Source organism: Rhinoderma darwinii, chromosome 11 (assembly GCF_050947455.1).
Source record: "Rhinoderma darwinii isolate aRhiDar2 chromosome 11, aRhiDar2.hap1, whole genome shotgun sequence".
Lineage (NCBI taxonomy): Eukaryota > Metazoa > Chordata > Amphibia > Anura > Rhinodermatidae > Rhinoderma > Rhinoderma darwinii.
Window position 1 is genome coordinate 33,301,643 of NC_134697.1, and position 72,089 is coordinate 33,373,731.

Sequence of the window (72,089 nt, forward strand, 5' to 3'; positions counted from 1 at the left end):
CCCTGGGCGACCGCCCGAAACGCCCTAATGATAATCCGCCACTGTTTGGGCTATACATACCAGTCAGTATGTGCATGAACATAATGGATGTCCACGTTCACATGATCAATTATCAAATATGCTGCCCCATGGTGCTTATCTGGTCAAGTAAATTCGCAGAGAATGCCCGAATAGTGTAAAGAACGGGCATGAGGTGGTATAAGGCCAAGGTAGGGTAGTTGCGGAAAAGATGTAACGAAGCACCAGGAGTGATAGCAAAACAAATTATTTTCTTAGACCGGTCTTACGTCACACCCGGTCACTGCAAGGGAAATAAAACTTCTTAGCAGCAGGGCTGGCGTTAGGGGCTATTGCCCAGGGCCCCAATCCTTTTAGGGCCCCCTGCCCACGGCTGCTACGGGGCCCTGGCCGCCCGGCCCATAACAATTATGTGCAAGGTGGCACGGGCCGCCTCATGCCCGGTGGTGTTGCTAGCACCGGAGGGGGCCCCGATGCTAGCGACGGCCACATTCACTTGTATCTGCGTTCTTAGGACACAGATACAAAATAAAATGATAGGCTGCAGGCCACCTTAGGCCTGCAGGCTATAAGGCATTTGGAAAACTCCATGCGCAGGTCGACATGATGACGTAACTGCATCACGCTGGTCTGCAGATGCTTCCCACCCGGACGTAGTGCATCGCTCCGTTCATCGCGGTAAGTACATTTTTTTCATTTTTTTCGGTGACTGTTGGGCAACATACGGGTGTGGTTTATGCATAGCACTATATACAATGGGGGGACGGACGGCGCTGTGTAGCACTATATACAAGGGGGGCGCTGTGTAGCACTATACAAGAGGGGTGGTTTATGTGAGGCACTATATACAATGTGGGGCGGCACTGTTTCACTATATACAAGGGGAAGCGCTGTGTAGCACTATATATAAGGGGGGGGCACTGTGTAGCACTACATAAAAGGGGCGCTGTGTATCGCTATATACAAGGGGGGCGGTGTAGCTCTATATACAAGGGGTTGCACTGTGAGCACTATATACAAGGGGGAGTGCTGTGTAGCACTATATACAAGGGGGGCGCTGTGTAGCACTATACAAGAGGGGTGGTTTATGTGAGGCACTATATACAATGTGGGGCAGCACTGTTTCACTATATACAAGGGGAAGCGCTGTGTAGCACTATATATAAGGGGGGGGGCACTGTGTAGCACTACATAAAAGGGGCGCTGTGTATCGCTATATACAAGGGGGGCGGTGTAGCTCTATATACAAGGGGTTGCACTGTGAGCACTATATACAAGGGGGAGCGCTGTGTAGCACTATATACAAGGGGGCCGCTGTGTAGCACTATATACAAGGAGGAGCACTGTGTAGCATTACATACAAGAGGGAGTGCTGTGTAGTCTATTTACAAGGGGGGTGCGGTTTAGCACTATATACAAGGGGGGTGCTGTTTAGCACTATATGCAAGGTGGTGCTGTGTAGCACTATATACAAGGGGAGGGCGCTGTATAGCACTATACAGAAGGGGAGGGCACTGTGCAGCACTATATACAAGGGGGGCACTGTGCAGCACTATATTCAAGGGGGCACTGTGCAGCACTATATTCAAGGGGGCCACTGTGTAGCACTATACACAAGGGGGGCGCTGTGTAGCACTGTATACACGGTGAGCGCTGTGTAACACTATATACAAGGGGGGTGCTGTGTAGCACTATATACACAAGAGGGGAGCACTGTGTAGCACTATATACAAGGGGGAGCACTGTGTAGCACTATATACAAGGGGGGCTGTGTAGCACTATATACAAGGGGGGCTGTGTAGCACTATATACAAGGGGGGCTGTGTAGCACTATATACAAGGGGGGCTGTGTAGCACTATATACAAGGGGGGCTGTGTAGCACTATATACAAGAGGGGTATTGTGTGGCACTATCTACTAAGGGCGGATTGTGTGGCACTATTTACTAAGGGGGGGTTGTGTGGAACTATCAACTAAGGGGGGGGTTGTGTGGCACTATCAACTAAGGGGGGTTGTGTGGCACTATCAACTAAGGGGGGTTGTGTGGCACTAACTACTAAGTGGGGGTTGTGCGGCACTATCAACTAAGGGGATGAGGACTGTGGCGCTATCTACAGGGGGCTGTGTGTGGCGCTATCTACAGGGAGCTGTGTGTGGCGCTATCTACAGAGAGCTGTGTGTGGCGCTATCTACAGGGGGCTGTGTGTGGCGCTATCTACAGGGGGCTGTGTGTGGCGCTATCTACAGGGGCACAAAGGGGGCATTACTGCTGTGGGAGCACAAAGGGGGCACGGTTACTGATGGGGCACTTTTATTGTGCCGAGCACTGAGGGATCATTATGACCATCTGGGACACTAAACAAACTTGTAATCTACAGATGATGGGGTATAGGTGTGGAGGGTGCTTGAAAAGTGAGGAACCAACATGTCTGTGTGCCAAATTCTGCAGGGACGAGTTGTGGCTGGAATAAGTTGTCAGAGTGGACCGGATGGAGAAAAAGAGGGAAAGTGAATGACTCTAATCAGAGAAAGCATCACCTGGAAGTCACTAGATATAAATGTGCTGTAATCATTTATATGAGCTGCAGAGCCCCTGTGTATAACTGATATCTACCACTATAAGGTCACTACATGGTGGTAAAATTGGTCTTTGTATGGTGGTTTTTATTCAGTAACAGTTTGTGGTTATGGTGTGGAGGTATTAATCAGTCGACTGCGCTATTGTTTCCGCCAAAAAAACAGAAGCCTTATGGAATGGAGAAAAACGGAAACCTTTTGCAATGGAAACATTACCATTGAAATCAATGGTTATGCAAATGGAAGCTGTGGTTTCCGTTTGGTTTGCGTTCATGGGTTCCCCTGATGGAAAAGCTCTGACAAAAGCCATCAATGGAACCCCAACGCTGATGTGTACAGGCCCTAATGCAGCATTTGCGGCCCCACTCTTAACCTTGCCCAAGGCCACACTTTGTTTAAAACCGGCTCTGCTTAGCTGTAACACCTGAGGGGCACAGTCTCTTCTACATGTTCCAGTCAGTTCAGGCAGGCGATGATGGCTGACTGGCTCACCACTTCCAGAGGGCAGAGTCAAAGGCACTCCTCCCCGATTCAGAGGATGTCCTCACAGATTCCAGGCCCTGAAGTAGACCTTAACAGGCTGCTCTACTCTGCTCTGCAAGTAGGCTCCTCCCCGTCACCCACAACACACATCGGCAACACATGGGGAGGCTCCTGCCTGTCATTCGTAGCACACAGTGGTCAACTGGCAATACACGGGAAGGCACCTGCCCATCACCCGCAACACACAGTGGGCTACTGTAAACAAACGGGGCGGTCTGGCCCGTCACCCGCAACACACAGAGGTCCACTGGCAACACACGGCGGTCCACTGGCAACAAACGGGGAGGCTCTTGCCCATCACCTGCAACACACAGAGGTCCACTGGCAACACAAGGGAAGGCTCCCGTCCACCCATTAGGTTAGACTCCAAAAGAGGTCAGGCTCACACTAGCGTTGCCTCCCGTTTAGGTTTATTCCGTCAGAGGAAGAGATGACCAAAAATCCAAACGGAAAGCATTGCTTTCGTTTGAATTACCATGGATTTGAATGGTAATTCTTTTGTTTCAGATGCATTCCGTTTGCCTCCGTTCCGCTAGGTTTCTGTTTCTTTCACAGACTCAGAAGTGCTGCAGACTGCACTTTTGCTTCTGTGAAAAAAAACTGAAAACCTAGCAGAACGGAGACAAACTGAATCAAAGTGAAACAAAAGAATTACCATTGAAATCAATGGTAATTCAACTGGAAGCAATGCTTTCCATTTGGATTTTTGGTCATCTCTTCCTCTGACGGAATAGACCTAAACAGGAGACAACGCTAGTGTGAACTTAGCCGAAGTAATAATCTGCTGGGGGTAATGACTACTATGTGTACTGTAGGGCCTATAAATACTCTGGTAGCACTGTGACGGATACAGCATCAATTTTTGCGTGAATCATACTGAAGACATCAATGACTCTCAACATTGCCCTAGTACATGTAATGTCTATGGCCACGGCCCGTCGTTCTGACTTACCCCTCGACAGCCGTGGCCATGGAAATCTGAGTTCCTTGCAGCGTCATCCTCCTGTGAGGCGCCGGCACTCACTTCCGGGTATCAAGACTGTCTCCAGAGGGTGCGCACGCCCGCGCATGCACAGTCTTAAAGGGCCAGTGCGCGCATAATTTCAGGGAGTCTGCAATCTAGCCCAGAATGCTCTGGGCTATAAAAGGGTCTCTGCCCTCTTGTTCTTTGCCTGAGCGTTGTTCGTTACCCAAAGTTTGTCTTGCTAATGGTCCCCTAGTGTCTTCCAGTTTCCTAGTGTTCCCTGTTCCCGTGCTATCCTGATCTAATGCCGTGCTGAGCTGATACCGTGTTGTGCTGCATTCCACGCCTGTTGTGCTACGCCACGCCTGACTTCTACCTGCCGCCTGGTCCCAGCCGTGCCTTCCTTGCTACTGCCTCAGGTATCCCCTCTGGACTATAGACTCTGTACTTTACCTGTTTGGCCAGCTGCCATCCCGCAATGCAGTACGGCCCAGTGGGTCCACACCCCGCATCGTCACAGTACACCACCAGTCCAACAAGTCAGTTTGTCACATTCTTCCCTGCTAAACCGGAACTAGTTAAAAGCCATTATTGTGATTTGTCAATATCTAGCAGCATAAACAGCAATGGGTAATTTGTAAACATTTGGCCACTGAATTTCTGCTATGTAGCAGTGAAGTCAGATACTGCACTAGGGAGAATGGCTCCGACCCTTAGAAATATATAAGTAAAAGCTGCATATTTACCTCTTCTTCTACGTACTAAAACTTTTAAAATGTTGTAGGTGCTCTCAAAAACTTTTCAGACTCCCATGTCCAGGAAACGCTAGCGGAGCTGGGAGGTGGAGACTTTTAGGTGGTGGAGGCACCCTGTGCAATTGTCCTTTTTGTCCTCCCTGACATCTTTCCCTGATGAAAACCTTTTCATCTAGGTCACCAACTTGTTCAGACTTTGATCCTTGAGAAAAGATAAGTACAATTTACAAAATAATTTAAAATATGAATGCATTTTTTTCAGTCTGAAATTAAACTTTTATTTCCAAAAATGTATTAGGTAAATGTGTATGTTTGACAATGTCGCTGCACATACAGATGTAACACCGTTGTTAATGTCCACCCACAAATATATATTTTTTCATCTAAATAGCTTTAAAATTTTGCACTAATTATTTAATATATTTTATAAGGCGGGATTCACACGACAGGGTCGCGTCCGAGCCCGAGTGCCGGCCGGTAAAATCGGCCATTCTGCCCGGCCGGTTTGCATAAAGTTATGCATCCGTGCCGGGCCGGGCAGATCCGGACAGTGACATCAGCGGCAACTCCTGAAGGGGAATCCCCATGTGTTCGGGGATTCCGCTTCAGGAGTTTCCCCTGATGTCACTGCCCAGATATGGACAGAGACATCAAGCGCTCTGTCCAGGAGCGGAATCCCCGAACACACGGGGATTCCGCTCCTTCAAGGAGCTAAAGTGTGGCTAGCACATAGCAGAGCGGGAAGATAACTCCCCGCTCTGCTATAGTGGCGTCGCTACAGTAGTAGCAGCAGCAGCAGCTGCTGCACCTGCTAGCGGCGCCATCAAAGGTGTCGCCGGGCCAGGGTGCTTTTAAAACAAGCAGGAGAAGGGAGCCAGCGCAGCGCTCCCTTCCACCTGCTGTACACCCCGGCCCTGCCACACAGTGTACAGCGATGCCATTCGTCAGAATGGCATCAACTCCTCCTCCTCACATGCACTCTGCGCTGTGAGGAGGAGGAGATAGAGCGCAAGAGCCGGAAAACCCGGCCGTCACTCGGGACACATCCCGGTGATGGCCGGGTATTACCCGGCCCCATAGACTTCTATGGGAGCCGGGCGGCCGGGTACCCGGGCGAAAATAGAGCATGTCCTACTTTTTGACGGGCGGTTTTCCCGGCCGTCAAAAAATCGGTCGTGTGAATAGCCCCATTAGGGGTCTATTATTCCTAATGCAGCCGGGTGCCGGACGATTTATGAACGGCCGGCACCCGGCCGGGAAACCCTGCCGTGTGAATGAGGCCTAAAGCTTAATTTTCTGATACAGAGCTCCAAATATCCTGCATAGACGTAGATTTAAAAGGTTTCATACTGCCTGCCTGCAGCCACCAATAGAGGGAGCTAAGAAGCTTACTGCCTACAGTTATACATTGCACTTAATAACAATAGTATGCAGCAAGCTCCTGAGCTCCTTCTAGTGGCGGCTGCAGGAAGTAAAAAATGTTAGGGTCGAAATCTATGTTTATGCTTCGGATTTGGAGCTTCTGTATCACAAAAACAAAGCTCTGACGACTATAAAGATATAGTATTAGGTTAATAAGCACAGAATTTTGCACCTAAAATGGCATGATAAAAGAGATTCAGTTTATTTTCATTATAAGAGTATACTGTATGTCTGAGCTCACCTTTTACATGTAAAAGACATGTGGGTTGACATTTGGCAGTTATTTTGGCCATTGAAAATAAATTATATATATATATATATATATATATATATATATTGCCTTTGTTGCATTACCCCTACATAGCAAATCTCTGACCGTTCTATCATAGAAGTATAACAATCATTAGCCATAAAACATTTACAACAGATCTGTCAATTTTTAGACGACTGAAGCACATTTCACATCACCAGGAAAGAATTGCTCCTTTTGGCCAAACATATAAACAATTTAGACACACTGGGAATTCAGTTTATCCAACCAAAATCAATAATTTTGGTCTGCCTGTATAGCAAATCAATTGTTTGCTTACAATGAAACAGTTCTTTCAGAGGCTCATTTGTGTTTCATTAATATTTTTGTATAAACATTCAGAGAAAAAAAAACATTGCAGTGTGTCAAATGTTTATATTCCTATTTATTTTATTATTTACTCTTTACCAAGGTAAACCTTAGAATATGTTCACACGGCCTATTTTCAGCTGTTTTTTGGGCCGTAGATGCCCCAAAAATGGCTAAAAATACAGAGGCTGAATGCCTCCAAACATCTGTCCATTGATTTCAATGGGAAAAATGGCGTTTCGTTCCCACAGGGCATTTTTTTATGCGTCGTTTGGAAAAACGGCATGTGAAAAAAAGTGCATGTCACTTCTTGAGCCGTTTTTGGAGCCGTTTTTCATTGTCTCAATAGAAAAATGGATCCAAAAACAGCCGTAATAAACGCATCAAAAAACGCCTAATGCATAAAAAATGGCTGAAAATCAGACACGGGTTTTCAACTGAAACAGCTCCGTATTTTACAGCTGTTTTTTGTTTAGTGTGTGAACCCTGAGGCTCATGGCCTTTTTATGACAGTTTTGTATGGAGCCATTATTGGGCACCAATAGAGGTACATGCCTCTATTTAACCTCCTTATGCCTCTGATTGGAGGCATACAGAAGTTTTTTTCTGTTGGATTCCATCAGAATTTTTTTTTGTAAAAAGTTGTATTGCATTGCTTCTAGAGACCCAATGACATATGGCACCCAATGGATCATTATACGGCGGCACAACTAGTCAGAGTATGGCTGTAATGTCCGTGGCTGCAGGCCGTCAGCTCTAACCTCCCCGACAGCCGCAGCCACGAGTCGGCAAGCGCTGGGCCCAGCCTCCTCCTCAGGAGACGCCAGCGCTCACATCCACTCACATCAGCCGGATTCCGTAGGGTGCGCACGCACGCTCTTCCTGCTCTTGAAGGGGAAGCGCGCACCGGACATTCTGATGAACTTTGACGCATGAGTGCCCTGGACTATAAGAGGGGTCCAGCCCCCTGCTTCTATGCCTGAGCGTTGTTGTGTTCCCTATAGTTTGTCTATTTGATGGCCTCCTAGTGTGTTTCCCATTTCCTGTACCTGTCCCAGTTCCTGTACCAGTTCCTGTACCTGTTCTAGTTCCTGTTCCTAACATTCCATACCATCCTGGTCGAGCAGTGTGCTGTGCCAAAGTCGTGTCATGCTGTATCCACGTCTGACCTGCTTCCCCTCGCCTGACGTCTACCTGCTGCCTAGTCTTAGCCGAGCCTGCCCTGCTGCTGTCTGAGCTGCCACAGGTATCTATACGAACTATAGACATTCACCTGCATCCTGTTGGCCAGCTGCCTCACCGCCAAGACGGTACGGCCCAGTGGGTCCACAGTCCCTTCGTGACAATGGCTCTGTAGTACAGGTTCATACAAGATTATGTGAGCCGCTAATCAGGCATAAATTGACCAGAAATTTTGTTCGATACTTTCAATTTAAGGGCAATGTTCCCCACCTCAGGTCTTCTATCTGGGTTGATGTAAGAACACAATAATAATTAAAAAAAAAACAACAAACAAAAGTTTTACCCAAAATCTAAAGCAATGGGCAAATCATAAATCAGAACAACTGGTGGACCAAATATTTAATCGTGCAATTAGTAAGCCTTTGTGGGGGTGGGCAGACTTCCAAATTGTAATTATTGAAAACAATACAATACAATATAATACAATACCACTGCTGACTTGAAGTGTTGGTAGTAGTAAAAATTGACTATTATATGATCGAGCTAGTGATATGTCGTCCAATTTCCAATGACGTTCAACTTTGGTTGGTTGAACTATAACAACTTTGGTGTCCCTGGTGAACCATACTATCTGAAGCTACAACAGCTGGGGAGCCTGAAGCTCTGGTTGGGGATCACTGGTCTACATCATTGGTCTCCAACCTGTTGCTCTCCAGTTCTTACAGATAAATCAATCCCAACAAGTCCTGCCAGCCAAGATATGGTCAGGTTATGTTGGGGATAGTGACATAACTACCACTGTAGCAGCTGCTACGGGGCCCGCAGCATGAGGGGGCCCGTGCCGCCCGCCGACACGGGCCCCCCTCATGCCTGGTGGCACCGCTAGAAGCGGTTATGGCTGCTACAGAGGTAGCGATGTCACTACGGGGCCGCGCTGCCCCCGGCCTCTAACCTTTATGGGCCGGGCGGCAGGGGGTCCTCAAGTCCGGTGGCGTCGGTAGCATCGGAGGGGGCACGTGTGCTAGCAACAGCCACATTCACTTGTATCTGCATCCTCTGGATGTAGATACAAATTAATATTATAGGCTGCTGCTGCCTCTCTGAGGTGGCAGCGGCGCCACTGAAACCAGCCGCCGCCACCCCCTCTCGCACTAATTGTACCTGCGTCTATAGCACGCAGGTACAAATACATGCAATAGCTGTAATGTCGGGGTAGGGAGACAGACAGGTGAGCCCTAATCTACCCGCCACTCAGTCCCTGCCTACTTGCACGGCCCGTCCTAGGCGACGGCGTACAACTGGGCGACGGTCCCTACGCTCAATATGTGTACGACAGACAAACATACAAGGGTACACAGAAGCTAAGGGAAATGGGGCAGTTGCCCACGGCAACACCGTGAGCAACAGGAGTAGTGAACGAGCCAAGTCAAACCAGGAGTGTACGAGGTACCAAACGCAGAGCAGGAGCGTAGTCAGTAAAGCCAGGGTCAAAATGAAGCAAGGTCAATAATAATAGCAGGAGCAGCAGAGCCAGGAAACAGGAAAGAATCACAGGCAAAAGACAAGCAGGAAATGAAGGTATAAATAGACCGAGGGTGGGAGCTAGAACCGTCTGGCCAGGCTGTGACAGGTTCTCCCACTCCTGAGCCTACCAGCCTGAGTGGTAGCAGATTGAGTCACTCTATCAGACCTAGGAGCAGGTGCAGACTGATTAACTACGGGTGTCGACACAGAAGCGGTGTCTGGCAGATCCTTTATAGTACCCCCCCCTTTTATGAGGGGCTACTGGACCCTTTCTAGGTGGACCTGGCTTATTGGGGAACCGAAGATGGAACCTTCTGAGCAATACCCCAGCGTGAACATGCCGGGCGGGTACCCAAGTCCTCTCCTCAGGCCCGTATCCTCTCCAATGGACCAGGTACTGGAGGGAGCCTTGGACCATCCTGCTGTCCACAATCTTGGCCGCCTCGAATTCTACCCCTTCAGGGGTGAGAACAGGGACCGGAGGTTTCCTCGAGGTAGCCAAGGACGGGGAGCAGCGTTTCAGGAGGGAGGCATGAAACACGTCGTGTATTCGAAAAGACGGGGGTAACTAAAGTCGGAAGGAAACAGGGTTAAGGACCTCAATGACCTTGTACGGCCCTATATACCGGGGAGCTAATTTTTTGGACGGGACTTTAAGGCGCAAATTTTTTTGAAGACAGCCACACCAGATCCCCGACCACAAACAAGGGGTTAGCAGAATGTCTTCTATCTGCCCGAGTCTTTTGTATGCTCTGGGACGCCTCTAGGTTCTTCTGAACCTGGGCCCAGACTGTGCACAGTTCCCGATGAACGACATCTACCTCGGGATTGTTGGAACCACCAGGTGAAACGGAAGAGAACTGTGGATTAAACCCAAAATTACAGAAAAAGGGGGAGACCCCTGACTAGTTACTGACCCGGTTATTAAGGGAAAATTCGGCGAGGGAAATAAAGGAGACCCAATCATATTGACAGTCAGAGATAAAACACCTTAAATATTGTTCTAGAGACTGATTAGTCCTCTCAGTTTGGCCATTAGTTTCAGGATGGAAGGCCGAGGAGAAGGACAGATCAATCTCCAATCTTTTACAGAAAGCTCTCCAAAACAATGAAACAAATTGTACCCCTCTGTCAGAAACCATATTGACAGGAACCCCATGGAGATGCAGGATGTGTTTGACAAACAAGGTAGCTAACGTCTTAGCATTGGGTAGTTTCTTGACTGGTACAATGTGGCACATCTTACTGAAGCGGTCTACTACAACCCACACCACCGACTTGCCTTGAGATGGAGGCAGATCGGTGATAAAATACATGGAGATATGGGTCCAAGGTCTCTGGGGAATGGGCAAAGAACATAGTAAGCCCGCTGGTCGGGACCTGGGAGTCTTGGACCTAGCACAAATTTCACAAGCGGCGATGTAGGCCTTAACGTCTTTAGGCAACCCAGGCCACCAATAGTTTCTGGCAATGAGGTGATTGGTACCCAGGATGCCTGGATGGCCAGAAAGTGCGTAGTCATGATTTTCCCTGAGTACCCTTAGCCGGAATTGCAGGGGAACAAACAGCTTGTTCTCAGGAAGGTTCCCGGGAGCTGAACCTTGATCAGCCGCAATTTCAGAGACTAAGTCAGAATCAACAGAGGAAATGATTATACCTGGGGGCAAAACACAAGCAGGATCTTCCTCTGAAGCAGGGCTGGCCATGAAGCTACGCGACAATGCATCAGCTTTAATATTTTTAGACCCAGCCCTATAGGTGACCAAAAAGTTTAATCTAGTAAAAAACAATGCCCATCGAGCTTGTCTCAGGTTTAGCCTCCGGGCATATTCTAGGAAAACCAGATTCTTGTGGTCGGTTAGGACCGTTATCTGGTGCCTAGCCCCCTCCAGGAAGTGGCGCCACTCTTCAAATGCCCATTTAATGGCTAAGAGTTTGCGGTTGCCAATGTCATAGTTACTCTCAGTGGGCGAAAACTTCCTGGAGAAGTAGGCACAGGGACGGAGAGGGGTGAGGGACCTGGTACCCTAGGACAAGAAAGCACCCACTCCCACCTCGGAGGCGTGAACCTCCACGATGAATGGCTCCAATTGGTTAGGCTGAATCAGCACTGGGGCCGAGATAAAGCACTTCTTAAGGACCTCAAAAGCCTGGACCGCCTCCGGAGGCCAGTGGAGGAGATCAGCACCTTTGCGAGTAAGATCCGTAAGAGGCTTAGCGATGACCGAGAAGTTAGCAATAAATCTCCTGTAATAATTAGCAAACCCCAGGAAGCACTGTAACGCCTTCAGGGAGGCAGGTTGGACCCATTTAGCCACAGCCTGAACCTTGGCAGGGTCCATGTGGAATTCATTAGGAGTGAGGATTTGACCCAAAAATTGTATCTCCTGCACCCCAAACACACATTTTTCAGTTTTAGCAAAGAGTTTGTTTTCCCGAAGGGCCTGGAGCACCTTCGTGACATGCTCAATGTGGGAGGACCAGTCCTTGGAAAACACAAGTATGTCATCAAGGTACACTACAAGAAATACCCCCAGGTAGTCTCTTAAAATCTCATTTATGAAATTCTGGAAGACCGCGGGAGCATTACACAACCCAAAGGGCATGACGAGCTATTCTAAATGACCTTCGGCCGTGTTAAACGCAGTATTCCACTCATCCCCCTCTCTGATGCGGATAAGGTTATAAGCCCCCCGAAGATCAAACGTAGAGAACCATTGGGCCCCCTGAACCTGATTGAAGAGATCAGGAATCAAAGGAAGGGGATACTGGTTCCTTACAGTGACCTTATTCAAGTTTCGGTAATCGATGCATGGCCTAAGACCACCATCCTTCTTCCCTACGAAGAAGAAGCCAGCACCTACCGGAGAAGTAGAGAGGCGAATGTAACCCTAGGCCATGCATTCCTGGATATACTCTCTCATGGCTTCACATTCGGTACAAGAGAGATTAAATATCCTACCCTTAGGGAGCTTAGCTCCTGGTACCAAATCGATAGCGCAATCGTATTCTCTATGAGGAGGTAACACTTCGGAGGCCTTTTTAGAAAAAACATCAGCGAAGTCCTGAATAAACTCAGGTAGAGTGTTCACCTCCTCAGGGAGAGAAATAAAATGAACAGAAAAACATGTCGTCATGCATTCATTACCCCATTTGGTAAGATCCCCAGTATTCCAGTTAAACGTGGGATTATGCATCTGCAACCAGGGAAGGCCTAAAACCAAATCGGACGATAATCCCTGCATCACCAGTACAGAGCACTTCTCCAAATGCATGGAGCCAACAAAGAGTTCAAAAACAGGGGTATGCTGCGTAAAATAACCATTAGCAAGTGGAGTGGAGTCGATACCCACTACCGGGACAGGTTTAGGCAAATCAATCAATGGCATAGCTAGAGACATAGCAAATTCCACAGACATAATATTAGCAGAAGACCCTGAATCCACGAAGGCACTGCCGGTAGCAGACCTACCCTCAAAAAAGACCTAAAAGGGAAGCAAGATCTTATTAGGTTTCATATTTACGGGAAATATCTGTGCGCCCAAGTGACCTCCCCGATGGTCTCTTAGGCGCGGAAGTTCTTCCGGCTGCTTATTCTTACGCCTAGGACAGTTGTTCACTTGATGCTGGTCATCCCCACAGTAGAAGCAGAGACCATTCTTCCTGCGGAGCTCTCTACGTTGTTGGGGAGACATGGAGGCCCTGAGTTGCATTGGTTCATCCGAGTTTTCCGTGGAAGAACGAAGCAACGAAACCTCGGGAGCCATCATGGGGGAGCCAGAGGAGAAAGCACAAAAATGTTCAAGTCGTCGTTCCCTGAGACGTCGGTCAAGACGTACCGCTAAAGCCATAACCTGATCTAGAGAGTCTGAAGAGGGATGGCTAACTAACAGGTCTTTCAGGACGTTCGACAGACCCAATCTAAACTGGCACCTCAAGGCAGGGTCATTCCACCAAGAAGCTACACACCACTTCCTAAAGTCAGAACAGTACTCCTCAACGGGTCTCTTACCCTGACGTAAGGTCACCAGCTGACTCTCGGGAAAGGCAGTCTTGTCAGTCTCGTCATATATGAGCCCGAGAGCAGAAAAAAAAAACATCAACAGAGGAAAGTTCAGGGGCGTCAGGAGCCAAGGAGAAGGCCCATTCTTGGGGCCCGTCCTGGAGCCGGGACATAATTATACCCACTCGCTGGCTCTCATAACCTGAGGAGTGGGGCCTTAGACGGAAATAGAGCCTACAACTCTCCCGAAAGGAGAAAAAAGTCTTCCGGTCCCCTGAGAACCGGTCAGGCAACTTGAGGTGGGGTTCAATAGGTGAGGTGGGGGGCACTACCAGGGTAGCATCAAACTGGTTGCCCCTCTGAGCCAGGACCTGTAGGGAGAGGCCCTGCATTTGCTGAGCCAGGGTCCCAAGGGGGTCCATATTTGTGTCAGGGACCAGGGTAGAAAAGGTATATGGGCCTGTGATTATGTAATGTCGGGGTAGGGAGACAGACAAGTGAGCCCTAATCTACCCGCCACTCATTCCCTGCCGACTTGCACGGCCTGTCCTAGGCGACGGCGTACAACTGGACGAAGGTCCCTACGCTCAATATGTGTACGACAGACAAACAGACAAGGGTACACAGAAGCTAAGGGAAATGGGGCAGTTGCCCAAGGCAACACCGTGAGCAACAGGAGTAGTGAACGAGCCAAGTCAAACCAGGAGTGTACGAGGTACCAAATGCAGAGCAGGAGCGTAGTCAGTGAAGCCAGGGTCAAAATTAAGCAAGGTCAATAATAATAGCAGGAGCAGCAGAGCCAGGAAAAAGGAAAGAATCACAGGCAAAGACAAGCAGGAAGTGAAGGTATAAATAGACCAACGGCAGGAGCTAGAACCGTCTGGCCAGGCTGTGATAGGTTCTTCCACTCCTGAGCCTACTAGCCTGAGTGGTAGCAGATCGACTCACTCTATCAGACCTAGGAGCAGGTGCAGACTGATTAACCACGGGCGTCAACAAAGAAGCTGCGTCTGGCAGATCCTTTACAATAGCGCTGAATGGCCGGGCATGTTCCGTGCCTGACCATTCAGCGCCTTACAATGACGCAGATTGTCAGGGCAAAATCACTTGCCACGCCAATCAGTGCCTTTCAATGACGCTAGCGGCCCAGTAACGTCATTGCGCCACTTCCGTTGTTGAAAGACGCTGATTGACAGGGCATGTCATTCTGTCCTGCCAATCAGCGCCTTTCAACGACGCTAGCGGCGCGATGATGTCATCACGCCACTTGCGTCGTTCAGCCCCAGCAGACCTGCTCAGAAGAGAGCAGGTCTGCATTGCCACCGGACAGCGTGGGAACGGGATCATGTGAGTATGTAAAGTTTTTAGTTTTTTTCGAATAAAACTGAGTGTCATTATCTACAGGGGGAGCTCTATCTACAGGGTGGGTTTATATGTGTGGATGTGCAGCACTATATACAGGGTGGCTACATGTAGGGCACTATCTACAGGGGTGGGCTATATGTGGGATGCTATATACAGGGGTGAGCTATATGTGGAGCACTATTTATAGGGGGAGCTATTTGTAGGTCACTATCTACAGGGGTGGGCTATATGTGGGACACTATATACAGGGGTGGGTTACATGTGGGGCACTATCTACAGGGTGACTATATGTAGGGCACTGTCTACACAGTCTACCGCACATGCACATTCCTGGCTATGTAACAGAACAGCCAATACAAGGCACGTCACTAGTGACGTGTCGTATACCAGGCAGATCCTTTTAACAGTTTGACCACGTAATAGGTATATGGCTAGTAAACACAGCCGGCAAAGAGATTGACATCACCAGTCAGGTGCCCCATGGCAGCATCGGCAAACGGGGCCAATTTTGATACAGTAAGTGCATTAAAAATGTAAAAACATTCCGAGGTTAAAAGCAATGATACAAAAGTTTTATCTTGGAAAACCCATTTAATTGTACATTGGTCAAGCCCTGTCTCTTTCTGTACTTTGAAAATATAGTAGATGTGTACAGTTCCTGTGTTAGCGTACGTATATGTACTATTTTCTGCTTTGAGTACTGTATTAATTCACAGCAGCCACATTGTAGTGAAATACAGCTCACACAATGTGGCAGAATATTGTGGGGTTTTCAGGGCATGCTGCAGTTTTTATAAATGTCAGCATGCCCTATCTGTTGCTGTTTTGTGATGGATTTATCATTTTTTCTCCTCTATTGAGTTCAATAGTGAAAACCATGGTATTAAAGAACCGCATGTAAAAATCACCATAGCGGTTGAACAATGCTGTATGTCAGGAAGGGTTCTCAGAATATTTGCTTAAAATTTAATGTGTTCTAAAATGGTCCAAGCATTCATGGAAAAAATGAGGTTAAAAACACAATTATTTAAATGCTTTGATTACCAGTTTTATTACAACTTTGTGCTCCTTTCTGTGTGTATAAAGTTTTTCTCAAGATGACCACATGCTCATATCCCATGCAACATCCAACACTTACTAGGACTGTAATAGCTCACTTGAGGCAAGCAGGAACTCTGTAAAAGATTAAACAAGAAAAATAATTCTGTATACTGGTTAACAGTGTGCCAAGTACCACTCAATGCCATGGAGCAATAGCAAAAGCAAATAAAATTTTAGGGTGAAAAATATAAATTACTGATAAAGCCAAATCTTAAACATGAGATACAGAATTGGTCAAAAAAATATAGGAGAGCTGAAGAGGGTTCAAAGGTCAGAAACTAGATTAACAGAAGGGATGGAGGTGTTTTGTTTTTTTTACTTATAGACGTGTCCTTCCTTACCTTTTCACTTTTCTCAACATATCCTGAAATGTGTGGCGTGAGCTCATCTTTGAAAAAGAAAAATCATGATTTCATGATACTCTGTCACGAGATGTCTATGGAATACAGTATGTGCCTGTGTGTGGCCATTCAGTGGTTGTGACGTGTTGCGGCCTGTCAAGAGTTTTGCTAGCATGTCGCGATATTGTATTGAAATGGTTTCATGAGAAATTGGAGCCCTTAACGAAATTTAATCAAAGGTAAGGGTGGACACATCTGTATCAGGATGTACAAGTTGGAGGTTGTTTTTTCATACAGTGTAATTATTCATCTATTATTTTTTTCTTTAGATAAAACTGGGGTTGGATTTTTTTCATATATATTTATCCTCCCTTTTATATCCGCACTGGATTGGGGTAAAAAGAAGCAAAAAAAAACAATAAAAACAACATGTAAAATACACAGAAACGGGCCACCAGTATCTATGCATATAAAGATTTGCACATGAAATATTCCTTTCAAGAACTGCAATAGTAAATCCTTATTTTTTTTTTCTTTCGAAGTATAGCTTTAAAGCAGTATTTTTTACACTGGGATCCAGGGAATCGCAGGATTCCTCAAAGGGGTCTCAGGTGTTCTCCATGATGAAAATGGGTAATGACGGACAAAGGTTAGAGTAGTGCCGGCACCATTTTGACACTAATGACTCACAGGAAGATCCATTGCAACAGGCAGATAATTTGTGTGCAGTAGCCACATGAGATTGTGCGTCCAGTGATATTTGTGTGTGTTAGAATATAGGATGGCCCCTCCACTTCATAGAAAATGACCCAAACCACAGAAAACATTTTCCATTTGGGGGGGGGGGGGGGTTTAATTGTCACATCTTTATCAAATTCACATAAATAGAACAATCACACCCTAACTATCTGACAAACCGGGACTGGCCAGACAGCTACCTCGGCCATTAAAGACCAGAAGCAGAGTGCACTTTGGTTTACCATGTAGCATAGCTAGCAAACTAAGCAGTGCTCACAGGACTTGGCTTCTAGTTTAACTCCTAGCTGAGCCAATCCACACTTATCTAAACCTGGACGACGTTTCCATTACCTAGAACACTGCCAATCAGTCCAATGAACATGCTGCGGTGCAAGTCAATGGGATGGGCTGCAGTACCAGGTACAGTTGCTTGTATGGATGAGCTGCTGTCCTATGTAAATATTGATGGGGAGCCCCTTCATTGTGCTGATCAGTGGGGGGTACAGAGGTCGAAGCCTCACTGACATTGACTGACTATCCTACATCAATGTTAAGGTCTCGGAGAAACGTTAGTCATTGTATGTTTTATTACATATACGGTATATTCACATATTCATTACTAAACCTATGACTCTAAATCAGAACTGCATATAAGTATAGTAAAAAAAGGAAATAAAAATGACAGATCCTCAACTCACAGAGAAGGAAAAAGCACCTGTGGAGGAGAACTGTAGGGAACCGTGGGTAACGAAATGCCCGGTAAAAGTCTAATGGCATCATTTGTTACGTATGTGTTTTATACAACAATAAAATAAAAAATTAAAAAAAAAGTGTAGATAAAATATATAGTTATACAGATGTCAGAATTTCCAAAGAATACGCAATCTGGCCCAAAAAAATCTTCATATGCCTTTCTTTGAAGTCGAAGTCATACGGAGGTATAGTAAAGTTTAATACACCTCTATGGGTGGCCAATTACTCTGTACAACACAGAGCTGTAATACGGCCGTGTGCGTGAGGCTTTACATGTATAATAACCTTCCCAAAGTCATTTATTATTTTATGTACAATTTTCCTTAAAAATCCCTTCATGTGTGCAGCCACTTAGAGAATGTCCTTCCTGTCTCATACTTCCAGAAGGCAATTCTTAGTTCTATTAGTCAGAGTTTACCTCGGCTGTAATTTGCATGTCGTGTGCTTCTCACTTGCTGTCTCTGACTAATCTTCTTGAAACAAAGGCTTGCAAAAACTGCAGAAGCTGTCACCCACTTGAGATGTGTCAGCCTGGCAGCGCTATTTCACATTCTGATCAGTACAAATGGAAATTTTTATGTCCGGAAATAACCTGCCAGTATATGTCAAACTCAATCTCCGATCCTTTGAAGGGATTATCAGTGGTGAACTGTTTGTCTTTTGTTTAAAAGAATATAAATGCACCAGCCGCTAACATCTTAACAATGCTAGTTTGGCCTTGTCTTTGTCACCTTTGCTACCTCTCCCCCTCCCTATAGTGCTCCAGTATTACTTGATTTATAGCCGGGCCAACTGACTCTGACCTTGCACTCCAGCTCAGGCATTATAACTAATGGCAGGTCAATAAAGCTACTGCTAAAGTGAACTGGGTACATGTGCTGCATGTGGAGGATTAAGGGCATAAAGGAGGGGTGAATTCTACAAAATTAAAACGGTCTTTATTGCTACTGTTTGCATTGTAGCACTACGGTCATTTAGCGCAGTAAAAGAGATGTGATAAAAAACAAAAAGAGAGAACCACTATTGCGGCACATCAATACTGCGAGTTCATTCCATGTTTAGAGTAACATGAACCTCTTCCATGGGTTTAGTATTAAAGAGGGAATCACATAGAGATAGTTTTGTGGATTGCTCTTGTGTAGGACATGGGTAAGGTGGACCTTGGGATGGTGTATGGCCCGATGCAGGTGTGTCACGGCAAAGATGGTACAAAGACAAGAGAAGACTTGCAGCTCAACTGTACTAGGCCGATGTTCACGGCACACCCAGCCACAGTAGGAAAACAAAGACCACTCCTCAATATGAGAGGCACAATTCTTAGACATGACTCAGGCAGGCGGACGGTGGCAGGCTGGCTCACATTTTGTCGCAGACAGAGCATGTACAAGGGTTGGTCTTGCAATTTTAGGCCTGCTAGGCCACAACTGACTGCACTGTACTTTCTGCTCTTACTTCCACTCACCTCTGCTGATACACGTGGTGAGGCTCCTGCCTACAACCCACCACTGTTCACACGACTCTACACACACGGGAGGGCTCCTGACCATTTCCGCAACAGGCTCAAGGACCCACAGACTCAGGACCAACGTAAGTGTCATAGCTTTCACAACTTTCTCTCAGCAGCTCGACACCGCTTCCGCTCAGCAGCTCGACACCGCTTCCGCTCAGCAGCTCGACACCGCTTCCCGTCAGCAGCTCCACACAGCTTCCCGTCAGCAGCTCCACACAGCTTCCCGTCAGCAGCTCAACACAGCTTCCTCTCAGCAGATCGACACCGCTTCCTCTCAGCAGCTCTACACAACTTCCTTTCAGCAGCTCCACAGTCAGGTTCCTCTTCTTCCTTCTGAACAAGGAATGCAGCTTGGTGGGAACATCGCCGTTTCATAGAATTGGCGACGCCCCCACGTCAGGACGCGGGTCAGCCACTTCGCGCTGTCCTGGCATGGTTACGGCACAGCGAAGATGCCATCTGGGCCATACATCCTGGCGTCAAGAAATTTAGGGTATGTTAGTGAGCCAGCTAACAGTCATAACATTAGTGTAATAAACATAAGCAGCACAACATAGGTACACAGGCTTAACTGGCCACTCCTCCTCTGGAATGCCACCTAGAGGTGAAAACAGCAGAAAACAGCCTGCACAACATGGCCATAAAAAGCCTGTTTGTTGTCCCTGAGCGGTGTCTGGTATTGTATCTCAATCTCAAACAAAGGCCATGGACATCAGTGGTGCGGTTTATGGAAGACATCAGCCATGTTTTTCTCAGACAACCTATTTAACGTCATACTCCAGTAACTCATCTATTGGTCACAACCAAACCTCCATGTGACAACCTGAAATCTGTCACTCATAGGCTACTATGGAATCCGTTTAATATATACTGTACGTCATGAAAAGTTAATGACGAATATGTTAAACGGATGCCATTATAGCCTATGGGTGACGGATACAACTGTTAGGCATCTTTCACAGCCTCTGTTTAACGTATAGGTCGGCAATAATGTGATGTGAATGGGGCATCATACTAAAGTCTACATATGTGGCAGAAAGGCCTATAGGCCCCCTCATTCAGCCGGGCCCGGGTGCAATTGCTTCCTCTCCACCCCACATAGGTAAGCGCCTGCATGGGGTAATATCTATGAGTTACTATTATTATTAATTTTAAAGTGTCAAAACTCCCCCCACCCTGTGTAAACATTGATTTTACCTATGCCCGTAACTGCAGAGCAGTAGAAAATCCCTGAAAATGACAAGAGGTAAGGCACTTATAGCACCCTACTAAACGGTTCTCATTTTCACCCTTTGCCATCTAGGCACTCATAGGGTTTCTATTTTACAGCCTTCATATGATGATATTATCAGGGTTTCCTCAGTGACGTCAAAAGGTGGAACCCCTTTACATAATCACCACAGTCAACACCGACCACTGAGATTATTTAAGTGCTGGTCATCAGATGTTTCTCTGCTTTTCACCATTAGAGAAGTTTGGTTTTGGAGGACATGACAGCTGAACGTTCTATTCTTTTACGAACATTGCCATTACATACATTTATGTCCCAATTGAGTAACAGGTTAAGGTACATTTCTCTTAAGGTACATCCATATACACAAGTACAGCCATGGGCGTACACAGAAATCCTAGGCCCCCATAGAAAACTTAGTATGTGCCCCACCCTTCACTAATAGCTCCAACAAATTTGCTAATTGTTTTTTTAAGTTGTTTGCAATAATTCTAGTATGTTCTCTGTTCAAACTCATAGTTTGAGCACTGAGAAGTTAATTTATTTTGATTGTGGTGGTGTGATTTTTTGTTGTTTTTTTTTTAAGCTAAGTCGGTCCAAACTTCTGTGCAGATTAATTTCTTTATAAATATTTATAGCAGTCAGACCTATTTTATTCTGTTACAGAGTTAAATGTTAATAATTCTGACTGCCTGCAGTAACCACTAGGGGGAGCTTAGCAACGCACTGCATACTATTCATACATTGAACTCAATAACAACACAGTATGCAGTAAGCTCTTTTGCTCTTTCTAGTGGTGTTTGCAGGGGGCTAAAATTTGACTTTTAACCCCTTAATGACCTGCCTATTTTAGACCTTAATGACCAAGCCATTTTTTACGTTTTTCCATCGTCTCATTCAAAGAGCTATAACCTTTTCATTTTTGCGTCGACATAGCTGTATAAGGTCTTGTTTTTTTGCGGGACAAGTTGTAATTTTTAATAGCACCATTTTGGGGTACATAGAATTTATTGATTAATTTTAATAAAACATTTTTTTTTGGGGGGGGGATAGAAAAAATAACAGCAATTTTGCCACACTTTTCTGCTTCCTAAATTTACGCCGTTTACCATGTGGTATAAATAACACGATAACTTTATTCAGCGGGTTGAAGCGATTGTAACGATACCAAATTTGTATAGTTTTTGTATCTTTTACTACTTACACAGTGAAAACACTTTTTTTTTCAAAATTACTTGTTTTTTTGTCTCCTTATTTGAAGAGCCGTAACTGTTTTATTTTTTCGCCGATGCAATTGTAGGAGGGCTTTTTTTTTGCGGGACGACTTGTAGTTTTTATCGGTACCATTTTGGAGTAGATGCGACTTTTTGATCACTTTTTTTTAAAGGCTGGATTCAAAGAAAACAGCAATTTTTGCATGGTTTTCAATTTTATTTTTTAAGACGTTCACCGTGCGGGTTAAATGATGTAATAAGTTTATAGTTGCGGTCGTTACGGACGCGGTGATACCACATATGTGTAACTTTTTTTACTTTATTTTGTTTGTTAATTATAAAGCAGTTTGTAAGGGGGAAAAGTGGGTTTTTCATTTTTTTTTTTCACTTTTTATTAAACTTTTTTTTAAAACTTTTTTACTAGTCCCACTAGGGGACTTCACTATGCTATTATCCGATCGCATTTATAATACACTGCAATACGTCTTGATTGCAGTGTATTATGCCTGTCCATGTAAACCGGACAGGAATCTGCTAGGTCATGCCAGAGGCATGTTTTTAGGCTTTTTTCTAAGCCTAATAGTACCAGATTTCTGCCGCGCCAGTGCCAGACCATTACTTCAGATGGTCAGGTACTGGATTATACCCGACTCTCCTGGTGGCGGTGGGTACCGGGGTAATAATGAGGGGGTTCGTGTTCGCCTCTGCACTAGCTAACACTAAGCCCCATCTTATTAACGGACGCTGTCTATCAGACAGCAACCATTACTAAGGCAGTAGTAATATAGTTAATAAAAAATATTTTATTGAAATAAAACCCCCTTCACAACCCTCGTCAAACCAATTTATTAAAAATAAAAACGCCGTTATCGAAGTAGTCCTCGAATCCGACGTAGTCCAACGACCGAACCTGTAAAAAAAACAAAAAAAAAAACACAAGAAACCATTAACATTAATAAGTGAAAAAGCAAAACCATTATCATACGTGCCTTTAACAACAGGAGTGTCAGGAGCGGGGCAATGACTGTGTTACACAGCCGCATCCCCACCCACTACATTCATCTATTACAGTAATAAGCTGTGCGCCCGCACAGCTTAGTATCACAATACATTAATGGTATTGAACCGTTAGAGGGTGAACGGCATCAACATAGTATCGATGCAGCCTGCAACCCAACCCAACATTACATTACATTAAACATGCAGCAATACTTTCCTGACCTGCTGCGATGCCGCCCGCTCCCCCTACATTGCTTACGGAGTCTAAGACACGCCCACTGTTCTCGGATTGGCCATAGATGCTCTGGCCAATCCGTTAACAGTGGGCATGTCTTACATACTAAGGAGCGCTGGTGAAGCGCACACACCCCCTGCCCTGTGAATGACCTTACCACTGGCCAATCAGGTCACGAGTTAAGTTTTTAATAAAAAAAAAAATATGATCATCCAGTCGCCTCCCCCTGCTGGATGCCCTAGGCACTGCATCCCAGTGCCTAGTGGTAAATATGGCCCTGACTAAACATAATGATCCCAGTACCTGTACATCCATCACATGAGCATGGACAGAACGTTATCCACTGGAAAAAAGGGAGGAATTAATACAGAAAGTATATTAGAAAGTTGCATAACTTTTAATTATACTAAAAATAACATTACTTTGCTGAACCTGGACAACCCCTTCAAAGGGGTTGTCCACCTTCTGAGAAGTGATGACCTATCCACAAGATAGGTCATCAGTATGTCATCGGTGCGGGTCTGACACCCGGACCCCGCACCGATAAGCCGCTACAGTGGCTTGCGGGCACCGGATGTTGTGGCTCATAATGCTATGTACGGAGCCCGTAAGCATTTGGCTCCGTACATAGCATAGCGGCCATGCTACAGAACTGCAGGTCTGCTCCTATTCACTTGAATAGGAGCAGAGTTGCAGTACTGCAGCTCGGCCGTTATTCCATGGCCGGAGCCAAATGCTTCCAGAATGTACGTCCGGTGCACGGAGTCACCGGACCAGCTGATCTGTGCAGGGCCCAGGTGTCGGACCCCCACAGAACACGTACTGATGAACTATCCGGGGGATAGGTCATCAGAAGCTGGAAAACCCCTTTTAGCTTTACATTTAACATTAAATCTCGTTGACAGAAAAATGGAGCCATAATCACTATAAAGATATATTAAGAAATTAGTCAGCACAACATTTTGAATCTAAAAATGACATGATCCTAAAATTTTTGTTGCAGTTTTATTTTTCTGTTTCATGTGACAAAACAACATGTGTGAGTCAGAGCACTTTTGGGAAAACTTTCTTGTGTGACTTTTTTATTTACCACCTTTGCACATCTGGCAAAATGCCACCACTGGAAAACTGGCATGATTCCCAGCCTGCCAGGTCACATGGAACCTCCTTAAAATATAAAAGAATAAGTATGTATGTGGAAGAAAGTATAAGAGAAATGTGCGGGTGCCAGTCTTGAAATGTCTATTATTGTTACACATTATATGCGTCCATTACGATGCCGAAACCGTTACATATCCCATGGTAACAAAAACACCTGGACTTGTTAAATGATTTCAGATACAGGAATCTACATTAATAATTTCCCGTGGAGAAACGGTTGAGTTTTCTCCTCCGATTTGAACAATTCTCATCTTAAATTAAAGTGCTTCATCTACAATGTAATAGCTATAGATCGCCTCCCCTGTGTGTCAGCGTTTCATATTGACCTGCGGAGAAAGCCGAGCTACAATATTTCTTCCTAACACAACAGATGCCATTGTCAATTCACAGCGCACTGCAATTTTCATGACATCATTATTTCTGGGGGGAAATCAAAGAATTTCAGTGCTGGAAAATATGAACCCCCCTCCTTTACAGTAGTAGAGGCTCTGTACAAATATGTTGTAGGATTGTCTCTCTGCATGTAACTATCTGTATTCATAAACAGCCGGCTAACAACCAAGTACATTTTAGGCAGAAATTAGCTCAATCATAAATAGTAAAATTTATAGGGGACGGCCAGGGAGGGGAGCTGTACAAGATAGGATATAATTCTAGCGAAATCTACCTGTAGATTATAACGTGCAGCCCTTGAACACAATTTGTTGCTCATTTAAACCTTGTTGGTTAACTCTGCAGTCAAGGAAAATCAATTGCAAAGCATTATACTAAGTGCAACACGTAGTTCGATGCATTATACATTTCCTGCGTATAGCTACTATTAAAAAGGGATTGTACACTTTGAAAAAGCCATATACATTTAAAAGGTCATCTAATGATAAGCGGACTACCTAGCTTGGTGGGCCCTAGAATATGCCCTGGTTTGCCTGGTGCTGATGGCAGCCGTGCTATGCTGCATAACACATCATTACACAGTCCTCCAAAGGGAGAGTCCTCCTGCTGCATGTTCTGCATTTGTAGTAGACAGCCACATGGCCTTCTGCAGGACGTATTAGTTTGCCATGCGCCATTTTCGATTGTAGGATTTGCACATGATATAAAGTCATGTATGACGGCACACAGAGTTTCTGGGCACTACATGAGCAGCCGCATTGTGCCTCGTCGGGGCACCATATTCTCATGCCACTATTGTTTTTTTTTTCCGTTTATTCTTATTGGTAGGTACAAGATGGGCCCATAGAATTCTTATGGTGCCATATTATGGGTCTGGTCTACATGGATTCATAATACTGTACATGAGGTTGAACATCAGTCTGACCAGTCGAATACATTCTCTCTTCAAGTGTGGTTGTTTCTTTGGTTCACTAAAATCAAAATTGATCCTCTAATTTTAACTTTTCAAACTAAAAGGAGATTCCAATAATAGAAGTGTGAATATAAGAGGGGCTCAATATTGAAGGGATAAATAGGATTTTAAAAAGTTCACTCAGTGCAGGTGATGGGGATATTGGAACAACAGTTTTGTTGAAGATTTTCCCCTTTGATTCCTCAAGAATGTGGTTTTTATGTGTGGTACCACAATGCATTTTTCCATAGAAGCAATACAAGGTACATTTTCGGTGTATACGACATGTACTTATATCCGCTTCTTGTCGCAGTTCCTTCAATGTAATAGTGTTGCGACTTTTGTCTGCATCGCTATCAGTTTGTACGACCATACCCTAACATAGATATCTTCTCTTATATCCATTGCTTCTCCACACAACCCCTCGAGATTGATTCTTGGAGTACATATACACTGCTCAGCTCCTGCTATTACTTGTGGAGGGGAGGTGGCTGTATTATACAGAGATATACTGAGAAAACTATAATCCCAGGCCATTTAGCCCCGTAGATGCCACATTCAATGCTGACCAATGCATCTAAGGGTATGTTCACACGCAGTGACCAAAAACGTCTGAAAATACAGAGCTGCTTTCAGGCGAAAACAGCTCCTGATTTTCAGACGTTTTTGTAGCAACTCGCGTTTTTCGCAGCGTATTTTACGGACGTTATTGGAGCGGTTTTACAATGGAGTCAATGAAAAACGGCTCCAAAAACGTCCCAAGAAGTCACATGCACTTCTTTTTTTCGCTGGCGTCTTTTTACGCGCCATATTTTGACAGCGACGTGTAAAATAACACCTCATGGGAACAGAACACCGTAAAACCCATTGCAATCAATGGGCAGATGTTTGTAGGCGTAATGGAGCAGTTTTTTCAGGTGTAATTCGAGGAGTAAAACGCCCGAATTACATCTGAAAGCACTGCGTGTGAACATGCCCTAAGTGGTTAGAAAGAGGAAGGGTGCTCCCTCTGCCACTCCATCACCCACCCCCCACCCACGATGTGACCGTTTGCTTCTATTGGTTTGCTATGGTAGCCAGGGGCCTATCAATGGTAGCTAGGTATGCCCTCTTACTATACCTATTAGGATGCATGTCAGCATTAAGCGGACAGGCATAATATACTGCAATACATACGTTTTGCCGATTATTATATTAGCGATCACATAGGCTAGTCTCCTAGTGGGATTAGAAAAAAAAAAAGTTCAATAAAATGTTAAAATATATTAAAAAGTAAATAAACATTAAAAACTCCCTCTCCCCATTAAAAAGCTTTATTATGTCAAAAAGTATAAAGAAAAAATTACATAATTGGTATTGTCGTATCGGTAACAACCCAAACTGTAAAATGAACACGTTATTTAACCCGCACACGAAACACCATAAAAAAACCAGTGCTAGAATTGCTGTTTTTGGTTTCTCCCTCTTTCCAAAAAACTAGTGAAAATATCAACTCGCCCCAACAACAAAAAAAAGTGTTGTTAAACATTAACCCCTTAAGGACACAGCCTGTTTTGGCCTTAAGGATACAGCCAATTTATTTAAATCTGACGTGTTAATTTATGCGGTAATAACTTTTGAATGCTTTTATGTATCCAAGCAATTCTGAGATTGTTTTCTCATGACACATTGTAGTTTATGTTAGTGGTAAAATTTTGTCCATATATTCAGTGTTTATTTGTGAAAAACACCAAAATTCTGAGACAATTTGCAAAAATTAGCTTTTTACTAAATGTAAACGTATTTGCTTGTAAGACAGATAGTAATACCACACAAAATAGTAACTAGTATACATTTACCATAATGTCTACTTTATGTTTGCATCATTTTTTAAAAGTCCTTTTATTTTTATAGGATGTTACAAGGCTTATAACTTTAGCAGCAATTTCTCACATTTTCAAGAAAATTTCAAAAGGCTATTTTTTCAGAGACCAGTTCAGTTCTGAAATGGCTTTTAGAGCCTTATATATGAGAAGGTCCCCATAAATCACCCCATTTTAAAAACTGCACCCCTCAAAGTATTCAAAACAGCATTCATAAAGTTTACTAACTCCTTAAGCGATTTACAGGAATTAAAGCAAAGTAGAGGTGAAATGTAAAATTTTTTTTTCAAAATTCATTAGTAATACATGTTTTTCTGTAATACAGAAGGTTTTACCTGAGAAACGCAACTCAATATTTATTGCCCAGATCCTGCAGTTTTTAGAAATATGTGGCCCTAGTGACTCCATTTTGGGAAATATACCCCTTAGGACATTCATCTAGGGGTGTAGTGAGCATTTTGATCCCACAGATGTTTCATAGATTTTATTAGAATTAGGCTATGAAAATTAAAAATGTTAAAAAATATGTAGATTTTGCTCCCAATTTTTTGTTCACAAGGGGTAATGGGAGAAAATAACACCACAGAATGTTACCAAAATTTCTCCCGAGTACGGCAATACCCTATGTATGGCCCTAAACCGCTGTTGTGGCAGAACTCAAAATGGAAGGAGCGCCATTTGGCTTTTAGAGCGTGGATTTTGCTGGACTGGTGTACAGGCGCCATGTCGTATTTGCAGAGCTCCCTTAGGTACCAGTGTAGAGTGGAAAACCCTAAGTGACCCCATTTTGTAAACTACACCCTTCAAGGCAATTATCATTTGCCTGGACATATGACAGAGTTTAGGACTGAAACAGCAAATGCGCATTTGAGGCATATTTTGGTGGTTTTCGCAGCATTGGCTCACAATATCAGGGCTCTGGAGTCAAATAGTAAAACAAACTCCCAAGTAGTGACCCCCATTTTGGAAACAGCAACCCCTCAAGGCATTTTTTAAGGGGTGTAGTGAGCATTTTGACCCCACAGGTTTGTTGTTTTTTTTTATTAGAATTGAACGCTAAGTGGATGGTGCAAAGTGAAAATTGACATTTTTCACAGTTATGCCATTTTAGTGCACAATACATTGTGCCCAGTTCGTGCCACTGAAGCCGGTTCTCCCGGGTATGGCGATGCCATATATGTGGACTTAAACTGTTGTTTGGGTACGCTGTAGGGCTCAGAAGGGAGGGAGCGCCATTTGGCTTTTGGAGCGCAGATTTTGCTTGGTAGTTGGTCTTTGGGGTTTTGCTGCTATTTCAGTTTTTAATGTGGGGGCATATGTAAGCTGTGCAGAGTACATCAGGGCATAATAACAGGGTATAATAATGGGGTAAAGGAATAATAATCCACAGTTGTGTGGCCAGTGTCACACTGATAAATGGTGCCCAATCTTATCCGCCTTTGGAACAGTGCACATTTTGCATCGCCATATTCTGAGAGACAGGACTTTTTAATTTTTTTCTCCACCGGAGCCGTGTGAGGGCTTATTTGTAGCGAGACAATCTGTAGTTTTCATTGATACCGTTTTGGGGTACATGCGATTTTTTTATCACTTTTTATTTAATTTTTTGGGCAAGCAAGGTGACCAAAAAACAGCAATTCTGATGTTTTTTATTCAGTTTTTTTTTTTTTTTTTACAGCGTTCACCCTGGGCTATAAATAAAAATTTAACTTTATTCTGCGGGTCGGTATGCTTACGACGATACCATATGTATATAGGTTTTTTTTATGTTTTGCAGCTGTCTGCACAATAAAATCACTTTTGTTTCAAATAATTGATTTTTTGTGTCGCCATATTCTGAGAGCTATAACTTTTTTATTTTTCCATTAAAAAAGTGGGAGGGCTTTTTTTTGCGGGATGGGCTGTAGTTTTTAATGGTATAATTTTGGGCTACATGCAACTTTTATATCACTTTTTTTATTCTGTTTTCTGTGGGGTAGTGACCAAAAAACTGCGATTCTGGAATTGTTTTTTTTTTTTTACGGTGTTCACCGTGCAGGTAAAATAGCATGATATTTTTATAGTTCGGGTCATTACGGACGCGGTGATACCACATATGTTTATTTTTTTATGTTTTACAATTTGCCTATAGTAAAAGACTTATTATGGGACGAAAGGCGGTTATTGTTTTTTTAACTTGAAACTTTTATTTTTTCACTTTTTGACAAAATTTTTATTAGCTTTTTTTTTGTCACACTAGGGGACTTGAAGGCATGAAGCCCTGATCGCTATTCTAATACACCACACTACCTACATAGTGCAGTGTATTAGAGCTGTCAGCTATTCACTGACAGCAAGCCTATTAGGCTTTGCCTCCCGGCGGGGCCTAATGGGCTTCTGTACTAGGAGGCCATTGTTAGGCCTCTGGTTGCCATAGCAACCATCGGCACCCCCACGGGTGCCGATCGTTTCCATTAGCAACCATTGGGTGCGATCTAACCACCTAGATACAGTGATCGCTTTTGATCACTGCATCTAAGGGGTTAATCGGTCGGAGGCTAGCTCCGGTCCTGGCCGTTACAGCGGGATGTCGGCTGAAATATACAGCCGACACACTGCGGTGATGGCGCTAGCTCAGCTTAAGCCAGCTCCACCACATACAGTTACGTTCTCAAGGAGCTGTGATTGGTCAGCCTGCTGTGACTGACCAATCACAGCAACCGCCGGCAGGGGACTGATGTAATTGGTCCCCTGCTGTCTTACTATGCCGATCAACTGTAATAAACAGTTGATGGCACAGTTCTGTCACATTGTTCTTTGACAGGGTGACAGTTGTTAGCCAGGACGCACCGGTACATCTCAGTGACTTAAAGCACTGCAATACAGGATGTATTGGTGTGCGTCGTGGTGCGTTAAGGGGTTAAAGTAGTTAAACATTAAATATATAATATAAATTTGGTATTGCCATAGTCATACTGACCCGTAGAATAAAGTTAACATGTAATTTATACCGCATGGTGAACGCCGTAAAAAACAAAAAACTGTGGCTGAATTGCTTTATTTCTCTACACCCTTCAAAAATTACATTAAATATACCCAAAAAAGGGACCATTAAAAAATAAAACTTTTCCCACAAAAAATACATACGGCTGTGTCGACGTAAAAATTTAAAGTTATAGCCCTGGGAACACGGTAAGGAAAAAACAAAAAAAAATTTACGCGGATAATAATAATAATAATAATAATAATAATAAGAAGAATAATTTTGTGTTAACACGCAGTCTGCAGAAACCAAATGTCAGAATTATTATTATTATTATTATTATTATTAAGGCATTGGGCATATTAGGGTCTTCATATAAGGTTCCCATTGTCTTCTAGACCACAAAAATGTTGTTTTTATAAAAGCAGAGCAGTTACTCTGACATTTAGCCATTTTCTATATGAGCATAACCTGTGGAGATTGATAGAGCGGCTCGCTTGTTATACTTATGTAAAATCAATACTAAATTAGTTAATCACAATCTTTAATGCTTGTACTGAAGGCATGATTCTTAGTCCAATAAACTATAGAAATGTCATATATAAAGTATAATGTTGTTTCCTCACTACACTAGCCATGATATCTGGATATTTAACAACGATGCCGGGAGAGGTTATTGCAGAACTATCAACATCTGGAAGGAAGGTGGTAAGACCTCCAGCTATGCTTGTATTATATGATGCATCCTGCACTGCCACATTTTTACTTTGAGACTATATATGTAACTAGCAATTGTTAATCTTCTTTGGGAATCCCTACACTGGTACCTATTCATTATATAGTGGGTTATGTTCTGGGACATAGTTAAAGGCTAATGGGCACCGGGTGCAGAAGTCCTCCCCCCCCCCTTCTTCTCATGACTTTTAGCTGCATTGCTGGGTCTCATAAGTATATCTATAGCACTACGACCCTATAGCTATGGATAGATACAGTGGCTCAGCAGATTATAACATATGGTATGATTAGATATAGGGCCCAACTTGCTAACATTGCGACTCCAGCACTGGACCCAGGAAAACCGAGTATATTAATTGCTTTGTTTTTTATGTGTTACTAATTTTCTTTGTGTTTTTTAGTGTTTTTTACAGGTTCGGTTGTTGGACTACGTGGGATTCAAGGACTACTTCGAAAATGGCAGGGATTTTTTATTTCAATAATAATTTTTCTATGTCCTTGTATTTTTTTAAACTTTATTATTACCGCCTTAGTAATGGCTGCTGGCTGATTGACAGCTTTCATTACTAAGGTGGAGCTTATTGTTAGCTGGTGAAAATTGTTCTAATTATTGTTTTTTAAATGATGGGGGGTCCCCCCATTTTTTTTTATTATAACCAGCCGGATACAACATAGCAGCAGCAGCCCAGCATTTCCTGGGTGGGAAAGGCCAAGGTTTCTGGCCTTTCCCAGCAATATAACACCATCCTGCAGCCAACCAAGTGTCCGACCAGCACTACAGATGGCCGGGTACTGGTTTGCACCTGGCTCCTCTCTGAAATCCCTGGTTTTATTAGAATGAAAAAAAAACACACAAATCTTGATAACTATTTTATTAAAAATAAAAAAATCATCGAAGTAGTCCTCGAGTGTGACATAGTCGAACAACCGAACAAAACCCATTAGTAACATAAATAGTAACATAACATAACATAAATAGCAAAACAATTATTATACTTACCTTTCCTGGGTCCGTTACAGTTAACAAAGCTGTGACAACTCTAAGCTGCCATTGGTTAGTTTACATCAAGTGGCCCTAGGTTATCCCCGGGTCATTGACCTACTTTTAAAAGTAGAACAATGAACTGAGGGGTACCACGTGACGTAAACTAACTAATGAAATCTTAGAGCTGTCAATTAGTTTTCTGATGCTTGTAAGGGGCGGGGGATCAACCCAAGATGTGGCAGAATTGTGGCACATCTTGGGCACACGCGCCACTAAAAAAAACCGAGTGCGGGGACACCTTCAGATACAAAGGAGTCCTTACTCTAGGAGTTATTAGCGTTAATTCACCTACTTTTAAAAGTAGGTGAATAATCGCTAGTAACCAGGTAAGGCCCTGTTCACCTCTGCATTCCGCAATCCGTTGTTCTGCTGCATCAGAGGAGCAGAACAATTAAAATGCCAAAAGTGCATGAGACAACCGGCGCCTGACGGAACCCATTGACTTTAATAAGTTCCATTAGGGCCGGCCTTAGGATAAATCATGCCCTGTGCGAAATTTAATTTCGGCGCCCCGCCAAGTAATAAAAAAATGCCCCATAAAAAAGTATAAGGCCCCCCTACAGTATAATTTCCTTTATAGCGCCCCCACACCGTATAATGCCCCCTTTAGTGTCCTCCACACAGTATAATGCCCCCATAGCTGCCACATACAGTATTATAATAATAATATTGAATAACATAATATATTACAACCCCTTTAAGGACACAGTATTTTGTCTTCTAAGTGTACCCACATAGTATAATGCCCTCTTAGTGGCCCCTCACAGTATAATGTCCCCCTCCCGTGTGCCACACACAGACCCCCTTGTAGATAGTGTGCCCCTGTAGATTGTGTTCCACCTCCCACTTGTAGACAGTGCCCCCCCACCTCCCGCTTGTAGACAGTGCCCAACTCATGCCCCTTGCAGACAGCGCCCCCCACCTCCCCCTTGTAGGTAGTGCCATACATGTCGCCCCTCACCTCCCCTTGTAGATAGAGCAATACAGTCCCCCACCTCCCCTTGCAGACAGTGACATACAGCCCCCCTCCCCCTTGTAGACAGTGCCATACAGCCCCCCTCCTCCCCCATATAGACAGTGCCATACAGCCCCACCTCCCTTTGTAGATGGGTGGCTGGATGACCCTCCCACCTCCCTTTGTAGATAGTGCCATACAGCCCCCCATCACCCCCTTGTAGGCAGTGCCATACAGCCTCCACTTCCCACTTGTAGACAATGCCATACAGTCCCCCCCACCACCTTGTAGACAGTGCCCCCTTAACAAATAAAACAAAAACAGTTTTCTCACCCGGGCCCCGTTCCTGCGATGAACGGAGCTGCCTTACAACGCTGACGGGATCCTTGCGTAGGACAACAGGATCCAGTGATGTCATCACGTTGGCATGCTCAGGGATCCTGTCTCTGCACCTGATAGGCTGCGGGCCGAGCGTCCTGTAACCTAGTAAATGGCAGAGCAGGGAGATACCCTGAACCTGCAACAGAGGCCCCTAACGGAACCCTGTAGCGAAGTCTACCACATGGTGTTCTTATATACATGGCCCACGTGTAATCCTGTCTGCTGGGCCCTATATCTAAGCCTACTACATGGTAGCTTAGATGCAGGGCCCCAGCAGACAGTAATCTTATACTTACCCTCCTTTTCGGGTCCGGGCACAGCAGAGGTCCTGATGCCATTCAGCGGCACACATAGCGTTGTGACATCATGACGCAGTAAAACGTCAGGACCACCGCTGCACTTCGAAACAAGGAGGGCAAGTATACTGTTACTATAGTAACAGGAGCCCGTGTAGTTTATTAAATAGGCCCCAGTTACTATAATAACTTTTACTAGATGTGGTGCGGGGGGGGGGGGGGCACTGCAACTCCTTTAGCTACGCCACTGGATATGTTTCATATGTTCTCAATGCTTTTGATGCATTTTTTGGTATCCATTTTACACTGTATGGAATAAAAGTTATGTTTTACAGGTAGCAGGGTAGACCCCAGACCAGTGCCCAAAATTAACTTAGACCCCAGAACAGACACCTAAATACATTCAGATGAATGCATTCCCAGAAAAGACCAAAGTTAATTCAGACCCCTGACCACACCTCTAAAATTAGTTCATACTCCTAAATAAATTCAGACCCAAGACAAGACCCCAAAGCTAATTTTTACAGACCCAAGTCAATTCAGAAACCAGATGAGACCCCAATATTAATTTAGACCCCAGACCTCCAAATAATTTCGGGCCCCAGAGAAGACCCCAAAACAAATTCATACTTTAGAACAGGGGCCAAAATTAATCCAGACCTACCTCAGCCCCTCAAGTTAATTCAGACCCCAAAATACTGTACATTGAAACCAAACCAAATCCCCGAATAAATTCAGTCCCCAGAATAGACCCCTACAATTACTTACCTCTCCTCACTCCTGGGTTCTGGGTTGGCCAGCATCAGGACGTTCTGTGTCGCCAGCATTAGGATCTGGAGTTAAAGAAGACCCAAAAGCAGGGAGCGGTAAAGGATCAAATCCAATACATAACAGCCCCATGAGTCCATGGGCCCCAAAGAAGCTGCTATATTTTCTATAGCGGTAGTTACGCCTCTGATTGCAGCACTTTAAATTTAGTAAAAAAGTAAATATCTATATATTGCCATGGACTTGATAAATGTCATATTTTGCCAATATATGATCTGAGAGAGAGGGAGCAGTATTGTTTATGTGTACAGAATTTATGTGTATGACACATTATGCACATATTACACGCATATATACCGGCAGTAAAACGGCAGTTTGTGCCCCCATATAGAAGTTAGACCCCCAGTTTGTGCCTCCATATAGAAGTTAGGACCCAGTTTGTGCCCATATATTATATATATATAGTGCCCTCTGCAGATCGTTCCCCAGTGCCCTCTGCAGATCGTTCCCCAGTGCCCTCTGCAGATCGTGCCCCAGTGCCCTCTGCAGATCGTGCCCCAGTGCCCTCTGCAGATCGTGCCCCAGTGACCTCTGCAGATCGTGCCCCAGTGCCCTCTGCAGATCGTGCCCCAGTGCCCTCTGCAGATCGTGCCCTCTCTAGATAGTGCCCTCTCTAGATAGTGCCCTCTCTAGATAGTGCCCTCTCTAGATAGTGCCCTCTCTAGATAGTGCCCTCTCTAGATAGTGCCCTCTCTAGATAGTGCCACAGTGCCTTATGTAGACAGTGCCACACGCACCCCATGCGGGTAGTGTCACACACACCCCATGTAGAAAGCGCCACACACACCCACCTTGTAGCTAGTGCTACATCCCCCCTCCCTGTAGATAGAGCCATTGGGGCTCCCTCTAGGAGTGGAATCCCCAGCCAGAGCATTGCTGACGCTCTGGTCAGGAGCTCCTGACGTCACTGTCCATACATGGATAATGACGTCAGGGACTTATCCAGGTGCGAAATCACTGTCCAGAGCATCGGCAACGCTCTGACCGGCGAGTCCGGTCCAGGAGGAGCCCCTGACTACTGACGTCAAGGGCTCCCTCTAGGAGCAGAATCTCTGGCCAGAGCGTCGGTAGCGCTCTGGCCGGGGATTCCGCACCTGGAGGAGACATGATGGTGTTAAGCACCCAGGGCAGAGTGGGCCCCCCCGGCACTTGCCTGGGTTCGCCGGGTGCGGACGCCGGCCCGGACTGTGACATATGTACAATGCCATGACAGGCCTAAAATACAATTTGCATAGAGATACAAACATTTCCTTTTTAGCTTGGGAATTTACTCTCTAAATTTTACAGATCAACGACCCCTGGACCTCATTGATGTGATTGTCTGACATGTCAATGACAGGATTTTCCCCCTAGCCAGTAGCCAAGGATGTAGCTATAGTGTTTGAAGAGCTAGCAGTTGCACCTGGCTCCTGGTGCACGTGCCACTTTGCCACGTAATATTATAAATGCATTGCAGGTGGGGAACTGGTTACAGATTTTTCATTGGGGCCAAGAGCTTTAATTTATGCCTGGGCAGTAGCCAAAATAATAAATGTAACTTTAGTCTCTAAAATTACTCACTGAACTCTGCAATTAAATGCACAATAAAAATATGGACACAATATGAAATCTGACTATCCAAATTAATATGTGACACAATAGTTACCCAAGTCACAAGGAGAAAACTACTTAATTTAATGATCACATTTTTAGGCGTCACTAAAAAGCATTGCTGACTTTTTATTTTACCAGTTCTCTTCCCAGTTGGTTTCACACATGTAGTCCGTGTTATGCGGCTGTAAAATGGACCATAAAACGTGGCCAAATAATGCACTTGTGAAACTGGAATTACCAGTAGTGTACATAGAAGAACGGGTGTCCTATAGCAGATATAAATCTGGGCCCCCCATTATGGTGCCAGTTTTGCCACCAAGGACAGAATGGTTTCCCCCATTCATGTCCTTTCCATGACCCATGGGCCAATTTGTACCTGTGCAGAGAGGAGACTAACAAAGGGAATTGGACCAACCAGGTTTGGGCCTCCTTTCACTAAGGGCCCCATAGCAGCCATGTGGTCTGTTTCTATGGGATGTACACCCTTGGGCCATATTCATATAACAGCTAAAATGTACTGCAAACAAAAGCGATTTCTAAAAAGGCAATCCTATTGTCATTTAGAAAAACACCATATGCTAAAACCTGTAATCAATAAAAACATGTTTCTTTGACATCCCAAAAGCTTGTTCCCATAGCAGATGTAGCCAAAGGGGGCATCTAAGCATCACGAGTAATAATATTACAAGGGGCACGCTATAAAAGACCGTTCATGAATTTCACTAGACAACAATGTCACTTTGGGGCTAGTAATTCCCTGAGCAATTTATTCTTCACAATATCTGATCGCATACACATTCTGTGACATCCTTCTCGCAGATCTAGAAAAATACTTGTCCACAAAATGGTTAATACTTGGTCACATGTATATTATTAACGTTATATATTCTGACAGATAGCTCCCAATCTTTAAAGGTGACCCTGCTTCCCAGTACACATGATAAATTAGGTACCTATCTTCACCTGCTTCAAACTTACAAATCATCCTTCTTACCCGGATAGCGCCCATTAGACACAAAGCCACGTTTCTTCTCCCTTGAATGCATCTGTCCGTAGAAAGTCACAAGATGTTGCGACATCTTTTAGTGATAGGTATGAATTATAAAATGTAATACAATATTGTTAGACATGAAATATGCATATAATAGTTGTGTTGTATAGTGATAAAATGATAACTGTAATTTAAATTAATTAACAGGAAACAAGCTGCAGTGACGTGCGACAATTTTGTTAAGAGGAGCACTTCTCTTAAAAAAATTGGTCTCATCTTTGGATTTCCGTGCACCACAGAGTAAACTCTAAACTAGGAGCTGGCGTCGATTTATACCATGTTCTGGCTTAAATTATAGTAAATGCGTCGGGCCATGGATGGCCATAACATCTTCTGCTAAGCCCAGTCAACTTTTTATAAAAGTGACGAGAGGTGGAAACAGCCAAAAAGTCCAAAAATTTTCAACTTTAGAGCGGTTTGCAACTTTTCTACACCAGAAAACTGCCATAGAAAAGTTGCGAAATTCTCCTACAGAATCCATTTGAAAATCCTCACTCTAAGGCCTTATTCAGACAAACGTATAAATAGTCCGTGTGATGGCTGCATGTATTTCTATGGGGCTGTTCACATGGCTGTTGTTTTAACAGACCACGGGTGCAAATCAGACATGAAAAACTGCAGTTTTTCACAGCCGATTTCGCACATGTTCGTCCGAATATAGCCTTACCTACAAAGCTCCATCCAATTCTGCTCCATCCTATATTTTTCTCTCATTTTCCGATTACACCCCACATGCAACTTCCACTTTGCCAATGACAAGCTCCTCTCTACCGCTATAATCACCTCCTCACACTATATGTTACAAAAGACTTCTCTCAAACCTCCCCCCTATCCTGGAACTCCCTTTCTTATTTCATCCAATATTCTCCAACTCTACAGTCAGTCACTGGAAATTGACCTCTTCCGACAAGCATATAACCTGGCCGAAAGAGTCCCCCAACCAGTATTTCAATACTGCATCCACCTGACGTGTCTAGAGCTGCTCACTCCATTCCCTGACCCTTTGTGTCTATTCTCTATTCCTTATTGATTGTACATTCATGTGGGCAGGGACCATGTATCTTTTAACTGTTTAATTACTCTGTTCCACAATGACTTTTGTATTTTTACCCCAAAATTATGCTATGTGAAGTGCTACGGAAGTTGATGGCGCGATGTAAATAATAATAATGTAACATCTGCACAGAGAAACGGCAACAAAAAGTTTTAACGTGAGCTTAGAGGTGAAAAATGGGACAGCAATTCAGCAAATGAAAAAAAACAGCATGAAAAAAGCTTATATGTATCCTATTATGTTTCTATCTATATGATATAGAACAGCATGCAGACACATGACTGTCGGGTGCAGTGGGACTTGGGAACGTGGTGGCTAGCGGTATGACTTGACTACTTGACTGCGGCTTATAGGTGAGGGATTGCCTTTGGCTGTTCAGACTCAATTAGTGCAGCTTGCGTGGCCGGATTTTTCCCCCCTTTTTAAGACTCCTGTTCTCTCTCTGTTTTCTTCCTTAATTGGAACCCAGAGAGACCAGCCAAAATCGCATTAACGCAGGGCCCCGCCAGAGAGAGCCATCCATCTTTTTTTATTACAGCGTAATGGGGCTGCTCGGGAGCCTCCATTCGATTTGTCACCGGCCTCGTTCGCTGATAACGGGCATTTGTCATCACTTTCTCTCCGTGTTAATGTCATCATCTCGAGCTGACAGCTGGCCCCGTCGAGGGAACACTGGCGACAGAGCACATCCGTCAACATAATATTTCCGTGACTGTGGGGACTGCTGCTGCAATGAACACACATTAAAGCACTTATGAAAAAAAAAGAATGTCTTGTCATTAATTAAAATGTTAGTGTGTGCCATACCAGTACTTGTATATGTTCGTGAAGGCTTGTGTGGCACATGCATAGATTCTGCTCAGTTAACAGGGAGCAGGAGTGATATGGTGTTAACCACGGCACGCTGATCTGCATATTCCTCTTCTAAATCCTCTGAGAACATAAACATATCAGGAATATAAAAATCTAAGAGGACATCAAAATGTAAAAATAATATTTACATCTACTATGCACATCTGGGAAGTTTAATAGGATGCTAGATTTCTAATAAATATGTTTTCACGTACCCAGTGTGCCGGAGCTGTATGCCAACTTTCCAAGCAGAATTAATTTACCTTTAGAATGAAGTATGGCAGAATAAATTAACATGGATTAATAGTCAAAATGACATGACATCCAATCAGGGCCCATGTTATAGAAAACGGGGCCCTGAGCAATTCACGTTCGGCTTCCTCCACTGCGATCTCTATTGTTGGGCAGGGCGTGGACAGGGCAGCGGAAGGTTTTTATGCCAAAATTCTGCCATTAGTCATAGTTGTGTTGTCATATTTATTTATCAACGTCTAGCAAGCGAAGCCTGTGTCTGCCCTCTAATGACCATTTGCAAGGCCAAATTCAATAGTATCCGAAGTGGAATTGGCTATTTCAAGGAATATCCCAACTGTTAATTGATAAATATGGAGCTCAAAAGACGCAAACGTTTTCAGGATACTCTTGTGCCAGTATTTCAATTATTACACGTTGATGTTTGGTTGGAGGAAAGAGGGGCATACTAGAATAGGGAGTTTTACTTTGGCAAATGAACCAAAATGCAAAAATTGTTCTCCAGAAATACATGGGGTGCTCCAAATAATTATGTGTTCTTTACATTTTTCACGCCTACCTCAAGAGTTGATGTATTTGTACATCAGCCATGGCATGCGGAAGAGAAATGTGTTGTTTTTTTTAAGATGTCTAGCGAGTTGCACCAGTTATACCATTCAGCCATAACATTAACCCCTTCCCGTGGTAAACGACTTTCAGATTTACATTTTTTTAATTTTAATTTTTTTCCTTCCCACCTTTCAAAAGCCATAACAGCAATTCTTCCATTGTTTTTTTGCGCTTCGATTTTACGTAATTCAGTGTGCAATTAAAACAACATGTTAACTTTATTCTGCGGGTCAATACGATTACGGGGATACCAAATATATATAGTTTTTTCTATATTTTACAAGTAAAAAATGAAGTTTAAAATTTTTTATTTATTTTGTGTCGCCAAATTCCGAGAGCCATAATTGGTTTTTTTTTCTGTCGATTAAGTGGTATGAGGGTTTATTTTTTGCGGGATAAGCTGTAGTTTTTAATGATACCATTTTGGGGTTCATGCGACATTTTGATTAGTTTTTATTCTATTTTTTGTGGAAGATGAGGTGACCAAAAAAATAGCAATTCTGGCGTTTACATTTTTTTTTTACGGCGTTCACCGTGAAGTAATGATATATTGTAATAGTTCAGACTTTTACGGACGTGGCGATACCAATTATGTTTATTTATTTATATTTATTTATTTTTTACTATGCTCTAGGGGGAAAATGGGAAAAGGTTTTTTTTTTTTACTTTTCATTTTCAAATTTTTTTTTTTACATAAAATGTTTTTTTTATTTTACAAATGTTTACTTTTTTATTAGTCCCCCAAGGGGACTTCAACCAGCGACCAGTGAGCACGTTCCATACTTCGCCTACTCGGCTATGACGTATGGATATGTCAAATATCGGGAAGGGGTTAAAACTGCCCACCTAATTTTGTGTAGGTCCACTCGTGCCACCAAAACAACACTAAACCTGTCAAGGCATGGACATCACAAGACCTATGAAGATGTCCTGTGGTATCTGGCACCAAGACGTTAGCAGCAGATCCTTGGAGTCCTGTAAGTCGTGAGGTGAAGCCTCCATGTAACGGACTTGTTTTTCCAGCACATTCTACAGGTGTTTGACCGGATTGAGAGCTGGTAAAAATAGAAACCAAGCCAACACCTTGAACAATGTCTGCAGTGTGTCAGGACACATAATCCTGCTGAAACAGGCTTCATCCATTAGGAAATACCATTGCCAAGAAGGGGAGTACTTGGTCTGCAACAATGTTTTAGGTAGGTGGTAGGTGTCAAAGAAACATTTACATGAATGCCAGACCTTCAGGTTTCCTAGCAGTACAATGCCCAGAGCATCAAACTCCATCAGCTTTCTTTTCGTATGGTGCATCCTGGTGCCATCTTGTCCCTAGTTAAGCAACGCCCACATACCAGACCGTCCACATGATGCAAAAGAAAGTGTAATTCATCAAGCCAGGCCACCTTCTTTCATTGCTCCATGGTCCAGCTCCGATGCTCACGTGCTCATTGCAGGTGCTTTCGGCAGTGGACTGGGGTCAGCATGGAGCCCCACCAGTCAGCAGCTGGAGTCAAAATTTCCATTGGTCTCTGGAAGTAACATCGACACAAGTACTGTGTGTCGGGAGCTTCATGAAATTGGTTCCCATGGTCGAGCAGCTGCACAAAAGCCTAAGTTCACCATGTGCAATGCCAAGCTTTAATAGGAGTTGTGCAAAGAACACCGCTACTCGACTGTGGAGCAGTGGAAACGTTTATTCCTGGACTAATAAATCACATTTGGCTATATGGCAGTCTATTAAACAAATTTGGGTATGGTTGTTGCCTGGAGAACACTACTATCTATTTTGTGTCGGAGGGATAATGGTCTGTGGATGTTCTTCAGGGTTTGAGCTAGGCCCTTTATTTCCAGTGGAGGGTAATGTTAATGCTACAACATACAAAGATAGGAAAGAGACTTCCCCCAAACTGTTTCAGCATGACTCTGTCCACAAATCAAGGTCCATAAAGACATGGTGTGACGAGTTTGGTGTGGAAGGACATGAGTGTCTGCGAATTGGACCACCAATTGTGAACCAGACCTTCTCATTGGAACTTTAGTTTTCATCCCAGGTCTTTCTTTTTTGACATTCTTTTGCACAGCAGTACCAAAAAAGTTGCATGAACATGCATCTGTCGCATTGCTCAATGTGTTCCTATGGATTGTAGCTGTTACAAGACCAACTTTCTATGTGTAACCACTGCCGTAACATAATATTCCTCTACCTTGAGTCTGTCATTTCAATCAATCATAAGGGGGAGAAGAAAAACAAAAGGTTGTGGAATACCTTCAGGGAATTACTCTATATAATTTTTTCTGCTCAGACGCGTAGCTTCAAGCTCTGAAGCCCTTGTGCAAAGGCTAAACATGGGCCCTCCACTAAACCATAGATATCACATTTCTTTGTATATAATTACATGTTTTATATATATATATATATATATATATATATATATATATATACATACATACATACATACACTACCGTTCAAAAGTTTAGGGTCACTTAGAAATTTCCTTATTTTTGCAAGAAAAGCACAGTTTTTTTTAAATGAAGATAACATTAAATTAATCAGAAATACACTCTATACATTGTTAATGTGCTAAATGACTATTCTAGCTGCAAACGTCTGGTTTTTAATGCAATATCTACATAGGTGTATAGATGCCCATTTCCAGCAACCATCACTCCAGTGTTCTAATGGTACATTGTGTTTGCTAACTGTGTTAGAAAGCTAATGATTAGAAAACACTTGAAAACCCTTGTGCAATTATGTTAGCACCGCTGTAAACAGTTTTGCTGTTTAGAGGAGCTATAAAACTGACCTTCCTTTAAACTAGTTGAGAATCTGGAGCATTACATTTGTGGGTTTGATTAAACTCTCAAAATGGCTAGAAAGAGAGAGCTTTCATGTGAAACTCAACTGTCTATTCTTGTTCTTAGAAATGAAGGCTATTCCATGCGAGAAATTGCCAAGAAACTGAAGATTTCCTACAACGGTGTGTACTACTCCCTTCAGAGGACAGCACAAACAGGCTCTAACCAGAGTAGAAAGAGAAGTGGGAGGCCCCGCTGCACAACTGAGCAACAAGACAAGTACATTAGGGTCTCTAGTTTGAGAAATAGACGCCTCACAGGTACTCAACTGGCAGCTTCATTAAATAGTACCCGCAAAACGCCAGTGTCAACGTCTACAGTGAAGAGACGACTCCGGGATGCTGGCCTTCAGGGCAGAGTGGCAAAGAAAAAGCCATATCTGAGACTGGCTAATAAAAGGAAAAGATTAATATGGGCAAAAGCACACAGACATTGGACAGAGGAAGATTGGAAAAAAGTGTTATGGACAGATGAATCGAAGTTTGAGGTGTTTGGATCACACAGAAAAACATTTGTGAGACGCAGAACAACTGAAAAGATGCTGGAAGAGTGCCTGGCGCCATCTGTCAAGCATGGTGGAGGTAATGTGATGGTCTGGGGTTGCTTTGTTGCTGGTAAAGTGGGAGATTTGTACAAGGTAAATGGGATTTTGAATAAGGAAGGCTATCACTCCATTTTGCAACGCCATGCCATACTCTGTGGACAGCGCTTGATTGGAGCCAATTTCATCCTACAACAGGACAATGACCCAAAGCACACCTCCAAATTATGCAAGAACTATTTAGGGAAGAAGCAGGCAGCTGGTATTCTATCTGTAATGGAGTGGCCAGCGCAGTCACCAGATCTCAACCCCTAAGAGCTGTTGTGGGAGCAGCTTGACGGTATGGTACGCAAGAAGTGCCCATCAAGCCAATCCAACTTGTGGGAGGGGCTTCTGGAAGCATGGGGTGAAATTTCTCCCGATTACCTCAGCAAATTAACAGCTAGAATGCCAAAGGTCTGCAATGCTGTAATTGCTGCAAATGGAGCATTCTTTGACGAAAGCAAAAAGTTTGAAGGAGAAAATTATTATTTCAAATAAAAATCATTATTTCTAACCTTGTCAATGTCTTGACTATATTTTCTAGTCATTTTGCACCTCATTTGATAAATATAAGTGTGAGTTTTCATGGAAAACACAAAATTGTCTGGGTGACCCCAAACTTTTATACATACATACACACATACACACACACACACACACACACACACACACACACACAGAATCTGAAAATCAAAACAGATTAAAAAATATTTTAGTATATAGTGTTATTTAATAAAACTATATGTAGGTGGTATATTCCCTTTAAAATGGGCATATTACGTCTATATGTTAGGGCCACAACGAGAATGGAGAACCTTTTCCCAAAGCCCCCTGAATGAAGCCAATACAGCTGGTACACATCTCCACCAACTCCAGTTTGGTAGACTTTTTAAGTTTAAGAGATTATTCACAAGACGATAATATCACACCGTTTTGTAGAAAGCCATAATAGGACTTATGGGGGTGAATGAGTCCTCTACTGTACCTCCGCATGCCTCTGATTTCATACAGGGACACAGAGGTTTTGTCCGTCAGATTTAATAGGAGTCTGACCAAAAATAAATCGGCGTATGCTGCATCAGACTATCTATACAGAGATATTAACCTCTAGAAGCAATGGTAAATATCTGTGTACACAATAGGGGAGATTTATAGAGAATGGCTTTCCATGCTCCAGTCTTAATATACAGAACGCTGGAGTAAGATGCACCTAAATCATTAAGTGGCGCATGCCTCTTAAAAAAATTAGGTGCATCTCTGGTTGTCCAGAGTCAAATCTACGCCAGCTACGAGCTGGCATAAATATGCATTATAATTTACGCCAGTAATATAGAATACATTTGTAGGGCCGCGAGTGTCTTAACCTCGCCCACTTTTATGAAAAATTGGCGTTAGCCACAGAAACTGCACACATGTTGCTATTTTTAATGCGGATGGCTACTTTGGTGTTGTTTGTGTTTTTTTCTACGCCAGAAAACTGGCGTAGAAAAGTTAAGAAATTCCCTCCAGTAAGTCCGATGGAGCTGCCCAATAAGATGAATGCCATACACCTCGTTACTTAAGATGCCATACACCTCGTTACTGAAGATGCCATACACCTCGTTACTTAAGATGCCATACACCTCGTTACTTAAGATGCCATACAGGCTCCATTCGAGTGTGCATGAGCTCTAACTCTTTTTGAAGTAGAGACCTTAATTTGAAGTATATTTGATTCATGTGGTGGGGCACTTTAAGCCGTTAAAGAGAGTGAAGATATCTCAGTTTACGCAACATCTTCTCATCTTTTATTAAAATGGAAAAGCACATTAAAAAAATGCAAATAAAAAAATAAGATAAATAAAAATCACCTTTGAATGAGGACTGACGTAACTGCAGTGAAATAGAAGAGGCCTTGAAAATACCTATTTCATGCAAGCAGGTGTTTTCTAATCACTTTACTTTCCATTTTAATGAAGTTAGGATAGTGAATATAGCACGCCTCACAGAGTGGAACAATCTGATTGCCATTCATCTGCACAAAGAAACAACTGCGCAGGAGATAACAGGTGCACGGAGTGATCTGATTAGTGATATGCTGCGGGGTCTTTTTAATGGTGTAGAAAGCTAGTTTAGGAACGACAGCTAATGATTTATTACACTTGTAAAATACTCTCTGATGTCATAATCAGCTTCTAAATGCTCGAAAACACAAGAGTGTGATTGAAATAAACCATGGTGAAAAAAATTATACCGATGCCACTTAGAATGATAGTATTTGGGTAAGTAACAACACTGTGCATCACTCACAGTAAGGGCCTCATAATCTTTGAATTGGGTTCACTTGGAGTCTGTGAGGAGTGTTATGTTTTAGAAGAGGACAACAAAAATTTTAACAAAATAAATACATGTGCAAGGCCATTTCGGCTTTGATTCCCCGACCTAGGGCTAAAACCAGCCCATTTTCGGTATTGGTGGAGGCTCCAGCAACTGGCTCAACATTGATCGGATTAATAGGATATCTTAGTGACAAGGGACAGGTCGTAAAAGTGATGAGACAATACCTTCAATTCCATTTAAAATCATGACCCATGGCCCAAGGGGCATCTGTCAACAGACTGACTAGAACCCTGGCCCTAATAGAAAAGACATGATGCGTGACTATCAGCATCCATAAATCGCTATACATCCTCAAATATTCCAGTTGGGGGGCAAAAGGTAGCTCACGCGACAGTGAAATGTCTCCAAAAGACCACAATCTTTTTCGAGAAGAACACCCCTTTATCTAGACTAGATTTCCTGTGACAGATTTTCAGTTCTATCATATACTATGCATACTGCCCATCATTTTTGAGAGGACCACCCCTCTAGAACAACATTTTTAATGCAATTGTGCAAGGTCATCCCAAAGTGGTTTCATAGTATTTGCAAATCATACATGTAATTTCTCAATGACTCGATAATTCACAAGATCCAAAACTCTTCTAGACTACATCTGAGCACAAAATGCTTTGCAAGAATTTAAGGCAATAGTTTTAAACCCCAGTCCTCTTTCAAAGGGTATTAAAGTTTCTTCTAAATAAAAATAGCTAAGGCAGACAACGTGGAGAAGCCGCGCTGGTAACATCTTGACAGATGTGCCACACAGGAATACCCATTGCTGCACCCAACCAATTTTCCACAGTTTTACTGAGGCCAACACTGTATCATCAGTTTCCTTAACAGGCTCCTAAGTGGGTAATATGGGACTAGTGCTCTGATAGTCTCAGAATGCTGACCCTCTAGTTGCAACTTTGTTTCAAAGCCTTTAAAGTCTTAAAGTGATGTTCTAAGGGTATGTTCACACAAACGTAATGGAAGTCACACCGCTACTGCATTGGAAAAACAGTGGCAAAACTATGTGTGAAATACATTTGGTTTTGTAATCTCCCTGTTACAGTTAAAAAAATAAAAAAACAAAAAGCAGCACTCCATAAAATACACAAGGATATTGTTGCATTGTGTGAATATGATATTTGATTAATTGTCTGGGTTGTGGTCAGGTGGCCCAGTAAATTGGACTGTGTTGGCGAGACAAAAGCGGCACTGTCAAAAAAAAAAGCCAAAAGTGCCACAGTGCTTGTGGCCTTTCCATTCAAAGGTATCATAGGATCTCCCCAGATCAAACATTGATGGTATATCCAATAATATGCTATCAATGTCTATAAAGAGAAGTCCCCCTTTAAATCACGGCAGCAATGAACATAGCCAGGGCCAAAAATGACCCTACAGATATTTACTAACAACAAAAAAGCGATGTTGCTGTAGCTTTCCATTTCTGCCTCAAAGGCTATAGTGTAAATTATGTTAGGGTATTCTTGCTCTTCGAGAACTCCAGATTGCATAAAGAGTGATTGGAAAGGGAATGTATACACAAATTTAGAAGTATCACTATAAATCTCCTAGTAAGGCCTTCTTCACACGGCTGTGTTCGGTCTGTGAGATATGGACCATATGTCGGCTGTATTTCCTACACCGTACACAGTTCAGGGACCCGGATTTCTAGCATCACAGTCATCCAGGATGCTGTATGTCACTGTCTCCCCGTTGGACTGCTGTCCCGTATTGAAAACATGATTACAGTATGAGACCGTAGTCTCGTGAGATGGCAGTGACTCACAGCAGCATGGATGATTAGGATGCTAGGAGTCCGGCTCCCTGAACTGCGTTTGGTCCAGGAAATATGACCAACATACGGTCCGTATCTCATGGACCAAACAAGGCCGTGTGCAGCAGACCTAAGCTTGTTTCTCTATAGTTAAGCCATGAACTACATGAAGACATTTGGTTGTGCACAAGTCATGGTAAAATGGATTACCATGGCACAACCTTAATGTATCCCTCTGGGTAACACAGTCGTGGCAACCTTGCGATCATTCTAAAAAGGTCAGAATAGTCAAAATGCAATGATTAGAGGTCGCAGTAATCCCACGATTGTATAAAATCTCCAACATATCTCTGATTTTACAATAGTTAATATCGCCTACAGTGTGGGCGTCAAGAAGTTAACATTTCTTAATCTTTGATTTGTGAATAACTACTTGGTTTTCCATAATCAGTTTTGTAATGTACCAAAGAGCGAGCCTGAACTCCCAAGCCAGTTAGTAAATAAAAGACGTCTTGAAACCCCCTATAACATAAAACAAACTATATAAACGCTTTCACAAGGCTTTATTTGAGGTCCATATGACATCTGTCTGTTTTGTGCCCAAAACAGGATCAAATCCCATTACAGGGAAGGAGGAAAACCTTCCGCAAAATAGATGGACCTAATATGGACTGCAAATACAGCTGTGTGAATGCAGCCTAGAAAAAAAAACTAGATAATGGAAAGTGTTTCACCACTAGATTGAAAAATCTGAAGGGCTCATGGACACATGAAAGTAACATTGTAACCTGTTTAAAGGGGTTGTCCGGTTCAGAAGATCCATTCAGAACCCATTCATATTATTAGCGGTGTTGCGGGACCCTTCCAATAGAAATTGTCCGAATAAGAAACACACTCTTGTCTAAAACCTTACTGGTTTCAATGGGTTTAGCGGCTCATTTAGACGACCGTAATCCTTGTCCGTGTGCGGTCCATTGAAATGACTGCCAGCACACGGACCCATGCATTTCAATGGGACTATTCAGACATGCAGCTAGTGTCCGTTGCGTGAAACTCACTGCAGGTGCTATATTGCAGCGTATTTGCGGATATGGTCGACCATTGATGCGTACGGGTGCGTGAAAAACACGGATAGCACACAGACGACTTCCGTGTGCTTTCAGCATTTCACGTATCAAATGCAGAGAAATAAAAAATAATAAAATAACAAAAAAAGTGGTTGCAGGGACGTGAAAAACGCATGCCACACGCAAAGCACATTGATGCCATAGGCAACACACACTGATGGCACACGGACCTGAACTGCTGGAAATACGCTGCGTTTTTTGCATGCGCAAATCAGACACGCTCGTGTGAATGTAGCCTAAATGTAAGGAAAGGCAATCATTGCCTATCATCCTCCTAGTCCTAGCTCTGTTGTATTTGCTACCATTTTAACCCTAAACCAAATCACTATTATATACAGTATCAACACTACATTTGCACTATTGTATAACATTTCATCAGGCCACAAATGAAAGATCATATTCTCAACACTAGAAAAAGCACATGAACAAAGTATTCATCTTTTATGAATCAGAAAGCTGAATCCATTGAAATGAAAATATTAAAGACTGCAAATCTGCAGTTTTTTTTTGTCTAATGCATTTGGAGCTCAGGCGAATTCTTAAATTCAAAGAATACATAAGATTAGTCACCCAGGGCCAAAGCCACTAGTCTATCTAGGAGAAGAGGTGCCAAGAATAAGTTATGAAATGCCCCAAAGAAAATCTGTCGACTTGTAATTAAGAAAATAAATTGTGCAGATCGTTACAGGCGAATTATCTGGAGATGTCTGATAAGAATTACTGTCCTGTTTATTTCAGATTTTGTTAATTTTTTTTCCAGCAGGGCTGAGAGAAACACGGAAACTGTTATATCTTGCCTGAGAGTAATACAACGATGAAATAAAAAAAATAATAATAAAAAGATAATGCAATGGCTTCTTATTGAACTAGTTACCACAGCCTAATTTACGGCTTGAAAGACACAGAGAATAAATAGAGTTGAGCCTTTGGTGGAGGTAGTTAATGAAGGTGGCAGGGATAAATTGAATATACATGTGGGACTAATTAACATATTTGCTTAACTAATGCACATTTACTTAGCCACAGAGCAAGGACAGGTTATCTAAGCAGGCAGGTCTACAAATGCCATGTACACGTATCTACACATGCAGACGGAGTGGAGATTATTTGTAAAATTGCACTTTGCAGTAACTAATAGGACACAATAAAGCTTATATTTCCATAAATTCACTCTGACTAGAATAAATCAATTAGTAATGAATATTGTCCATTGTATTTCTACTACAATGTGATTTTTACGTAAGAAAAAAAAATCTTTCGTAACAAGGTCATCCATGGAGGAGAAAGACCATATAGCAAAAATTCAAAAATATACGCCCCTGCATACAATGCAATTCTCAAACCAGTATGTAGATACAAGGGCCATGGCCCTCTGCCTCGGTTATAGAGGGTGCTCCTATACATATTCACACCTTTCAAAGCAGAATTGGACTGGTAGAACCCTGACCTATGGTGAATAGAGCTAAATGCAATACCAATCTCTTGCGCCTGGCTCTACGTGGAGAATCCACTTTGCTAATTGCAAATTTGGAAACAAAAAAGTGGACAAAATTATTTTTGTTGGTCAGAGGGTTTCATTCATTATTATGTGCAAATAAACTTAGATGCTCAAACGCTGCAAACCTTAGATTTGTTGGGTTAGGTGGTTGATCCAGAGAAATTTTGCTTAAAAGGATGATTTTTTTTATATTTCTGTTTTCATTGTCCTTTGGACCAAATTTATATAACATATGTAGTTACATTTTCAGTGACCAGTTTTGAATGTGATAGGGTGTCTAAATCCAGAATATTATATATGGTCTACTCTAGTGCATGGACAACAGGGCTGGTTTCCAGGCAAAAATATATATCATATAGCACACAGCATAAAATCCTTCAAATCTTATTTGTCAAAGACACACAATAAGGGCTTATGCACGCGGCTGTGTCCGTAATCAGGGTCGGTGATTATGGGCTCGGCCGGCCACAGGCACCAGCGGACAGCCACCAGCATTTTCGGCCCATGCTTCCATATAATGTATGGGAGCAGAGTTCGTAAAAAGCAAAAGATAGGACATGTCCTATCTTTTGTGGAGGCTTTCTACGGCCCGGACACCTTCCCGCAAATATACGGGAAGGTGTCCGTGGTCAATAGAAATGAATGGGTCCGTAATTGCGGACTGTAATTACGGACAAAATATATGGTCGTGTATATGGGGCCTTATAAAAGTTAAAAACATTGTTTCCACTTTCGCATTTCCAGCTGAAAGAAACTTTGCCCATTAATTGGACATGTGTGCGCTATTCTCTGGGTGTCGTACAATTGCCTTGGCAACTGTACCGCCCAGTGTGCAGGAATATGTCCCCATGACGGGGCAGGAGATCACAAGTAGTGGTACACTTTAAATGGGATTATCAGGAATTATTAGCCAAATCAGGCTTTTTGGTATTTTTGATAATCGTGCAGTCTGCCGCGCTATTCTTGCCATCATGAATACCAGAATCCTGACGTAAACCTGACAGATATCGTTATAAGTCTGTGACCCTTTTACTCTTCAAGACCCGTCCCCTCCAACCCTTCCACCTCCATTCTACCCCAAACTTACCAAGACTCCTCATCATTTCCACTAACTAGTCATTGTCCCACTTACTCCTCCAGTTCCATCCACTCCATCTATTTATTCACCACTCTCCACAAGCTCATGAAGATTTCTCACCACATGATTTAGCATTGCTTAGATGTTTGTGATATCTGTGAGTTCAGTACATGCTGTTGCTTTAGGTTTGGTGGGTTGAGTGATTGTTACACCATTTAGGTTTGTGGGATATTTTGTTGAAAAATATTATTTTTATCTTTTGACCCAATAATGTTAATTTTTATTTTTTTTCGGACCCCAATTGTCACGTAGTAGTGAGAGAAAGTCATATCACGAAACAGGGGTATCTTATGTTAAAATGTATACATATATAGATTTGAGTGGCTCCTTGCTCTTGCTGCATGTAAGGATAGATTAACTTGCATTTCTTTTGCAGTACGTATATTTTTGCCCTACAACTAATATAAACGAAGTGACAAATAGATGAAATTTCTTTGTATGTTCTTCTCGGATAGTTTATGACTTCCTAAATATCTTATCTGAGTAATTTTGTCAGTCTGAAAACTTTCAAAATGATTTACTAGTGATCCCAGCCTTCTCCATTTGGAGATATTGGTTTTCATTGTGGAGTCCATGAGGTTTTGAAATGGCATTACAATACTTTCACCCCGGTGGTTCAGTGGTTAGCTCTATTGCCCTGCAGTGCTGGGGTCTTGTGTTCAAAACCAAACAAGGACAACGTCTGCATGGAGTTTATATGTTCGCTCTGTGTTTGCACGGGTTTCCTCCCACACACCAAAAACATACCATGGGGAATTTAGATTGTGAACCCCAATAGGGACAGTAAATAAGGACAACCCCTGTACAGCGCTGTGGAATATATTGGCACTATATAAATAACAGAAATAAATGATTAACAGACGTTTTTTGTTCTCCGCAATTCCAATTTGCTAAGAAATTTCCTTTAGTTTTGGCATAGCATACTTGTAAATACTTTGGCATGGCTACTCTATACTCATGGTAAGATTCAATAAATAGTGATGTGGGTACAACTATGTAATATGTATAGGCAGGAGCTCCACGGCGACTTTTAGCTGTGCGATGGTTGCCTTAATCATTACCTATATGAAAAAAGTCGCAAGACAATCACAAGAATTTGGTTGGATTTCTTGTAATTATCGCAAGTCGCATGCTACTTTATGGCCCCTTTAGTCACCGAGGCTTAATGTAAAAGTGAGCTCTGTAGCTACACCACTCCAGGTTTTCCTTTATCTAATGTTATATTTTTTTTCTTAAAAGGGCAAACACTTCACAGCACTGTATAATTCGCACTGATGGGCTATTGCATTTCTGAAAGTCTGTTTACACTAGCCGATTTCCTTGTTTTCAACCGATTTTAATTATTGGGCAGTTCAAATGCAGGACAAATCAACGACAAACGATCTTCATCAACTAGGCAACCGTGAAAATTGTTATCGGCATCACAGTCGGTAAATGTTTCTAGTAGTGACACTTACAATAGGTATTGCGGCACAGCACACGGCTAACCCAAAACCTCTGCTCGACAACGCTTTTCACCCAGACGGGAATAACCTCTTGCCCACCAGTTGTGATGGACTTTGCCGGTTTGAAAATCGTAGGGTGTAAAGGGGCCTTTATATACACAAAAGACATGATAATATACCACAACTTCATATCCTGATTTTTAATATATTTAGGAGTTAAATATTTCATGTATTTCGTTTTATTTAAAGAAATCTGCTTGTACAAGCAGCTGCTGTATTTTCCCCTATTTTGGGATCATATAACATAGCCAGTACACCAGTTTTCATTTTCCAGCTGAATTCTTTCATTAATGAATACTTGTTAAATTAACATCATTGCTTATTCTGGTCCATTAGTTAAGTGTTTTAAGCATTTTTGTAATTTGTACCTAGAAACCTGAGAAGTATTTTCACACAATAGTGACATTCATATTATGCGCTAAGTACAGCTTTTACAGCTTGCAAAGTAAGGAACGGATGCTCCATTCTCATTAGTTGTAGCTATTTATGAGATTGGGGTATTTTCTGAGTAAATGGGAAAAACATGTTGGAGTAATTGTTTAAAGAGACAGATTAAAGACAAAAATCACTTAAAGAAGCACTCCCAGTATTTTTTTATTTTTTTTGCTAAGGCTGCCTGTCATCTTAACCTAAGTACTTAAATGTTAGAGCCTTGTGTTTGTGTCGCTAGCATTATAAATTTTTGTCTTGCCTATGTTACTGCTCTGCCGCCATGTTTTTATTTCATTTTCTTCTGCTCTCTGGTCTGGATATGGCTGCTGCAGCGTGAGACTTGCGTCCCCATGCAAGTCTCTCCTACTTACAACTCCCATAATGCCTCCTACAGAGGAGAGACAGCTCTCTAGGTGTGTTTCTAGTTCAGTTCCCCCTCCCGTTCTTCCAGGGCTGTGACGAAGTTCTACATGATAATTTCAGGGAAGCCCATCAACCCCCACCTAAAATAAGCAATTGTCCCCAGTAGGTAGTGCCCATATAGCACCACACTTTCCCTGTAGATATCATCACCCTCCCCTAGTAGGAAATAGCCACCCTACCTCAGTAGTAAATCACCACTCTGCCCCAGGTGTTGGATGGGGTTGAGGTCAGGGCTTTGTGTGGGCCACTCAAGTTCTTCCACACCAAAAACTCACCCAACATGCCTTTATGGACCGTGCACTGGGGCGCAGTCATGCTGGAACAGAAAAGAGCCTTCCCCAAACGGTTTCCATAAAGTGGAAGCATAAAATTGTCCAAAGTGTCTTGGTATGCTGAAGCATTAAGATTTCTCTTCACTGAAACGAAGAGGACTTAAGCCAAACCCTGAAAAACAACCCCATAGCCTTATCCCTCCTCCAGCAGACTTTACTGTTGGCACAATGCAGTCAGGCAGGTAACGTTCTCCTGGCATTCTCCAAACCCAGACTAATCCATCAGACTACCAGATAGAGAAGCGTGATCCATCACTCCACAGAACACGTTTCCACTGCTCCAGAGTCCAGTGGCGGCGGCTGTACACCTCTCCATCTGACGCTTGCCATTGTGCTTGATCATGTAAGGCTGGCATGCAGCTGCTCATTCATGGAAACCCATGTCTTGAAGCTCCCGGGCACAGTTTTAGTACGGATGATAATGACAGGAGGTTTGGAGCTCTGCAGTTATTGAGTTGGCGACTTTTATGCATTATGCGCCTCAGCACTCGGCGACCCCGCTCAGTAACTTTACGTGATCTGTTAGTTCGTGGCTGAATTGCTGTGGTTCCTAAACGCTTCAAATTTGTAATAATACCACTCACAATTAATTGTGTAATATCTAGGAGGGAATACATTTCCCCTGCTGACTTGTTACAATGGTGGCGTCCTATTACCGGACCACGATGATATTCAGTGAGAGCTTTAGAATGGCCCATTCTATTACAAATGTTTATAAAGGCGACTGCATGGCGAGGTGCTGGATTTTATGCACCTGTGGCAATGGGACTGAATGAAACACCTGAATTACATTATTAAGGAGGTGTGCATAACTTCTTTTAAATGTGGAGTGAAAATACATTTAGGATAATTGGACTAGACTTAGGTTGGGTTCACATGACACGGTCAAAATGTGTTGTAGTTTTTTTCTGCCACAACTGCAGCAAAACCGTGCCGTGTTACCATGATTTTGTTGCGGTAATGGTAAAAAATATATTTTGACTGCATCGTGTGAATCTAGCCTGAGGATAAATGTCCTGACCCCCCTATAAAGATACACATTTGGCTTGTAAACCCCATTAATTTGCATTGTGCTGTTCTGAAATCCACAAGTCTGCCACCTCTGAACATGACCTAAAAAAGTACAACATTAATGCTGTATTAACTGACGTGAGCATCAATACTGGAACTTATGTAATGGACTTCATTGTGATCTGAGTTACCAGGGAACCAAAACGTTAATGTTCCAAGTGTGTTTGTGTATATTATACAGTCGGGTCAAGAAGTATTTGGACAGTGATACAATTTTCATAATTTAGCCTCTGGACACCAGCACAATGGAATTTACACAAAGCAATGAAGATGTGATGGACTTTCCGCTTTAATTCAAGGGGTGTAAAAAAATATTACACTAACTGTTTAGGAAAGACAGTGATTTGTTTTTTAGAGTCCCTCTATATTCACAGACTCAAACGTAATTGGACAAACTAAATGCTGAGATTTCCTACTTGAGAGGCTTCGCTAGGGTCTTTCTGCCTTCAGTTTTGTCTTTAGTAAGTGGAAAAACATGCTCAATCGGGTTGAGGTCAGATGACTGACTCGGCCATTGTAGTACATTCCATTTCCATTTCTTTTCCTTAAAGAGAACCTGTCACCAGGTGACAGGTCCTCTTTAAGAAGCTCTTGAGTTGCTTCCACGCTATGTTTGGATCATTATCCATACCGTGAAGCGTTGTCCTATCAGTTATGCAGCATTTGACTGAATCTGAGCAGAAAGTCTGGCACTTTACACTTCAGAATTGACCCTGCTACTTCTATCCGCAGTTACATTATCAATAAACACCAATGACCTAGGTCCATTGGCAGCAATACATGACCAATGAGACATCACTGCCTCTACCATGTGTGACAGATGATGTGATATTCTTTGGATCATGAAGCCTTCTTTTCCTTTTCCATACTGATCTCTTGCCATCATTCTGGTACAAGTTCATCTTGGTTTCATCTGCCCACAGAAAATTTTGCTCCAGAAATCAGCTGCTTTTTAAAGGTTTTCTAGCAAAGTCTAATCTTGCCTTTCTGTTACCAGTGGTTTGCATCTTGAGCTAATCCCTCTATATTAACATTCATGAAGGCATTTCTTGAGCGTAGACTTTTGACAATTATATGTCTACCTCCTCCGTTACATTTCTTGATTTTTCTAGATGTGGAGGTTTTTATTTACCAAGAAAAGAATTATGCGATCACCCACTTTAGTTTTCTTCTGTGCTCTTTCAGGCCTTTTAGTGTTGCCGAGCTCGATAGTCCATGACTTCTTTTTAATATTTCACCAAATTGTTGATTTGACTACTCCTAAAGTTTCTGCTATCTCTTTGATAGGTTTGTATTGTTTTTCCAGTCTAATGATAGCCTTCACTTGTGTTGACATCTCTTTGGACTGGATATTGAGTTTTCACATTTAACAGCTACCAAATGCAAACTCAACATTTGGAATCAAGTGCTGAGGCAACTGCACGTACCCACCACTGCTCATGCGACAACTGCGCACCACTGTGAGTCTCCTGCCAATCTCCCGCTACAGGCTCCAGGATCACAGACTCAGGCCCAACATTAGGGCTCCTGGCCCTGCCCATTAGCACCACAGGGCACTGTCCAGCTTCTCTCATAAGTTTTTTATTTTTCCACAGACCGATTTATCCTCTTCCACCTAAACACTTAACACATCTTGACAGAAACACCGCAATTCTAAAGAACAGGTCTCACCCCCAGCATTAGTATGCGGCGTAGCCATGCTGCGACGTCTTGAGTCTGCTATGGTGCAGCAATTTAGCCAAGATGCTATCCTCTCTCTTTATACAGCTACACGGCCTTCGTGATTCCCACCTTCCCCCTTTCCCCTTTCCCTTTCCTCCTTTCGGATCTATATCAGAAACAGCAGGAAAACCAGCTATGCACAGGAGTTACATAGATTCTACAACAGAAGGAAAGTGGTAGGAAATGTTAAAGAAAAGTTGCTTAGTTTTGATTTAATTTTAGGAAGCAAATGAACAATACATTTTTTTCCAGTGCATAGGTGTCTATAACGTTTTGAGGGGAAAAAACATATTTTCCTATGACATACTAGGTCTCTGTCCAGCTTTATACCAGATCGATGAATTAGCCGACACCGCGCCCCTATAGAAAGCATCCCTGTCCCCATATAAATAGCGCCAAACCTCCCCTGTAGATACCACACACATACCCCCTGCAGATAGAACCACTCTCCCCCTATAAATAGCGCCACCCTGCCACTGTAGAAATCGCAACCCCGCCCCTGTACATAGCACCATCCTCCCCCTGTACATAGTGCCACACACCTTTTCCCCTTGCAGATCGTGCCCCTCCTCCAGTAGTTAGTGCCATTCAGACTCACTATGGCTGTGGAAACCCAAGCCAGAGCGTTGCCGATGCTCTTGCTTGGGATTTCCCTTCACGAGAAAGCGATTGACGTCACTGTCCATATATGTTTACACAGGGAGATGTGCTGCCGACAACGATAATATTTAACTTTTTTTAAATGTTACGACCAGCAGATGATCAAGCGTTCACTCGTTCATCTGCTGATCATTCCCCTGTTTATACTGGGCAATTATCGGCAAAGAGCGTTCTGTGAGCGCCCGTCTGCCCAATAATCGTCCAGTGTAAAACCCCCTTTACGCCGGCCATTGAAACAATAGACACTCCGATTTAAACGGTGCTAGCTAATGCTTATTTTTTTTTTATGCAACTAGGTTACTCTTTCCACGGCACATATTTGCGGAGGCTCTCAGAGATCTTGTATATTTTTAATTGGAACCTGTCATGTTTGTTTCGGCATCCAAACTACACTACTGGCCATGTACAAAAACAAAAATATCTGTTCCCCAATAACCAGAAATGCAAAAAATGGAGCAGCATTGTAGTGGATGCGCCTCGTGGCCAGTGCAAAGCTTCAGAGGAGCGACCTCTCCTCACAAGTAGAAGAAATAGCAGGGAAGGAAGGTACCGCTTGAAAATGCGCTCATAGATAGAGTGAAACCTTGTGGTGATTGATAGCTGGTGAATAAATTTCCCGTTTTTTTGAGTGATGATTCCTTGCTATTTCTTCTGTTCCCCAATAATATTATTATAAAAGTATGGCACATACCTTGTCTAATCGTTAGCAGACGTTCTACGTGTCATATGTAAATCAGCAGTTAGGAGTCCGCTGGGCGTTCCAGACATAGGCGTAGTCTGGTGTATTTATGAGCTTGGAAAGCAAACCTGCCTCCATGTAGGACTCCTACAAGAACAAATGGATGAAGCTAACGATCTCAAAATGTCTCCAAAGGTAGCCTCACTTGTTCCCAGCTTGAAAGGAAAGTTGAATTGACTCACCTGGTATATTTGCCGATCTCATTTCAGGTTTTTCTTTTAGGAGGTCTTCTCTATCCACGTATTGAACTTTTTTTTAGGCTTCGTACATTTTTTTGCTAAATCCCATCTGTACAAATCTGGATTCCAACTCCTTGGTCCGCTGGAGAAAAAAAAAAGCATCATTGGAGTAAATTCTCTTCATTTTTGTAAATTGGCCAATAGTTATCTCCCTAATTACTGGTAGGTAATGTGATGAGGAGGCATGTAGAAGTGAATTAGTGGTAGTTTCTTTTCCATATACACCGTTATCAAGTCCTTGCTCACCCTTTTGGATTAACACTTTAAAAAATTTAATGAATGTTTGCTTACATTTCATGGTTAATTTGATATTCTTCTCATTCTTGTTCAAGTCAGTCGAAAATTCCCTCAGGTCATTCTCAGAGCCCTGCGATATAAGCATTACGTCATCAATAAATCAGGTCCATAAATGGACCCTCTCCACGTGCTTAGTTGGATAAATACATTGTTTTAATAAATAATGGGGACCGACTTTTGCTACTTTAGTCTACATGACTAGTGGTTCGGGTGCCGAAACTGATGTGACAGGTTCCCTTTAACCCACAATCTGATAAGAGGTGGTCCATACAGGAAAACTTCTTTAAAAGGACCCTTTATTTTGATGTTCATTCAATCAGCCAGTGAAGGAGATGTGTACATTTAGTTCAGGCAGCACTTTTTTCCGCCATTGTATTATTGCTTTGGATTGTTATTTGGCTCTAAGGAAAATTATACAGTAAAGGCCACTCAAGGCTGCTTATTTTTAGATCCTGGCTGCTCACCTACTTACTGCCCACCTTTTCAGTATAATTCCATTTATATTTACGATTTTATTTAGTCTAATCTAAGGGCTTCCTGGTTTGGAACTTTTTGTGTTTTGTTTTCCTTGCCCAGTAAAAGAAGATATTTAGAATTTCCAATATTGAAACAATATTGTAGGTGTAATTTACTTACTATAAACATATAGAAATATCGAGGCACTCACCGGACTTGCAACACGATTACTTTATTCAAAAGAGATCTCGGTCAGGATGTGGAATAGCCTACGGCCGTTTCACGTGCGTACACGCTTTCTCAAGGAGGGCCTTGAGAAAGAGTGTACGCACGTGAAACGGCCGTAGGCTATTCCAGATCCTGAACGAGATCTCTTTTGAATAAAGTAATCGTGTTGCAAGTCCGGTGAGTGCCTCGATATTTCTATATGTTTATATCAAGTTGGTTGTGCTATACCATTCGATGAGCAACTCCGTGGCAACTTGTCTGCAATAATCCATAAAGGAAAAAAGCCATCTGATATACTCCTATCTTTTCAATACCGGTTCAACAGTGCCAACCTTTTCCTTCTTCCTACTTATGTAATTTACTTACCCCCTACAATGGTGAGTGACGTATGCACTGAATTAAATGCAACATACTGGCCTTAGTGTCAAGTATTGGTGTTAAATAACCCTATTAGGCTCGCTGTTCCTCTGCTATTGCCAATTGATCTTGAACTTCTAATACTGACCTGCATTGTTCTCTTCTGCCTCGCTCCCTACTCTACCGCATACCTGGCTCTGCTACTTTGACTTCGTACTCTTCTGTAGTATTCAATATGGTACGACGCACCCGGTTGTGCTAGACTACGCTTACGTCTTACCCCTGTACCGCATATCTACAGTATATCTGCCTGACCTCCGTTGCTGATCTCTGGACTGCCGGATCATGATTCAGTTCCTCATCTGTAAATTATGCCCTTCCAAGTATGTTTAGAGGCTTTTTATATCGCAAACGTATCACTAAATTCTCACGTTTGGCCTGACTCTCCTCCTAGTAGTCAATATCCAGGATATTAAACACCTGACCAGCTAGAGGCCCCTAAGTACTGGGGCAAGCCGAATACCTCGACCTTATCCGAAGTCAAGGGACAGGGGGTGCTAAAGGAGAAATTGTGCCGGAATGGCAGGAAACCGATCATTACATTGGAGCAGTGTTATGAATACAGAATTATCAATAATTCTCTTTTTCAGGGACCATGGTAATAGGACTGTGCCGAGTTGGTGTACACACATTTATGTCCATACAGCAGCCTCTGTGGAAGTTCAGCACACCTTGATGTTCTTGTCTTCACCATCTATAGAAGTTCCCCATTGGATGTACAAGTGAAAACAAATACTTTATAATTCTTGCAGATATAGACCTTCAGGCTTTGTTGGAGCAGCTATGTTGGTCCATATGCATATTCCAAAATGCTATATTTATAAAAAAAACTTTTCAAAAGCATACCCCATTTCCGGGAAGGTTGCTGGCTTCTTTCATCCGAGGCTGAGGTAAATTTGCTTTTAGAAGAGATTAGGAGTCCAGTTTAATTTTGCACATTTTTTGGGGTAATCTATGTAGCTGATCTCACAAAGTGTTCACATTTGCACTAATGTTTTTTTTTCCAAGGGTTTTTGATAGAACATCTTAGCCTGCAGCGTTCTTTTTTCTTACAGAACCAATGGTACCCCAACAGAAACCTGATGCACCCTATTATAAGCCAATAGGATTTGTTAGCAGTACCAGGCACAGCCGCTTGTAAAGACAATGAAAATAGATGGCGCCATAGCCTCTTCACTGTGGTAATCGACAGGGTTCCATGCGGTCGGACCCACTGATCAGACGTTGATGGTCTATCCTTCGGATCGGCGATTACTGGTGTAGTCCTGGAGAACGAACCCCTTTAAGCCATTACACATCCGAATAATGTTATAAATAGATTTTTTACTTCTCTAAAACAATAGTTTTTCCAGTTGCCTTTTCTTTCTAAATTAATGGTCACCATAAAGACAATGAATCCAAAACAGCGGATGATAAATTACGTGGTAGCCATCCCAGAATAGACAAGTCTTTGTGCAATATGAATAACACTAGCACCCATAACCCAAAAATTGTTGCAAGCGAGGAAAATATAGTACAAGATTTGGAGAGACAATTCCCAGATGCGAACTGAATTGCTTGTACTTTGTAAATGAAGAACATAATTAACATTAAATTAAGGTAATACAAATGAACACAACACAAAGCTTGACAACACGAGTGTTTGGGGAGACAGCCGAGATGTGATTCATATTTTTAATTTACTGTACAAATAGACTGGCAAGCCAGGACTTCAAAGTCGAGGAAAAGGTTTTTTTTTTCACATTGTTGTTTTGCTGTGCTTAAGTACACAATGACTATTAAACCCAACTGTCCATATAATAGGACATCAACTACATGAGTGAATTCCGAGAGGCAGCTTGCTGTAACCATAAATTTTTGAATGCTGTCTGCCGGTACACAACCTTGGGGATACATCAAAGGCAATTCCTTTATGTAAATACCCTTTCATCAGAGATTTAAGGGCAACTGTTGACATTGCTCCCTCCAGCATCTGACAAGTGCTTATCTTGTGTGAACCAAACCAGTGATATTTGGGTATTAGAAGAACAGCCAGCTCTGAGGCTAAACGTTCTAATGTGTTGTATGAAATGACGTATTGAATGCCAAGCTAGCTGAAGGGTCCAGGAATTGTCCTACGACTTTTTGATGATCTGATCAAGGCCTTGAGGCTTACTTTATTATTTTACAATTTCTTGCATGATCTTAGAACTGTTTAGCTGACTCAGGCCTAACAAATTAAATTGAATTTAGAAACCATGAGAGATTTTAGATAGGCACACATAGGGGCAGCAAAACCGAAAGTACAAAACATATAAACCTAAATATGTATATAAGTATACTGGAAATATTTGAGTAGTGATCATAAGAAGCAGACATTTTCCTGATCTTTCAGTCAGTAAATTGAGTGAACACAAAAGCACCCTATGATAACCCGGGCTGCTTGCGGAAAGCATTGGACTGCATTTAAAGTGGTAAGAGCTAAATGCGTATAGATAAACATCTGACTAATAATACAGGCGGAGACGGAGAATGGCAATGACTGAATACTGCCAAGCTGCTCGCACCAGCGCTGTTACATAGGTTGAGAAAAGACACACGTCCATCAAGTTCAACCTCTCTCAATCAATTTCATGTCTTTCATTGCTTAATTAACCCCTTCCCGACATTTTACGTATCCATACGCCAAAGTCGGGTAGGGGGAAGTATGGAACGGGCTCATGGAGTCGCACCCCTCCCTAGTGCCTGAGGGGGCCCAAAGGACCCTCTGCACCATAGGTAGACACCATTGTGATATATGGCACATGGTAGGTGAGGAGCCCTGTTACAGATTTTGCATTGGGGCCCAGGGTCTTCAAGGTACACCTCTGATTCTCAGCATGCCCTAACAGTCTTTGGCTGGAAAACTAAAGCCTTTGGCTGTCAGGGCATGCTTGGAGTTGTAGTGTCACAACACCTGCAGTGCCAAAAGGTTTCGGTCCCCTGAACTAGCCCTTTTTTAAATGCGGACATAGTATCTGCCATTACTACCTCTTGGGGTTGGACATTCCATAGTTTGACTACTCTAACTGTAAAGAACCCTTTCCTATATTGGATGTCTGAAACGTCCTTCTTGCACACGCAATGATTTTCCCCTGGCCCTTTGTAGTGTCCTTGGAAAGAACAAATTATGTGCTAATTCTTTGTATTGACCACACATACTGTTAAAAGGTAAGGGAAGCTGAAAGAGCCTTACACACGAGCATGTTTGGTCCGTGATATACGGTTCGCATGTCGGCCGCATTTCCCGGACCGAACACACTGCAGGGATCCTAGCATCATAGTTATCTAGGACGTTAGGTGTCACTGCGGGACAACTGTCCCGTACTGTAATCATGTCTTCAGTACGGGACAGTTGTCCCGCAGCGAGGCAGGGACTCCTAGTGTAATGGATAACTATGATGCTAGGTGTCCAGCTTCCTGCAGTGTATTCGAAATGGGACCAAACACGCTCGTATGTGAGGCTCCTAAGGGTATGTTCACACGACCTATTTACGGACGTAATTCTGGCGTTTATGCCCCGAATTACGTCCGAAAATAGCGCCTCAATAGCGCTGACAAACATCTGCCCATTGAAAGCAATGGGCAGACGTTTGTCTGTTCACACGAGGCGTAATTTACGCGCCGCTGTCAAATGACGGCGCGTAAATAGACGCCCGCGTCAAAGAAGTGACCTGTCACTTCTTTGGCCGTAATTGGAGCCGTTATTCATTGACTCCAATGAATAGCAGCGCCAATTACGTCCGTAATTGATGCGGCGTTCAAGCGCCTGCACATGCCGTTACGGCTGAAATTACGGGGATGTTTTCAGGCTGAAACATCCCCGTAATTTCAGCCGTTACGGACGCCCTCGTGTGAACATACCCTCACAATGCCTAAACCATGCACTTCTCCCATAATAATCAGCCTGTTATAAAACTACATCTAGATGGAGAACAACTTTAAATTCATAGCAAATATAGACATGAGAGACTTTAGGTATAGTGGCCCTTTACATAGGGGTACTTATGTAACCATTTTGCCTAAAGAGATTCTCTAGAATTAGAAAAACAACATGATGGCTTTCTACCAAAAACAGCGCCACACATGTCCACAGGTTGTATGCAATATTGCAGCTCAGCCCTTTCATTTTAGTGTGTAAATGCAAGAATTAAAATTTTTGTGTTTACTAGCTTCATTTATCAGAATAGGAGGAGGCTTGATTTACTGTAGCCCTGGCAGACCAGTATAACTTCCAGTAAGCAAAAAAGAGAGAGGTCTGCAACACCAACAGCTGAGCATTGAAGGGAAAGGATTCACGAAAGGTACCGATCAGAAGAACTGTAAAGTTTTTATTTTTTCACTAGATCTGCGCTATAAAGCCACCGATTCACAGATTAATTTGTACCCTTTCTGACCGGCATTCTGATATTTTTCACTATGTGGACACTGGCATACACTACAAGAAGGATTTTTAAAGTGGGAAATCTCAGCTAGTCACATGCATTTTCTCACACGATAGCTGAAACTGAGAAAAATATGAATGGGTGATAAAACGCATTTTTCCGTAAAATCTCTTTACAGAGAACCTGTCAGTGCTCCTGATGTCCATTTCAGTAAATAGTCAGAAAAATTCTCCCAAAAATTTAAAATAATGAAGGGAAGTTTTTGTCTCTCCAAAACACTGTATTGTACTGTTCCTCTGTTATTCCTCCTGGAAATGTATGAATTCATTGACAACTGGGTGTTACTATTCTCCTTGTCAAATGGGTTGTGTCCCTACAATATTGTCAGACTAGGGACACACCCCATAGACAAAAGAAATGATATTTTAACTACTGACAATCAAATCGGTGGTTTAAAAAATTAGTTGCCGAGGATCTGATGGACATTTCCATTAGGAAGATCCTCGCTGCCAGCAAAGCTAGCAGATGGTGAATGGATGGAGGAGGATGAGGAGGATGATGATGGAGGATTGGCCAGTGTAATAAGGTCTATATAGATTTTGAAGATAGACGAGTTTGTATGAGATTTGTCGCTGTAAACAGTGCTAAATATAATGTATGTGATGTTTGCAGATCATCTGCATTAAGAGTAACACTGGTAGACTGACTGAAAAACACTGTAAATATCAGCATAGTAAAACTCCAGACAATTTGGCAATTTCCTGCTAATTTGACACTGGGGAACGGTTTTTATCAGATGACAACTTAGCAGAAATTCTGGATCAGTGTATCTGATTTAATGGAGTCTCTGTGTTCGCATATACGCCTAGAAGTACCCATCATTTAACTAAATTCCTCTAAAGCTGACTGCAATACGAAGTGAACAAGAAAGCATTACGTGCTGTGTACATTGTAATGTTCGGTGATTAACAGGTTCTCGTGGGGGAAGATCTTCACTTTCAAACTTCTAATGTGGTCAAAAAAACGATATCTGTAGGAAAATACTGAATGAGAATTACCATCTGCTGAAAATATTCAACATGGTATATAAAATATAAATCAAACAGATACACGTGATAGAAAAATATATATATAACACCCAAAAGGGAAAGAACTGCTGCATGAGAAACTTCCCAATCACATCAGTGAGAAATAACGATTATAAGCTAATTTATTTCTTAAGCTCCGTATTATTCCGAGCAGCTTTAAATAGGAGAGAGAGATTTGTTTCATAAGTTTAAATAGAGCAAAGCTCGGCATTTTATTCTGCTCCACGTGCTTTGCCAATGCAACAGAAGTGTAATTTAGCTTTGGATATTATGGAAGTCTCGGTGCTGTAAAACAGCAGGGTACTCAGTGCCTCATTAATAAAGAATAAACTTGGAATCTATTTACAATATACTTTTTAGTTATTTACACTCTGTTGTATCTATATTATAGAACTATTACAGTTGTCTACCGAAAAAGGAAAAACAAAAAAATACAGATGTAATGGAAATTAGGGTAAATTGGAGGACGGAAAACTCTGTACTTTTATTATCTAAATGCAAAGTATGCTTCTTTTTTTTTTACCAAGTTTTCTGAATTAGACAGTTTGCATAATGTACTATGTGAAATCTTAAGGCAATTAAAAGTTTCATCATAGGAGGCAATAATTAGAAAATCTGTGTTTTTATTAAGCAAACTTTTGAGCAACAAAACATGCTGGTAGTTGTTGTCCATCAGTATTCAACCTTAAATAATATTGTTTTTTCAATCTAACTAGGTCTAAAATTCTATGCTGATTAATTTATTTATTCATCTTTGGGGGTTTTCGGTTTATGAGCTCCAAATCTGCAGCCTAGACCTTCTGGCTGCCTACAGATGGCACTAGTGGGATCTTAGGCGTTCATTGCATACTATGTTATTATGGAGGTCGATGTATTAACAGTTTTCAGTAAGCTCCTAAGCTCCCCCTAGTGGTGTCTGTAGACAACAAATATATATATGTTTTCAATCTCGCTCTATGAAAGAGGTTTGGAGCTCTGTATCAGAAAAACATAGCTCCAGCTGTTATAAAGAAATATTAAGAAAACGATTCAGCACAGAATATTGGACCTACAAACATGGCTTTAAAATGTAAACATTCACTTTAATGGACCTCTATGTAGTGAAATACTATAGAAGAATTCCAGAAGTTTACAAGAAATTAATGCTTGCTGGTGACTGGTATTAATGGTGTGTGACATATCTGCGGCAAATGTGAGTGACACATTCAGATCTTCACAAGAGTGTAAATCTGTCACCCGTCGCCTGCCTCTTACTTAGCAGAATACATATTTGGGCTGACGCTTTGTAAACAGCAGGGCTATACATCCTCATAATTAAGGGTACCCTAATGAATTATGATAATGGGTTTTCTTATAAACCAATGAGAATTGAGAGGTTTAGTCAGGTAGGATTAAAAAGGCGGTTGCTAAATGATCATTAAAAAAAAAAAAGCGCAAGCAAAAAAACACATGCACATGTAAAGGGTCACAATGAAAAAGTAATAAAACGATGAATAGAAAACAGAGTAGCCTATTTAAGGTGCCGTAACGGTTCTGACTGGAGAAGAATTGGATGATTTTATCACAATCTATTTGGCGCTGGCTAAACTGACTCTTGGATCCCCAGGTCACAGTCCCTAGAGTAGTCACCAATTGGCGCCAGGTGCACCATGGGAATATCTGTAGTCTGGAATGGAGTCAGAAGTTGGTGATGGTGGGCAGAAGAAGGTACAAGAAAACTAGAACAGAACATAAAGGCGAAGTTCAGAGACAAGACAAGACAAGGGTCAACATCAGATTCAAATACTAACAATAGAAGAGAATATATTTTAATCCACAGGTGATGGTGTCTATAATAGCCGGGCAGGGCTGATGTCATCAGGGTATGCCTGTTTGCATGCTGCCTGCCAGCAGAAGCGAATCGGTGGATTGACTAGAGGCGAGTGGGGCTGCCAACTGCTACGGCAACATGACGCGGCTGGCAGCTGGAGAACCGTGGCCACCCGAGAGCCTACAGCTGTAACCATCTTTAACTTGACTGATAACTTGCTGCAGCGTGATATCACACAACAAAAGCCATTGAAAAAGTCAAGATAAGGTAAAGACGGCTACACCCAGATTTGTATTTTACCCCTTCCTAAAGTAAGGCAGAATTATGAATTCATAAACCCACCCCCCTCTTTTTGCCTCCATATGTAACTAGAAACATATGGAGGCACCGCATGCCTCAATAGATTTCTATGGGAGGCAATTTATAGATCTGTACAACACCGTTCCATAACAGGGCCGCGTGCCCTCACTGGCAGAAAAGGCCATCATTGTTATAATCCTGGAAGACCCCCTTGAATCATGCAAAAGTTGTATTCTGTGACTGTAGTTACGCACATCTCGTTTTACAGAAGTAGTTGCGGTCTGGTAAGGCCTTTAGATGTGAAGAAGCACAAAGTCTAATGTAATCTTGGCTTTTTCATCTCTATAGTAAAGTCTAGTAAAGTTCAGGCCAGAGGCTGGGAAAGTATCTACTCCCATTCATCATTATACAAACTGCATAACACGTTGCATTTAATCAATTCACGGATGGCAGTCAACTCAATGAAACGGCTGTTGTGCCATTAATCACCTATCTTTACCGCATCAGACCTGCCATCTAATTCATCTCACCTCCATGACATTCTTTTTGCACATTTGAGAATTACATTGTCATATAAAAGTAACATTTACAAAACACGATTCAGCAGGATAATTCGTTCTGATAATCACAAGGCCATTTACAGCTTTTCTGTAAATTAACTGTTAAGCTGCTCATCTTAAGACTGGGGCTACACAGTCCAGACAAACGCAATAAGTCACAAGTATCACATGCACATGCAATTTTCAGGAGACTATTTTATGATAAATAATACCATATCAAGATAAAGCTACGTTCACATTGCATTAGGTGAACACGATCTGTGCATGTTTTGAACATAGCCAGGAACCCCATTCACCCAACGCCATATGTGCCGTCATAATTTTTTTATGGCAGCCTGCGTTTCTTATATAGTGGGCCGCCACAAAACATGTATACTATGCGGTATGGCTATACATTGGCATACGACAGAGGTACACATTGGAGAATACGTACACCTCCAATGTAGAGATGTGAACAAAGCTCAACATAAGAGTTAAAAAAAAAAAAAAAAAGCTGTATACAAGAGTCACAACAGTAATGGAGGTTGCCACACCATAAAAGTCTGCACCAAAGACAAAAAACATTTTCTAAATCATACGAATATTGACAAGACTGCAGTTGTAAGATCCAATGGATCTATCTACACACCTTCGTTCACATCTGCGTTAGAGGCTCCGTCAAGAGCATCTGTTGTAGATTCCATCAAAAATGCTGGAAACCTGATGGAACCTATTAGGGTATGTGCACACACACTAATTACGTCCGTAATTGACGGACGTATTTCGGCCGCAAGTAGTGGACCGAACACACTGCAGGGAGCCGGGCTCCTAGCATCATACTTATGTACGATGCTAGGAGTCCCTACCTCTCCGTGGAACTACTGTCACGTACTGAAAACATGATTACAGTACAAGACAGTTGTCCTGCAGCGAGGCAGGGACTCCTAGCATCGTACATAAGTATGATACTAGGAGCCCGGCTCCCTGCTCTGTGTTCGGTCCGGGACTTGCGGCCGAAATACGTCCGTCAATTACGGACGTAATTAGTGTGTGTGCACATACCCTTAAAGTCAAATCAAAAGGTGTCCGTCAGGGCTGTTGGCGTTCATCATGTGACGGATCAATCACAACTTTGAAAAACGGAATTCATAGCGCAGATGTGAACAGAGCGTTCGACTTCTAATATGGACGTTTTTCACAGGATTGCATTGTATGACCAACTCAGTCTGATATAATTAGATATTTAGCCCTTCTATAGAACCAATATACTACTATATTACTCAACATTGTAAACAGAAGGGCTTGCATTTGAAAATGTTTTTTCATTTATCTCCAATATAAAGATTTATCTTGATGGTGGTGTGGGTGACATCCCTGCAGAAGCGCTCAGTGAGTGACCACCTCTGCCGGGTTAATGCATTGTGCCAGGCACTGATCATCATCATTAGAGATCAGCGCAATAATGGTGTGTAGTAAAGGCGGATCCAGCACTCAAAATTAAGAGTTTTATTTAGGTCATGTTAAAACAAAGGTAAAACAAAGAATCCCGGGACCACGCTTACGCGTTTCAGACCGCTAGGGTCCTTAATCATAGCTTACTTCACTAAAAATAAATTCACATATATATAGTCAAAGGCATTTAATCAGGTGACTACCTAGGGCTGGACTTAGAAATTTAACCCTATGCTGTATGTAACAAAATTTGTGTCGTAATTACAATATAATATCACAATTCTCAAGATCATCATGCTAGGATAATACAAACATAGTCAATAACTTGTTAGAGAATGAATGTCACATAAAAAGCCTATTTTAATATAAACCAAGAAAATCATTGGTGTATTTTTAGGACACGAGGCATGTGAATTAATTCATTAATCTTCAGGTGTGTAGTGCAGTCAAACATAGTTCAAGAGAGACGGCTAATGTGCTGCGTGTGTGTAATAATGAGAGAACATTTAAAAATGTATGAATACTTCTGAAATAGATGTTATTTGGAGTGTATCAGTAATGTGTTGTACACAAATCATAACTAATAGTATAATAGTTGTCCAATACTGAAATAGTGGGATTTTCCAATGTGTGTTACACCCGAGGTGCTGAAGAACAGCTCCTTTCCAGAAGATACTCCAAAAGTATTATCTAGTTCCGGAGAGCATTTTTACCTTTACTACACACCATTATTGCTTTGATCACCTGTGGTCGACACAGGATAAGTTTAGGAGCATCTACAAGCACCTGCAGCGTTCGGATCAACTATACATCAATTTGCATCAGTCAAGCACAATGAAAAACGCATTGGAAACGCAACCATAGCGTGGTGGTTAGGAGGTGAGCAAAACTTTCAGTAAATCTCTTTTCTATTAGAGATCAGCACCTGGGAGGACTGAGTAGCGGTTTGCTTGCTGTTCACTTGCTACAGAAATAATGGGGTGAGAAGGTGAGTAGAAGGTGTTTTTTGGCCAGCTATTTTAGTGGGGGCACTCTGGTTAGCACTCAAACGCAGACGTAATGTTGGGAGTTGCACCTATGACTGAAGTACTAACAGCCAGCAGCCTCCATATTTCTGTATTGGTGAGTGCTTTTAACTTCATGGTGTTTGGGGACCTCACAACTGTCCATTTGAAATAGGGACACCAGAGAATTAGAATCCAATTCTTAGACCGATATCGGTTTTGGTGTGGATTTTAAGCAATCTGCCAGTTATCTACTTTAGAACCCCCACAAAGTGGTATGGTCTTTCCCAGTTGGATTCCCAGGTCATGATCCCTAGAGTTGTCACCGATTGGTGGCATATCCAAGGCTTGGAACTTCTGGAGCGGATCCAGAAGTAGGAACAAAGCCAAAAGTTCGTTACCAGGAGAGTGGACAATGGTGCAACAAGCCAAAAGAGAAGATGGACAAGCAACCGTGGGACGACTAAGGGATCAGTAACAAGGAGGATGCATAACAAGTACCAGGAGACAGAACTAAAAGCCTTAATGCACAGGCGTTGATAGCATAATCCTCCCTTAAACCTGCCGCCAGGCATGACGTCATCAGAGGGGACAGGTTGCTGTGAAAAACTGTTACAGCCATCGTCTCCCTCCATACAACCACTAGCTGTGAGAGAGCAGCACTAGATCGGGCAGAAGTGTGTAACACATACATTACACAGTGTAGTTACTATTATGGAAAGTCTTATATTAAAATGTAGATGATCGATCTACTTCTCAACTCTAAAACCATGAATTAGCCAAAAAGCTATAGTTTGCTGCCCCACATACAGTAGGAGATTAAAATTATAATGTCACTATATAGTTACACTTCATGGAACATTTATGCACCTCATTGTGTTAAACCATTGGATTGATGGTGCCCTGGTCTTTCAAACCCAAAAGACAGACACTGCTTAGTAAATAGATTTACACCAGTCTTAACCCGATGTGTATTGAGCCATGTATAATGTAGACCTACTTGTGCGGAATCTACGATTTATTAAAACATAATGTTGGGACTTTATCATCTTACTTGGTTTTCTCATTTTGTTGCCTTCACCCATACAGATATGATATCAAGTTCACCACTGCATAATACAAAGGGGTACATTTATAAAAACAGTCTTTTCTTACATGCAGTCCTTGGAAAAATAAAATGACACTAAGAATTTTTAATTTATCAGGGCCTAAACAGCAATTGTGTGGTCCTTGCCAAACGTATATATACACACAAGCAACCTCTGGTGACACACAAAAAAAAAACACAACAGATTACAATATGTAGTCATTTGTTCCAAAAAGTAAATTAACATTCAGAAAACAGATGGGGGGGGGGGGGGGGGGGGGGAAGAGAAAAAAAAACAAAAAAAAGAAGAGACCTACTTCCAGAGTTAGAAATTGGCAGCCAGGTTACTAATCAAGTGCACAAGATTAGTTCACCACATGAAGACGTGTGACTACCTCTATAAAAGCAGAATTTTTGGTGTTCTGGAGCACTCAAATGTGTGTCTACATCATGTTAAGAAGAAAGGACATCAGACATGAGCAGC